General features: G+C 43.7%; 1 protein-coding gene across 1 annotated transcript; it reads left to right on the top strand.

Annotated features, from left to right (window-relative positions):
* The first annotated feature begins 34,357 nt into the window (after positions 1-34,357).
* On the top strand, positions 34,358-63,582 carry TOB2 (transducer of ERBB2, 2). The gene is made up of 2 exons (XM_069737026.1): positions 34,358-34,552; positions 56,001-63,582. The coding sequence occupies exon 2, from the start codon at positions 56,006-56,008 to the stop codon at positions 56,900-56,902; it is 897 nt and encodes a 298-aa protein (XP_069593127.1). The 5' UTR covers positions 34,358-34,552; positions 56,001-56,005; the 3' UTR covers positions 56,903-63,582.
* The last annotated feature ends 8,507 nt before the right edge of the window (positions 63,583-72,089 follow it).

The following is a 72,089-nucleotide window of genomic DNA, read 5'->3' as shown; positions in this document are numbered from 1 at the left end:
TGAACCCTCTGTATTTACTTTCATGCAGTCTTCTCTTTATGGTAGATTTGGATATTGATACGCCGACCTCCTGGAGAGTGTTGTTCTCTTGGTTGGCTGTTGTGAAGGGGTTTCTCTTCACCGTGGAGATTATTCTGCTATCATCCACCACTGTTGTCTTCCGTGGGCGCCCAGGTCTTTTTGCATTGATGAGTTCACCAGAGCTTTCTTTCTTTCTCAGGATGTACCAAACTGTAGATTTTGCCACTCCTAATATTGTAGCAATTTCTCGGATGGGTTTTTTCTGTTTTCGCAGCTTAAGGATGGCTTGTTTCACCTGCATGGAGAGCTCCTTTGACCACATGTTTACTTCCCAGCAAAACCTTCCAAATGCGTGCACCACACCTCAAATCAACTCCAGGCCTTTTATCTGCTTAATTGAGAATTACATAACGAAGGGATTGCCCACACCTGTCCATGAAATAGCCTTGGAGTCAATTGTCCAATTACTTTTGGTCCCTTTAAAAACAGGGTGGCACATGTTACGGAGCTGAAACTCCTAAACCCTTCATCCAATTTTAATGTGGAAACCCTCAAATGAAAGCTGAAAATCTGACCTTCAATTGTATCTGAATTGTTTTGTTTAAAATTCATTGTGGTAATGTCTATAACCAAAATTATAAAAATGTTGTCTCTGTCCAAATATATATGGACCTAACTGTACATAGATCTAGTCTACTATATAACTAAGGGTCACTTCCGTCTTTCTGTCTGTCCTTCTGTCACGGATATTCATTGATCACGGCCTCTGTCATGGAAATCCAAGTCGCTGATTGGTCGCGGCAAAACAGCCACGACCAATCAGTGACGGGTACAGTCCGGCGTAAAAATGGCCGCTCCATACTCCCCGCAGTCAGTGCCCGTCACCCGCTCCATACTCCCCGCAGTCAGTGCCCGGCGTCGGCTCCATACTCCCCGCAGTCAGCGCCGGCTCCATACTCCCCGCAGTCAGCGCCCGGCGCCCGTTCCATACTCCCCGCAGTCAGCGCCCGCTCCATACTCCCCGCAGTCTGTGCCCGGCGCCAGCTCCATACTCCCCGCAGTCAGCGCCCGCTCCATACTACTCTCCAGTCACCGCTCACACAGGGTTAATGCCAGCAATAACGGACCGCGTTATGCCGCGGGTAACTGACTCCGTTACCGCAGCTATTAACCCTGTGTGACCAAGTTTTTATTATTGATGCTGCCTATGCAGCATCAATAGTAAAAAGATCTAATGTTAAAAATAATATAAAAAAAAAACCTGCTATTCTCACCTTCCGTAGTACGACGATGCGCTCGCGCCTGCCGCCAGCTTCCGGTCCCAGAGATGCATTGCGAAATTACCCAGAAGACTTAGCGGTTTCGCAAGACCGCTAAGTGATTTGGGTAATTTTGCAATGCATCCTGGGAACGCAAGATAGCGGCAGCCACGCGCATCGCCAGAGGTTTGCTGGATCTACGCTGGATTCCGCCGGCGGGTGAATATATAACTTTTTTATTTTATTTTTTTAACAGGTATATGGTGCCCACACTGCTAAATACTACGTGGGCTGTGTTAGATACCGCGTGGCTGCTATATACTACCTGGTCAGTGTTAGATACTATGTGGGCTGTGTTCTATACTGCGTGGGCTGCCTTATATACTACATGGCTGCTATATACTACGTGGGCAGTGTTATATACTACGTGGCTGTGTTCTATACTGCGTGCTATATACTACGTGGCCACTGTTAGATACTATGTGGGCTGTGCTATATATTACATGGCCAGTGTTACATACTATGTGGGCTGTGTTATATACTGCGTGGCTGCTATATAGTGTGTGGCCTGTGTTATTTACTGCGTGGCCTATATTAACGCATCGGATAGTCTACAATATGTATGTATATAGCAGCCACATGGTATATACCACAGGCCACGTAGTACTCCTATATACTACATGGCCTGTGCTATATACTATGCGGCTGCTATATATATACATACATACATACATATTCTAGAATACCCGATGTGTTAGAATCGGGCCACCATCTAGTAATATTATAATCAACAATTGGAATAATAGTTTATTGGAAAAATAAAATAGTTTAACAGTTATTGCCAGCAAATTCATACGAGCATTAGGAATGTGTCGATAGCAGGTTACAGAGGTCATAGATCTCTATATGTTTTGTCTCTTGATTGTCCATGTTTATTGGGGGTAGGGTACCCCATGTCAATTGTTGTATATGATATTATTCTTGAGAGATTTATTATTCCAATTGTGCTCTAATAATACGCTCGAGTCCCCGTGGTTGCATGTTTCGCGACTGTTTGACAGCTGCTGGGATTTGCTGTGTGTTGCAGCAGAGAGGACTGCAGCCACAGGGACTCGGCCCTACAGTAGTACTCGAGCACGCCAAAGACGCTTTCGCCCGAGCATGCTCAGAGAACACCTTAAACGAGCACGTTCGCTCATCACTAGTTGTCACCTTTCAGAAAACCTTTGGGTATAAGCTGGAGTCCTAATTTGAGTATTTCTCACCCTCTGTGTCCAGTGCCTGCTCTCTGCCCGTCTCTTGTTGGCAGCGCTACACAAATCAGTGATCTCAGCGGCCTGAGCCTTCTACGCTGGCGGACGCACAGAACTCACCGATTGGTGCAGCGCTGTCAACACTACATCAGCGCTGCTGACAATCAACAGATACAGCAGCAGATAGTGGGCACTGGACATGAGCGGGGGCGTAATCCTCTGGAGGGATTTATAACTACAGAAGCTTACACCCAAATGTTCCTTCGGTGCAATCAATAAAGGGGCCACAGCGCTCATAGGACGCAATGATCTCTTTAAACAGCTAATGGACTGGGCTACTGAAATGTAACAATCCCCCCATCACCACCATCCCTGCTCCTAGTGACAGCCAGCCGTTTTACTTGCTAACCCCTTTAAGAGCCAGATACACAGTCACTTTAAGGAGCCCTGCTGCAGCTTGGAAGCATCGCCCTGCATGGTACCAGGTTACCTACAGTGTGGGGCACAGGCTGGTGAGGCACCTCTATTACAGCACCTGAAATCAAGTGGGGGAGGGTAAACCAATACCGCCCTCACTAGCCGTCTCGTCAGTGCCCGTACACACCAGACGGAAGCCGCGATACATCGGCACAATGCGTGTGCACGGCGCTCCGCTCAGAGGTCACATCTCACTGTCCGCTCTCTGCTTACGCAAACTAATACAAGCAATACTACAAGTCCCGTCAGCCTCTCCGTGATCATTTACGTAATGCTGACGCATTAGGTAACTCGCGCGGCGATTGGCAGAGTTCCCCGGCCAATCAAGTATCGACTTTGACAATCGCTCGTCCAATGAGAAAGCTGTTGCTAGCAGCAATTTTTATTTTTAGCACTCGTTCGTCTCACCAGAATGGTGTGTGAGCGCTCAATGCATCCAGCGGTATCAGTGCGCTCACTCCGAAAAAGGAGAAACTAGTCCGCGTGACGTCGGCAGTAACTCTTTCACTCCCGTGTCCGATAGTAAATAGGACCTTTACAACTAGCTACATGTTATGTGCTGTACCGGAGAGTCCATGCTGCAGTGTGAACAGTGGGTAATACCAGAGGTGCACAAGTGCAGTGATTTGTGCAGGAAAACATCACATGTCCAGCACCATGACCAGCGTCCACTGTCCTGTGCAGATGAGTGCCAGTGATTAAAATCATCGCACCATGCACTGATCACCCTTATGTAGGCGAACCTGACATTCAAGCCTATGGGCACACAATACAAATCCGCTCCCACAAGGCTCACCCGTATTACAGCCCTCCATTAGGCCGGTTTCACACGTCCTGATAATTCCGGTACCGGAGATGTCCGTGTGTGTAATACGGCACATGTGTGGCATGCGTATGCCGCATCAGTATCACAGGATGGCACAGGGAATCAGCGGGACAGTGAGCGCTGTTCTCCGGCGCCGGGAGCTGAACATCTACGCGAGCAGGGGAGAATGATGAGAGCTATATTCAAGTGATAACAATGACAGCAGGAGCTGCTGATAGGGGTATTCATCAGCCGCCACCTGCGTTATAAATAAATGAGGTTCCCCTGTGTTTTCTATAACAAGCCAGGCAAAACTCACAGCTGGGAGCTGCAACCCTCAGCTGTCAGCTTCAGAAGGCTGGTTATCAAGAATAGAGGGGTCCCACGCTGTTTTTTAAATTATTTAAATAAAATAATTTTAAAAACCGGCGTGGGGTCCCTCCCATTTTTGACAACCAGCCTTGCTAAAGCAGACAGCAGGGGGTTGGTACTCTCAGGCTGGTAAGGAGCCATGGATATTGACCCCCATCCTAAAAACAGCAGCCCCCAGCTGCCCAAAAAAGGCGCATCTACTAGATGCCTCAATTCTGGCGCTTTGCCCGGCTCTTCCCACTTAACCTGTGGAGGTGGCGAGTGGGGTTCGTATTTGTGGGGTTGATGTCACCTTTGTATTGTCAGGTGACATCAAGCCCACAGTTAATAATGGAGAGGCGTCTATAAGACACCTCTCCAATACTAACCCTATAGTTATATGGTAAATAAAGACACAGCCAGAACAAAGTCCTTTATTAAAAATAAAACAAAACCCAGTTTGACTTTTTTATTTAAAAATAACAAACACAGTTATACCGCCACTTTCACGGGTCGTGTGTCTGTGGGTAACAAAGACACATGGCCCATGGAAACACACTGACATGTACAGACCCATTCACTTGAATGGGTCTATGTGTGTAAGTATCTCCAGTAAGTGTGAAAACTGTCACCACACGCACACGAGACATGGACATTGCCATTATATCAACATAGCAAACTGTGAGTTCTTGTTCATTATATTTTATTCCTGATGTATAAAACAAAGGCCACATGGATGACAATACACACGGAAAATTGTCCTTTTGGGGTTTTTTTTCAGCATGAAAATCACACAATTTGTTTATACAGTAGTTAGAATTTATCCAAAGGGAAAAAACATTACTGACAGTACACACCTGGCCTTAGTACTAGCATGCACCTGGCCTTAGTACTAATAAGCCGGTGCGGACTGGGGCTGAAATTCAGCCCTGGTATTTGAAGTCAGACAGGCCCATGTTGTCTTCGTCCCCAAGCACCAGAACAATATTTCCAATGATAACTGTGGCCTGCTGGGGTAAGTGATGGAATCAGTGACTTTGTGCTCCGATACAACTCTTAACAGTATGGCCGGCGTCACACAAGGCGTAAGTAAATACGGTCCGTTTTTTACGGCAGTAATACGCAGTAATTGTCCCAAAACACTGTTCCGTATTCAATGCGAGGATGCGATTTTTACGCACAAATTTATCCATGTGTCATCCGTATGGCTTCCGTACGGCGATTTTTTTTTTCCGCAGGCTTGCAAAATGGACATATCATGGATTCATCGGCTCAAATATTCTTAAAAACATATATACAGTTATATATATATATATATATGTCAGTGAGACATATATATATATATATTAAATTCAGTGCTAAATAGCATAGGTATATATATATCAGTGAGACACATATATATATATATGTATATATTTATATTTAATTCAGTGCTAAATAGCAGAAAAGCCAGTAATTCAATTGCCGGCTTTTCCTATCTCCTTCACAAACCCGACAGGATATGAGACATGGTTTACATACAGTAAACCATCTCATATCCCTTCTTTTATTACATATTCCTCTTTAGTAATGTAAAAAGTGTCTTTGTGTCAAATTTGGGGTCTCTAGCTATTAAATTAAAGGGTTAAATTAAAGGGTTAAATCCCGGGAAAAAATTGGCGTGGGCTCCCGCGCAATTTTCTTCGCCAGAGTGGGAAATCCAGTGACTGAGGGCAGATATTAATAGCCTAGAGAGGGACCATGGATATAGGACCCCCCTGGCTAAAAATATCTGCCCTCAGCCACCCCAGAAAAGGCACATCTGTAAGGCTAGGTTCACATTGCGTTAGGGCAATCCGTTAAGCGCATAGTGCTAGCAGATTGCGCTAACGCAATGTTTATTTAGGGTCCGCGTTCGCATTAGATAGGGGTTTTTTGTAGGTTTCTTATGCTTACTTTTTCAATTTTTTGTTATCTAATAAAGTATATATCTTTTTATGGGGGTTTTTTCTAGCTGTTAAACATTGTTTTTTTCCCTTAGTTTATTTGTAAGTTCAGTAAGTCGTCCGCGTTCGCCGTCCCATGCTGTAAATCCATCTGAAGGGATTAAATCATTTTACACCCAGGAGCTCTGCTAATGCAGCTGTGCTCCTGACTGTAAAACTTGGTGAATGAATGGAATGCAGGGGAATGTACTGTAGTTATCTCGAGTCGCGGTGATGCGCCCTCTGCTGGATGAACTCATATGAACTCGAGCGTGGTAAAATATTCTGAAAAGTTCCCAGGCTCGAGTTCATATGAGTTCATCCAGCAGAGGGCGCATCACCGCAACTCGACGTAACTACAGTACATTCCCCTGCATTCCATTCATTCACCAAGTTTTACAGTCAGGAGCACAGCTGCATTAGCAGAGCTCCTGGGTGTAAAATGATTTAATCCCTTCAGATGGATTTACAGCATGGGACAAGACTGTAACGATGGAAGGTATGGAATATTGTTGTTTGTTTTTTTTAACTTTGTTTCAGGTGACAAGGGTCTTCAGGTGGATTAAGGGTATAATAAAATATTACAACACCCTGTGTCTTTATTTCATTAAAATACTTTTTAATAACGTGTGTGTGTTTTATTAACCATTTCGTACTATTGGATTAATAATGGATAGGTGTCATAATTGACACCTCTCCATTATTAACCTGGCTTAATGTCACCTTACAATAGCAAGGTGATATTAACCCTTCATTACCCCATATCCCACCGCTACACGGGAATGGGAAGAGAGTGGCCAAGTGCCAGAATAGGTGCATCTTCCAGATGTGCCTTTTCTGGGGTGGCTGGGGGCAGATGTTTTTAGCCGGGGGGGGGGGGCAATAACCATGGACCCTCTCCAGGCTATTGATATCTGCCCTCAGTCACTGGCTTTCCCACTCTGGCGGAGAAAATTGCTCGGGAGTCGGGAGTCCACACCAATTTTTTCCGGGATTTAACCCTTTAATTTAATAGCTAGAGACCCTACATTTGACACAAAGACACTTCTTACATTACTAAAGAGGAATATGTAATAAAAGAAGGGATATGAGATGGTTTACTGTATGTAAACCATGTCTCATATCATGTCAGGTTTGTGAGGGAGATAGGAAAAGCCGGTAATTGAATTACCGGCTTTTCTGCCATCTAGCACTGAATTAAATATAAATATATACATATATATATATATATATATATATATATATATATAATGTGTGTCTCACATATATATATACCTATACTATGTGTACACATTTATTCTACCTATTCTACTCTATTCCATTCTGTCAGTGTGATTTTACTGTACACCGTGCTGAATTGCCGGCTTTTCTCGCTAACACCGCTGCGTATTTCTCGCAAGTCACACGCATGGTCCGAGTGTAATCCGTAATTTTCTCGCCCCCATAGACTTTCATTGGCGTATTTTTTGCGCAATACGCTGACAAATGCAGCATGCTGCGATTTTCTACGCCCGTAACATACCGTATATTACGGATGCGTAATATACGGCAGATAGGTGCTGCCCCATAGAGAATCATTGGGCCATGTGCAATGCGTATTTTCTGGATGTATTTTCTGCACTCATACGTCCGTAAAACTCGCTAGTGTGACGCCGGCCTATGTGTATCTTGAGAACACTGATTCTGCTAACAACATAGCAGACAAGGCAGCCCACAGCTATACAGGCCCTTCTCACACTTAGGCCGGTTTCACACGTCAGTGGCTCCGGTACGTGAGGTGACAGTTTCCTCACGTACCGGAGCCACTGACACACGTAGATACATTAAAATCAATGCATCTGTGCAGATGTCATTGATTTTTTGCGGACCGTGTCTCCGTGTGCCAAACACGGAGACATGTCAGTGTTTGTGGGAGCGCACGGATTACACGGACCCATTAAAGTCAATGGGTCCGTGTAAAACATGTTCCGCACACTGAGGTTGTCCGTGTGCAGTCCGTGTGCCGTGCAGGAGACAGCGCTACAGTAAGCGCTGCCCCCCCCCCACTGGTGCTGGAGCCGCCATTCATATCTTCTCTGCAGCAGCTTTTGCTGTAGAGAAGATATGAATAATCGTGTTTAAAATAAAGATCTATGTGCCCACCTCCCTCCCACCCCCTGTGCGCCCGCCCGCTGTTCTAAAAATACTCACCTGGCTCCCTCGCTGGCTGGCGCTGCTTCCTATCCTGGCCGCACCTTCTCCTGTATGAGCGGTCATGTGGGGTGAAGCCGCATATTCATTACTGTAAATGAGCGGCCCCACGTGACCGCTCATACAGTAGAAGGTGCTAAGTAAACACCTGGCCTTAGTACTAGTAAGCACCTGGCCTTAGTACTAGCGCACACCTGGCCTTAGTACTAGCGCACACCTGGCCTTAGTACTAGTGCACACCTGACCTTAGTACTTGTGCACACTTGGCCTTGGTACTTGTGCACACCTGGCCTTAGTACTTATGCACACCTGGCCTTAGTACTAGTGCACACCTGGCCTTAGTACTAGTAACCACCGGGCCTTAGTACTAGTAAGCACCTTGCCTTAGTACTAGCGCACACCTGGCCTTAGTACTTGTGCACACCTGGCCTTGGTACTAGTAAGCACCTGGCCTTAGTACTAGCGCACACCTGGCCTTAGTACTTTGCACACTTGGCCTTAGTACTAGCGCACACCTGGCCTTGGTACTAGTAAGCACCTGGCCTTAGTACTAGCGCACACCTGGCCTTAGTACTTTGCACACCTGGCCTTAGTACTAGCGCACACCTGGCCTTAGTACTAATAAGTAGAGATGAGCAAATTTGATCAGGTCAGGGCTTATTCGGCAAGCTATAGCGCTTAAATGGGGCTAAGTTTAAGGCTGCCGTCACACTATCAGTATTTGTTCAGTATTTTACATCTGTATTTGTAAGCCAAAACCAGGAGTGGGTGATAAATGCAGAAGTGGTGCATATGTTTCTATTATACTTTTCCTCTATTTGTTCCACTCCTGGTTTTGGCTTACACATACTGATGTAAAATACTGACCAAATACTGCTAGTGTGACGGCAGCCTAAACGGGACATGGAGGATTGCACATTAAATAAAGTTTATAGCTGGAACAGTAAACCGCATTCAATCCTAAAAAAATGCTTTCATAAACGCAAATCCATTGCAGGAAGAGTCAGCTTTAAAGACTTGGATAATTTCTCCGACACTTCAGTCTTTTCGACTCATGATGATCATTCGGATTCCTCATTGGGCTCCACTAGCTTTGTGACATATTCACAATATAGGAAGAATAACAGTATTTCCAATCACTCTGGAGCCATTCCAAAAACGGAGGAGTCGTGCGGGTAGAAAACACAGGAGGAAACAGATATCCAACCCACCAGAAGAATCGTCGCTATTAGAAACCTCTGTATGGTCCAGCTACATTATTTCAGAGAAACAGATCTCAGTTTTGAGCAAAGGATTGGGCTTTTCTCCTACTAATGAATTCGATATTTTCAGAACTTTACTTGATATCAATAAACTAGCACGTAATTTGACCGTGAAATGCCACTTTTTAACACAGAACTCTGACAATGACATGCCATTTCCACAATCTAATGAAGACATTACAATTGATAACATTAGAACCTTTGAGGAACAGAAAACCTTATTGAATCTGAAATTTTTGGATAAGGAATCGTCTTTGTGCAGTTTCGCTAAATGATCAATTTACAACCAGTAACCCGTTTTTTTATCCTTTGCATTCCACGCCACCTGTATTGGACTAGTTTCAGGATTTAATAGAAAATGACTTGGTTGATCTACGAACTGTAGAAACTACAAATCATAACTCTAACTTGCCAAAGGCAGAGAGAGACGTACGGTATATGATCTTCCGGTCAATCATCATCTTGTAGTACGGCAGTCCTACAGGGACGGTACTATCTATTATATAATTGTCTAAGGGTCACTTCCTTCTGTCTGTCTGTCTGTCTGTCGCGGATATTCATTGGTCGCGGCCTCTGTCTGTCATGGAAATCCAAGTCACTGATTGGTCGTGGCCAAACGCCCACGACCATTGCCACGACCAATCAGCGACAGGCACAGTCCGGCAGCAAAATGGCCGCTCCTTCCTCCCCGCAGTCAGTGCCTGCTCCATACTCTCCTCCAATCAGCCCTCACATAAGGTTAATGGCAGCGTTAACGGACCGCGTTAACCTGGACCCCAGAGTGTGAGGAAGCCTTCCGCCAGCTAAAGGACGCCCTCACCAATACCCCTGTATTGGCCGCACCCGATCCAACTAAACGTTTCCTTGTTCACACAGACGGTTCTATGTTTGGATTGGGGGCAGTACTGAGCCAAGTCGGGCCGGACGGCCAAGAACACCCGGTAGCTTACCTGAGTCGGAAACTACTGCCCCGTGAAGTGAGCTATGCGGCCATCGAGAAGGAGTGCCTGGCAATAGTATGGGCACTCAAAAAGTTACAACCATATTTGTATGGACGACAGTTTTCCCTCCTAACGGACCATAATCCCCTAGTCTGGCTTAATCGGGTATCCGGAGACAACGCCAGATTACTGCGGTGGAGTTTAGCGCTACAACCTCTGGACTTCACCATCCACTACAGACCCGGCAAACAAAACGGTAATGCCGATGAGCTAAGTCGACAAACGGAACTTGTACCAACCCCATAAACTTCGGTCATCCCCAAACCGATCCGTTAAGGATCAGACTGTGTATGCTGATCGCGTCGCTGAAAAGGGGAGCCGTGTTACAGAACCACCAGCACCAAGAATATGTTATGCAGTATATATTATATATAATAGGTTCCATGTGAAATGCATCAGTCCACAGGCTGCGCCCCTGGGCAGAGAGGACACGATATCCCCCTTCTGTCCTCCCCCACCTGTGTAATTCCCACAGTAAATATCAGCAGGCTCCGACCCCCTGCGGCTATTGTAATGTATGTCTGGCCTGCTTTTTCTATTGGCCTGCCCTGTGTACCTGTGTTATATATTCTGTGTTCGGTGAATAAAGTGTGTTCTTTTAGACTGGAAATACGTGGAGTAGCAGTCAGCTTTTGTATGCTCTCACGTAATCAAGGAATTCCGGCCAGCGTCCTTCATTCAGAATCCAGCAAAAGCAGAGTGGACCTCCTGAAACACAGGGGGTGCTGAAAGAGGTACTACAGCACAGTAGACCCCGTTACAGCAGCTATAAACCCTGTGTGACCAACTTTTTACTATTGATGCTGGGTATGCAGCATCAATAGTAAAAAGATCTAATGTTACAAATAATAATAATTAAAAAAAAGGTTATTCTCACCTTCCGAGGTTGCGCGCTGTCCTCGGCAGTGCAAGCGGCAGGTTCCAGTGCCAAGGATGCTATGCGAGAAGGACCTGCCATGACGTCACGGTCATGTGACCGCAACGTCATCACAGGTCCTGTGCTCATACCAACCCTGGGACCGGAAGCTGCCACGTGCACCGCACACAGGCGCCAGGACTACAAGGGGCCTTCGGAAGGTGAGTATATGTTTATTTTTTATATTAAGTCTTTTTTAACCACGCATATAGTGCCCACATTGCTATATACTACGTGGGCTGTGTTACATACTGCGTGGGCTCTGTTATACACTATGTAGCTGTGCAATACACTACGTGACTGTTACATACTACGTGGGCTGTGCAATATACTACGTGCCTGTGCAATATACTACGTGGCTCTACAATATACTATGTGGCTCTGCTATATACTACGTGGCTGACCAATATACTACGTACCTGTGCAATACACTATGTAGCTGTTCAATACACTACGTGGCTGTGCTATATACTACGTGGCTGTGTTATATACTACGTAGCTCTGCTATATACTACGTATGCTGTGTTACATACTACATAGCTCTGTTATATACTACGTCGGTTGTATTATATACTACGTCACTGTGCAATATAGTACGTAGCCTGTGCTATATACTACCTACATATTCTAGAATACCCGATATGTTAGAATCGGGCCACCATCTAGTTGTATTAATAATTGGATGCAGGGTTGTAAAAAAAAAAACTCAATTTAATTGCTCTGCAAAACAAGCAGGTTTCTATTGGATTGTCTTCAGACCCCACACTTGAATATAATCCTATTCTCAGTGATTTACTACTGGAAGGTTTACAAATGGGAGCATTAAATAAGAAACTAGTTGAATATCTTTATAATGATCATCCTGTCACAACAATCTATTACCCTCTCCCTAAAATCCATAAAGGTCTTTTTCCTCCCCAATGAGACTGATAGTAGCAGGGATAGGATCATTAGGGGAAAGAATAAGGGCATGGGTTGATCACTATCTACAACCCTTAAAGGTACCGTCACACTTAGCGACGCTGCAGCGATACCGACAACGATCCGGATCGCTGCAGCGTCGCTGTTTGGTCGCTGGAGAGCTGTCACACAGACCGCTCTCCAGCGACCAACGATGCCGGTAACCAGGGTAAACATCGGGTAACTAAGCGCAGGGCCGCGCTTAGTAACCCGATGTTTACCCTGGTTACCATCCTAAAAGTAAAAAAAAAAAAACAGTACATACTTACCTACAGCCGTCTGTCCTCCAGCGCTGTGCTCTGCACTCCTCCTGTACTGACTGTGAGCACAGCGGCCGGAAAGCAGAGCGGTGACGTCACCGCTCTGCTTTCCGGCTGACCGACGCTCACAGCCAGTACAGGAGGAGTGCAGAGCACAGCGCTGGAGGACAGACGGCTGTAGGTAAATATGTAGTGTTTGTTTTTTTTTTACTTTTAGGATGGTAACCAGGGTAAACATCGGGTTACTAAGCGCGGCCCTGCGCTTAGTAACCCGATGTTTACCCTGGTTACCATTGAAGACATCGCTGAATCGGTGTCACACACGCCGATTCAGCGATGTCTGCGGGGAGTCCAGCGACCAAATAAAGTTCTGGACTTTCTTCCCCGACCAGTGACAGCACAGCAGGGGCCTGATCGCTGCTGCCTGTCACACTGGACGATATCGCTAGCGAGGACGCTGCAACGTCACGGATCGCTAGCGATATCGTCTAGTGTGACGGTACCTTTAGGTACCTTCACACATAACGATATCGTTAACGATATCGTTGCTTTTTGTGACATAGCAACGATATCGTTAAGGAAATCGTTATGTGTGACAGCGACCAACGATCAGGCCCCTGCTGGGAGATCGTTGGTCGCTGAGGAAAGTCCAGAACTTTATTTTGTCGCTGGACTTCCCACTGACATTGCTGAATCGGCGTGTGTGACGCAGGGCCGCGCTTAGTAACCCAATGTTTACCCTGGTTACCAGCGTAAACGTTAAAAAAACAAACACTACATACTTACCTTCAGCTGTCTGTCCCCGGCGCTGTGCTTCTCTGCACTCCTCCTGCATCCTGTGTCAGCGCCGGTCAGCCGGAAAGCAGAGCGGTGACGTCACCACTCTGCTTTCTGGCTGACCGGCGCTGACAGTGCAGAGGAAAGCAGAGCGCCGGAGGACAGACAGCTGAAGGTAAGTATGTAGTGTTTGTTTTTTTAACGTTTACGCTGGTAACCAGGGTAAACATCGGGTTACTAAGCGCGGCCCTGCGCTTAGTAACCCGATGTTTACCCTGGTTACCGGGGACCTCGGGATCGTTGGTCGCTGGAGAGCTGTCTGTGTGACAGCTCTCCAGTGACCAAATAGCGACGCTGCAGCGATCGACATCGTTGTCGGTATCGCTGCAGCGTCGCTTAGTGTGACGGTACCCTTAGTTCAGGATACCCTAAGATAAATAAGAGATTCCAAGTATTTTACTTCTATTTTTGACAACTTCAGTTGGAAAAATGAATATGCCTGGCTAACATGTGATGTAGTAGGTCTTTCCCCCCTCTATTCCTCGTCCCATAGCTTTGTCTAGTTTATCTTACTATTTGGACACCTATTGTTCATATGACACTGAGATGAAAGAATTCCTGATTTCAGTAGTTAACGTTTTTTCTCAATCACAACTATTTTAGCTTTGATAACAGATTTTTTTTACAGAAAACTGGAGTTAGTATGGGTGTTAAATTTTCCCCATTGTTAGCGAACATTGTTATGTCGAGATGGGAGGAGCTATAATGATAACAACATTCATAGTAATCATATCATTTGGTATGGTCGCTACATCGATGACGTTCTGGTGTGGGGTGGCACACGGGAGGAGGCCAATGCATTTACCGACCATATCAATGATAATAATTTTAATTTAAAATTTACTTTTTCTTTTACAAAAAAACTCTATCAATTGTTTGGATCTGTGGTTAGATGGTAATAATATTAATCATACAGTTGACATGTCACCTTACAGAAAACCTTCTGCCAGCAATTCCATCTTGACTGCCAAATCTTGCTATCCATCTATTATAATTAAAAACTTTCCTTATGGGGAATTAATAAGAATTAAACTGAATTGCACGGAAAACAGCACTTTTTTGGATGAATCATATAAAATCTGTGAGAGACTACTGCAACGGGGTTATCCCGAATGGAATCTTGAAACTGAACAAGACAAAGTGTCCAGAATGGACCGTAAAAAAATTTTGACAGATAAAATTAAATCAGATGTTAGGATTGATCGGAATAACTTGGGTGTCACTTTCACGACACATTATAGTCCACATTATAATGACATAGTTAATATTGTGAAAAAGTATATGCCCATGCTGAATCAAGATGTTAAATTAAAGGAGAAATTGTCAAAAAACAATATAAGGTTTGCAGCAAAGAAAGCCCCCACTGTGGGTTCAATTTTATCTCCCAGTCTGTCAGCAACCCACAAAAATTATGTAATAATGGTACATGGCTTAATGCCAAAGGTTTTTGAAACTGTAGAGCAACCCGCTGCAAAACTTGCGATTTTGCTAAAAAAAAAAACAATTCCATTCCTTACATAACTCCTCTGAATTTATTATACATGATTACATTAATTGTAATACCCCCAGTGTAGAGTACCTGACAGAGTGCACAGAATGTAAGATTCAATACATAGGATGTACCACCTGTTCACGTAAAGTCCGTATTAGACGGCGGTCAATTCTCCAGCTTTATCAGCATCTGCAGGTTCTAAACACTTTGCGAATACACACAAGGGCAATTTAACTCATTTTAAATTTTGTGGAATTGAGAAAGTGTATAACCGCACAGAGGAGGGGACCATAAATGGAAATGATTAAATCATGAGTCCTATTGGATTTTTATGCTACATACTCGTAATCCACATGGTCTTAATGCTAGACAGGATTTAATCCAACAATACTGAAAGTCTGTTTTTTTTCCCCTAAATTAATCTCATTATTACAATATAATCTGTGTATCATATATATGTATTAATTTTATTCTGTGTCACCTGCTTCCTTCCTTTTATTCTGTGGCACCTGGCCATAGCACTAGTAAGCACCTGGACATAGTGTTAGTAAGCACCTGGCCATAGTACTAGTGCACACCGGGCCTGCTGGGTTCAGGCAGTCATTGTTATAATCGGGCCATTCACATGCATATTGTGGATGGGTGCAGGAGCTGCCAGATTACAGGTGCTTCTCACAAAATTAGGATTTATTTCAGTTCTTCAATACAAAAAGTGAATATCATATATTATATAGAGTTATTACAAACAGAATGATCTATTTCAAGTGTTTATTTCTGTTATTGATTATGGCTTACAGCCAATGAAAACCCCAAAGTCATTATCTCAGTAAATTAGAGTACTTTATAACACCAGCTTTAAAAATAATTTTAAATTCCAAAATGTTGGCTGTTATGAAAGGCAATTCAGTATCACAATGGACATGGAGGTCAGAGCACATACAGTGATCTGACAATAACCCAAAATAATAGAACGAGCTCTGAGACGTGGAAACTCTGCAGACCGCAATCCCTGATCCTCTCCAAACACAACTAGAGGCAGCCGTGGATTGCGCCTAACGCTACCTATGCAACTCGGCACGGCCTGAGAAACTAACTAGCCTGAAGATAGAAAAAATAAGCCTACCTTGCCTCAGAGAAATACCCCAAAGGAAAAGGCAGCCCCCCACATATAATGACTGTGAGTAAGATGAAAAGACAAACGTAGGGATGAAATAGGTTCAGCAAAGTGAGGCCCGATATTCTAGACAGAACGAGGATAGGAAAGATAACTTTGCGGTCTACACAAAACCCTAAAGAAAACCACGCAAAGGGGCAAAAAGACCCTCCATACCGAACTAACGGCACGGAGGTACACCCTTTGCGTCCCAGAGCGTCCTGCAAAACAAATAGACAAGCTGGACAGAAAAAATAGCAACAAATAGCAAAGAAGCACTTAGCTATGCAGAGCAGCAGGCCACAGGAATGATCCAGAGAAACACAAGTCCAACACTGGAACATTGACAGGAAGCATGAATCAAAGCATTAGGTGGGGTTAAGTAGAGAAGCACCTAACGACCTCACCAGATCACCTGAGGGAGGAAACTCAGAAGCAGCAGTACCAGTTTCCTCCACAAACGGAAGCTCCCAGAGAGAATCAGCCGAAGTACCACTTGTGACCACAGGAGGGAGCTCTGCCACAGAATTCACAACAGTACCCCCCCTTGAGGAGGGGTCACCGAACCCTCACCAGAGCCCCCAGGCCGACCAGGATGAGCCACATGAAAGGCACGAACAAGATCGGGAGCATGGACATCAGAGGCAAAAACCCAGGAATTATCCTCCTGAGCATAACCCTTCCATTTAACCAGATACTGGAGTTTCCGTCTTGAAACACGAGAATCCAAAATCTTCTCCACAATAAACTCCAATTCCCCCTCCACCAAAACCGGGGCAGGAGGGTCAACAGATGGAACCATAGGTGCCACGTATCTCCGCAACAATGACCTATGGAAGACGTTATGTATGAAAAAAGAATCTAGGAGGGTCAGACGAAAAGACACAGGATTAATAACCTCAGAAATCCTATAAGGACCAATGAAACGAGGTTTAAACTTCGGAGAGGAAACCTTCATAGGAATATGACGAGAAGATAACCAAACCAGATCCCCAACACGAAGTCGGGGACCCACACGGCGTCTGCGATTAGCGAAACATTGAGCCTTCTCCTGGGACAAGGTCAAATTGTCCACTACATGAGTCCAAATCTGCTGCAACCTGTCCACCACAGTATCCACACCAGGACAGTCCGAAGACTCAACCTGTCCTGAAGAGAAACGAGGATGGAACCCAGAATTGCAGAAAAACGGCGAAACCAAGGTAGCCGAGCTGGCTCGATTATTAAGGGCGAACTCAGCCAAAGGCAAAAAGGACACCCAGTCATCCTGATCGGCAGAAACAAAGCATCTCAGATAGGTTTCCAAGGTCTGATTGGTTCGTTCGGTCTGGCCATTAGTCTGAGGATGAAAAGCCGAGGAAAAAGACAAGTCAATGCCCATCCTACCACAAAAGGCTCGCCAAAACCTCGAAACAAACTGGGAACCTCTGTCAGAAACGATATTCTCTGGAATGCCATGCAAACGAACCACATGCTGGAAGAACAATGGCACCAAATCAGAGGAGGAAGGCAACTTGGACAAGGGTACCAGATGGACCATCTTAGAAAAGCGATCACAGACCACCCAAATGACTGACATCTTTTGAGAGACGGGAAGATCTGAAATAAAATCCATAGAGATATGTGTCCAAGGTCTCTTCGGGACCGGCAAGGGCAAAAGCAACCCACTGGCACGAGAACAGCAGGGCTTAGCCCAAGCACAAATCCCACAGGACTGCACAAAAGAACGCACATCCCGCGACAGAGACGGCCACCAAAAGGATCTAGCCACTAACTCTCTGGTACCTAAGATTCCAGGATGACCAGCCAACACCGAACAATGAAGCTCAGAGATCACTTTATTTGTCCACCTATCCGGGACAAACAGTTTCTCCGCTGGACAACGATCAGGTTTATTAGCCTGAAATTTTTGCAGCACCCGCCGCAAATCAGGGGAGATGGCAGACACAATTACTCCTTCCTTGAGGATACCCGCCGGCTCAGATAAACCCGGAGAGTCGGGCACAAAACTCCTAGACAGAGCATCCGCCTTCACATTTTTAGAGCCCGGAAGGTACGAAATCACAAAGTCAAAACGTGCGAAAAACAGCGACCAACGAGCCTGACTAGGATTCAAACGCTTAGCAGACTCGAGATAAGTCAGGTTCTTATGATCAGTCAATACCACCACGCGATGCTTAGCTCCTTCAAGCCAATGACGCCACTCCTCGAATGCCCACTTCATGGCCAGCAACTCTCGGTTGCCCACATCATAATTTCGCTCAGCAGGCGAAAACTTCCTGGAAAAAAAAGCGCATGGTTTCATCACTGAACAATCAGAACCTCTCTGCAACAAAACAGCCCCTGCTCCAATCTCAGAAGCATCAACCTCGACCTGGAACGGAAGAGAAACATCAGGTTGACACAACACAGGGGCAGAAGAAAAACGACGCTTCAACTCTTGAAAAGCTTCCACAGCAGCAGAAGACCAATTGACCAAATCAGCACCCTTCTTGGTCAAATCGGTCAATGGTTTGGCAATACTAGAAAAATTGCAGATGAAGCGACGATAAAAATTAGCAAAGCCCAGGAACTTTTGCAGACTTTTCAGAGATGTCGGCTGAGTCCAATCATGGATGGCTTGGACCTTAACAGGATCCATCTCGATAGTAGAAGGGGAAAAGATGAACCCCAAAAATGAAACCTTCTGCACACCAAATAGACACTTTGATCCCTTCACAAACAAAGAGTTAGCACGCAGGACCTGAAAAACCGTTCTGACCTGTTTCACATGAGACTCCCAATCATCCGAGAAGATCAAAATGTCATCCAAGTACACAATCAGGAATTTATCCAGGTACTCTCGGAAGATGTCATGCATAAAGGACTGAAACACTGATGGAGCATTGGCAAGTCCGAATGGCATCACTAGATACTCAAAATGACCCTCGGGCGTATTAAATGCAGTTTTCCATTCATCGCCTCGCCTGATTCGCACCAGATTATACGCACCACGAAGATCAATCTTGGTGAACCAACTAGCCCCCTTAATCCGAGCAAACAAATCAGATAACAAAGGCAAGGGGTACTGAAATTTAACAGTGATCTTATTAAGAAGGCGATAATCTATACAAGGTCTCAGCGAACCATCCTTTTTGGCTACAAAAAAGAACCCTGCTCCTAATGGCGACGATGACGGGCGAATATGCCCCTTCTCCAGGGATTCCTTCACATAACTGCGCATAGCGGTGTGCTCAGGCACGGATAAATGAAACAGTCGACCTTTTGGGAATTTACCACCAGGAATCAAATTGATAGCACAATCACAATCCCTATGCGGAGGTAGGGCATCGGACTTGGGCTCATCAAATACATCCCGGTAATCAGACAAGAACTCTGGAACCTCAGAAGGGGTGGATGACGAAATTGACAAAAATGGAACATCACCATGTACCCCCTGACAACCCCAGCTGGACACCGACATGGATTTCCAATCCAATCCTGGATTATGGGCTTGTAGCCATGGCAACCCCAACACGACCACATCATGCAGATTATGCAACACCAGAAAGCGAATATCCTCCTGATGTGCAGGAGCCATGCACATGTTCAGCTGGGTCCAGTATTGAGGCTTATTCTTGGCCAAAGGCGTAGCATCAATACCTCTCAGTGGAATAGGACACTGCAAGGGCTCCAAGAAAAACCCACAACGCTTAGCATATTCCAAGTCCATCAAATTCAGAGCAGCGCCTGAATCCACAAACGCCATGACAGAATATGATGACAAAGAGCAGATCAAGGTAACGGACAGAAGAAATTTTGACTGTACCGTACCAATGGTGGCAGACCTAGCGAACCGCTTAGTGCGCTTAGGACAATCAGAGATGGCATGAGTGGAATCACCACAGTAGAAACACAGCCCCTTCAAACGTCTGTGTTCTTGCCGTTCAACTCTGGTCAAAGTCCTATCGCACTGCATAGGCTCAGGTTTAAGCTCAGGTAATACCGCCAAATGATGCACAGATTTACGCTCACGCAAGCGTCGACCGATCTGAATGGCCAAAGACATAGACTCATTCAGACCAGCAGGCATAGGAAATCCCACCATGACATCCTTAAGGGCTTCAGAGAGTCCCTTTCTGAACATAGCTGCCAGCGCAGATTCATTCCATTGAGTGAGCACTGACCATTTTCTAAATTTCTGGCAATATACCTCTATCTCATCCTGACCCTGACAAAGAGCCAGCAAATTCTTTTCTGCCTGATCCACTGAATTAGGCTCATCGTACAGCAATCCGAGTGCCAGGAAAAACGCATTGATATTACTCAATGCAGGATCTCCTGGCGCAAGAGAAAATGCCCAGTCCTGAGGGTCGCCGCGCAAAAAATAAATAATAATCAAAACCTGTTGAACTGGATCACCAGAGGAACGAGGTTTCAAGGCCAGAAATAACTTACAATTATTTTTGAAACTCAGTTCTATCTCCAAAAAACAAATCAGGAATAGGAATTCTTGGTTCTAACATAGATTTCTGATCAATAGTGTCTTGAATCTTTTGTACTCTTGCCGAGAGCTGATCCACAAATGAAGACAGACTTCTAATGTCCATCGCTACACCTGTGTACTGAACCACCCAAATGTCTAGGGGAAAAAAAAGACAAAACACAAAGCCAAGAAAAAAAAATGGTCTCAGAACTTCTTTTTTCCCTCTATTGAGAATCATTAGTGCTTGTGGCTTCCTGTACTGTTATGAAAGGCAATTCAGTATCACAATGGACATGGAGGTCAGAGCACATACAGTGATCTGACAATAACCCAAAATAATAGAACGAGCTCTGAGACGTGGAAATTCTGCAGACCGCAATCCCTGATCCTCTCCAAACACAACTAGAGGCAGCCGTGGATTGCGCCTAACGCTACCTATGCAACTCTGCACGGCCTGAGAAACTAACTAGCCTGAAGATAGAAAAAATAAGCCTACCTTGCCTCAGAGAAATACCCCAAAGGAAAAGGCAGCCCCCCACATATAATGACTGTGAGTAAGATGAAAAGACAAACGTAGGGATGAAATAGATTCAGCAAAGTGAGGCCCGATATTCTAGACAGAACGAGGATAGGAAAGATAACTTTGCGGTCTACACAAAACCCTAAAGAAAACCACGCAAAGGGGCAAAAAGACCCTCCGTACCGAACTAACGGCACGGAGGTACACCCTTTGCGTCCCAGAGCTTCCAGCAAAACAAATAGACAAGCTGGACAGAAAAAATAGCAACAAATAGCAAAGAAGCACTTAGCTATGCAGAGCAGCAGGCCACAGGAATGATCCAGAGAAACACAAGTCCAACACTGGAACATTGACAGGAAGCATGAATCAAAGCATTAGGTGGGGTTAAGTAGAGAAGCACCTAACGACCTCACCAGATCACCTGAGGGAGGAAACTCAGAAGCAGCAGTACCAGTTTCCTCCACAAACGGAAGCTCCCAGAGAGAATCAGCCGAAGTACCACTTGTGACCACAGGAGGGAGCTCTGCCACAGAATTCACAACAGTTGGCTTACTGAAATGCATGTTCAGTAAATGCACTCAGTACTTGGTCGGGGCTCCTTTTGCATCAACTGCTGCATCAATGCAGCGTGGCATGGAGGCGATCAGTCTATGGCACTGCTGAGATGTTATGGAAGCCCAGGTTGCTTTGATAGCAGCCTTCAGCTCGTCTGCATTGTTGGGTCTGGTGTCTCTCATCTTCCTCTTGACAATACTCCATAGATTCTCTATGGGGATAAGGTCAGGTGAGTTTGCTGGCCAATCAAGCACAGTGATACTGTTATTTGTAAACCAGGTATTGGTACTTTTGGCAGTGTGGACAGGTGCCAAGTCCTGCTGGAGAATGACAATTCCATCTCCAAAAAGCTTGTCGGCAGAGGGAAGCATGAAGTGCTCTAAAATTTCCTGGCAGACGGCTGCGCTGACTTTGATCTTGATAAAACACAGTGGAGCTACACCAGCAGATGACATGGCTCCCCAAACCATCACTGATTGCGGAAACTTCACACTAGATCTCAAACAGCTTGGACTGTGGCCTCTTCACTCTGCCTCCAGACTCTGGGAACTTGATTTCCAAATGAAATGCAAAATTTACTTTCATCTGGAAACAACACCTTGCACGACTGAGCAACAGTCCAGTTCTTTTTCTCCTTGGCCCAGATAAGATGCTTCTGGCTTTGTCTATTGGTCATGAATGGCTTGACACAAGGAATACGACACTTGTAGCCCATGTCCTGGTTACATCTGTGTGTGGTCGCTCTTGAAGCAATGACTCCAGCAGCAGTCCACTCCTTGTGAATCTCCCCCAAATTTTTGAATAGCCTTTTCTTAACAATCCTTTCAAGGCTGCGGTTATCTCGGTTGTTTATGCAGCTTTTTCTACCACACTTTTTCCATCCACTCAACTTTCCATTAATATGCTTGGATACAGCACTATGTGAGCAGCCAGCTTCTTTAGCAATGACCTTCTGTGACTGCCTTCTGGTCATTTGTCAAGTCAGCAGTCTTCCCCATGATTGTGGAGCCTACTGAAACAGACTAAGTGAACCTTTGTAAATGCTTAGGAAGCCTTTACAGGTGTTTTTTGTTAATTATTCTACTTTATTGAGATATTAACTTTTGGGTTTTCATTGGCTGTAAGCCATAATCATCAACATTAACAGAAATAAACACTTGAAATATATAATTGTGTTTGTAATGACTCTATATATGAGTTTCCCTTTTTGTATTGAAGAACTGAAATAAATTAACTTTTTGGTGATATTCTAATTTTGTGAGAAGCACCTGTAGCTCATGCGTAATACCACGTTCACACGTTCAGTATTTGGTCACTATTTTTTAGTATTTGTAAGCCAAAACCAGGAGCGGAACAATCAGAGGAAAAGTATAATAGAAACACGTCACCACTTTTGTATTTATCAACCACTCCTGATTTTGTCTTACAAATACTGAGGTAAAAAACACACCAAACACTCAATGTGTGCATGTAGCTTAAGGGCTCATTCACACGTCAGTTTTTCTCATACAAGTGTTATGTTTTTCACAAACGGCACTCGTACCTATGGCAGTCTATGGGGCTGTTCACATCTCTGTTCTTTTCCTCGGACTGAGTGGTCTGTGCAAAATCGCGGAGACATGTCTGATATTAATTTGATATGCTGCATGTATATCACTGATATATAGGAGAAGGTGGAGAAACTTTTATTTTCACATTAATGAAACAAAATGATGAAAATATGAGGAAACCTGGTCCGATTTTCTCATATTTAAAAAAAACAAAAAAAACTGTCATCACCCTTTATTTCCCCTATGTAAAATTTCCCTTTAATAAAAATTATTGAAGTAAAAAAAAGCTGTTATAAAACAGAGTGGAGTGGTGCATGTTGCAATTTTTTTTTTGTGTACTTGCACATAGGTTTACTAGATGGTGGCCCGATTCTAACGCATCAGGTATTCTAGAATATGTATGTCCACGTAGTATATTGCACAGCCCACGTAGTGTATTGCCCAACCACGTAGTATATTGGCCAGCCACGTAATATATTGCCCAGCCACGTAGTATATTGCCCAGTCACGTAGTATATTGCCCAGCCACGTAGTATATTGCCCAGCCACGTAATATATTGCCCAGCCACGTAGTATATTGCCCAGTCACGTAGTATATTGCCCAGCCACGTAGTATATTGCCCAGCCACGTAGTATATTGCCCAGCCACGTAGTATATTGCCCAGTCACGTAGTATATTGCCCAGCCACGTAGTATATTAGGGGAGGAGCGGGAAAGGCCGGTTCCTGATCCGGGGGGGCCCCCGGAGGGTGAGTATGTAACTATTTTTTTTTTTTTATTATTATTTTTAACATTAGATATTTTTACTATTCATGCTGCATAGGCAGCATGAATAGTAAAAAGTTGGTCACACAAGGTTAATAGCAGCGTTAACCGAGTGCGTTACACCGCGGTCAACGCTGCCATTAACCCTGTGTGAGCGCTGACCGGAGGGGAGTATGCGGACGCCGGGCGCTGACTGCGGGGAGGGAGGAGCGGCCATTTTCTTCCGGACTGTGGCCGTCACTGATTGGTCGCGGCAGCCATGACAGGCAGCTGCCGAGACCAATCAGCGAATGAATAACCGTGACAGACAGACAGACTGAAGGACAGACGGAAGTGACCCTTAGACAATTATATAGTAGATGTCGGCTGGTGATCTGTGTGTTGGGCACATGGGCAGAAATACAGGCTGTCAGAACAAGGCCATGTTGAGTCTCATGTTCAGTATTTGGTCATTTTTTTACCTCAGTATTTGTAGCCAAAACCAGGAGTGAGTGATAAATACAGAAGTGGTGACGTGTTTCTATTATACTTTTCCTCTGATTGTTCCTCTCCTGGTTTTGACTTACAAATACTGAGGTAAAAAACTGACCAAATACTGAGCGTGTGGATGTGGTCTTGGGAGAAAATAATACACAAACCATTGCTGGTTCTCGGTAAAATAGTATGCATGCTCCTCCAACTAATGTGACCCATGTGGGAACATGGCCTGGACTCCTGCCACCATCAGTGAAGAACTGGTTGGAACTCCTGTATTCATGTACATGGGATTCTGCCACAATCGCCTAGTGTCCTTAGACATGCTACAAAACTGATGTTTTGCAGTATATTGTATAAGCAATCACATGTTCAACTGTTCTAAGAAACTAAGAAAAAAAATAGCTAAAACATTATAAAAATATTTAAAATAAAAGCCTGATTCACTCTCCCCATTAAAAAAATGAGCTTTTTGGTTATCATCACTTGCTTAAAGATCAGCTCTATCAAAATTTAACATTTTTTAACCCGTATATTAAATGCTGTAGCAAAATAAAAATACTAATTGTGCTGTTTTTCAGTCTTCTTATCTACCCAAAACATGCAGGGTCTGATCATACCACATCTCCGAAGCAGGGGAGGAAGCGAAAGAGTATGCATACATTACAGCATGGGATCACAGCTAATTCTTTCTTTGAGGTAAAACATTGCTTAAAAATAGGCACTGAAATATTTTGCCTCACAGAAACAATCAGCTGTGATCCCATGCTGTAATGCCTGTATATTCTTCTGCTCCCTCCCCTGCCCAGGAGCTGTGGTTTGTTCAGACCATGTCCCTGTATGGTCAGACACAGACATTACACAGTACACAGCAGGGGCACATTTATAAGATTATCTCAGCACAGGGTCCACAGAGTCATGTGAGGTCTTTTTTTTTGCGGGACGAGTTGACGTTTTTATTGGTAACATTTTCGGGCACGTGACATTTTTTGATCGCTTTTTATTCCGATTTTTGTGAGGCAGAATGACCAAAAACCAGCTATTCATGAATTTCTTTTGGGGGAGGCGTTTATACCGTTCCGCATTTGGTAAAATGGATAAAGCAGTTTTATTCTTCGGGTCAGTACGATTACAGCGACACCTCATTTATATCATTTTTTTTATGTTTTGGCGCTTTTATACGATAAAAACTATTTTATAGAAAAAATAATTATATTTGCATCGCTTTATTCTCAGGACTATAACTTTTTTATTTTTTTGCTGATGATGCTGTTTGGCGGCTCGTTTTTTGCGGGACAAGATGACGTTTTCAGCGGTATCATGGTTATTTATATCTGTCTTTTTGATCGCGTGTTATTCCACTTTTTCTTCGGCGATATGATAATAAAGCGTTGTTTTTTGCCTCGTTTTTTTTTTTTTTTCTTACGGTGATTACTGAAGGGGTTAACTAGTGGACCAGTTTTATAGGTCGGGCCGTTACGGACGCGGCGATACTAAATATATGTACTTTTATTGTTTGTTTGTTTTTATTTAGATAAAGAAATGTATTTATGGGAATAATATTTTTTTTTTTTCATTATTTTGGAATATTTTTTTTTATTTTTTTTTACACATTTGAAAATTTTTTTTTTACTTTTTTACTTTGTCCCGGGGGGGACATCACAGATCGGTGATCTGACAGTTTGCACAGCACTCTGTCAGATCACCGATCTGAGAGCAGTGCAGGCTGCTTCACAGTGCCTGCTCTGAGCAGGCTCTGTGAAGCCACCTCCCTCCCTGCAGGACCCGGATCCGCGGCCATCTTGGATCCGGGTCTGGAACAGGCAGGGAGGGAGGTAAGACCCTCGCAGCAACGCGATCACATCACGTTGCTGCGGGGGGCTCAGGGAAGCCCGCAGGGAGCCCCCTCCCTGCGCGATGCTTCCCTGCACCGCCGGCACATCGCGATCATCTTTGATCGCGGTGTGCCAGGGGTTAATGTGCCGGGGGCGGTCCGTGACCGCTCCTGGCACATAGTGCCGGATGTCAGCTGCGATAGGCAGCTGACACCCGGCCGCGATCGGCGGCGCTCCCCCCGTGAGCGCCGCCGATCGCGCTGGACGTACTATCCCGTCCATGGTCATGGGGGCCCACCCCACCTCGACGGGATAGTACGTCCGATGTCAGAAAGGGGTTAATGAAGCTGCCAGTTGAGGACCTGTGAGGCATCGATTTCTCAAACTACAGACTAATGTACTTGTCTTGTTGCTCAGTTGTACAGCGGAGCCTCCCACTTCCCTTTCTACTCTGGTTAGAACCTGTTTGTGCTCTCCTCTGAAGGGCGTAGTACACATCGTTGTAGGAAATCTTCAGTTTTTTGGCAACTTCTCGCATGGAATAGCCTTTATTTCTAAGATCAAGAATAGAGTGTTGAGTTTCACATGAAATTTCTTTTTTTCTGGCCATTTTGAGAGTTTAATGGAACCAACAAATGTAATGCATTTTGCTGGTTCCTCCTCCTCTCACCTTCCCCTTACTGTTGGGGTTCCTCAAGGATCAGTCCTAGGCCCCCTCCTCTTCTCGTTGTATACTGCCCCTATTGGACAAACAATCAGTAGATTTGGTTTCCAGTACCATCTCTATGCTGACGACACCCAATTATACACTTCTTCTCCTGATATCACACCAACCTTTTTAGAAAACACCAGTGATTGTCTTACCGCTGTCTCTAACATCATGTCCTCCCTCTATCTGAAACTAAACCTGTCAAAAACTGAACTCCTCGTGTTCTCTCCCTCTACTAACCTACCTTTGCCTGACATTGCCATCTCCGTGTGCGGTTCCACCATTACTCCAAAGCAACATGCCCGCTGCCTTGGGGTCATCCTTGATTCTGACCTTTCATTCACCCCCTACATCCGATCACTGGCTCGCTCTTCTTACCTGCATCTCAAAAACATTTCTAGAATTCGCCCTTTTCTTACTTTCGACTCTGCAAAAACTCTTACTGTTTCACTTATTCATTCTCGTCTGGACTATTGTAACTCTCTACTAATCGGCCTCCCTCTTGCAAAACTCTTCCCGCTCCAATCTGTCCTGAATGCTGCAGCCAGGATCATATTCCTCACCAACCGTTACACCGATGCCTCTACCCTGTGCCAGTCATTACACTGGCTACCCATCCACTCCAGAATCCAATACAAAACTACTACCCTTATCCACAAAGCACTCCATGGCTCAGCACCACCCTACATCTCCTCCCTGGTATCAGTCTACCACCTTACCCGTGCCCTCCACTCCGCTAATGACCTCAGGTTAGCATCCTCAATAATCAGAACCTCCCACTCCCGTCTCCAAGACTTTACACGTGCTGCGCCGATTCTTTGGAATTCACTACCTAGGTTAATACGATTAATCCCCAATCCCCACAGTTTTAAGCGTACCCTAAAAACTCATTTGTTCTGACTGGCCTACCGCCTCAATGCATTAACCTAACGATCCCTGTGTGGCCTATTTATAAAAAAAAAAAAAAAAAAAAAAGGTTCCTCGCATCATGTTCTCATACACTTTATGCAGTATTAGCCCTCTGTGTCTGTACTGCTACATACTTAGGCAGATAACTGGTTCATGCAGCTTTACATGAACACCTGAGCCTTACACTATGGCCGGTCCGAGTAACTAAAGCAATTGTTATCATCCACCTCTCGTGTCTCCCCTTTTCCTCATAGTTTGTAAGCTTGCGAGCAGGGCCCTCACTCCTCCTGGTATCTGTATTGAACTATATTTCTGTTATGCTGTAATGTCTATTGTCTGTACAATTCCCGTCTATAATTTGTAAAGCGCTGCGGAATATGTTGGCGCTATATAAATAAAAATTATTATTATTATATAATGCACCAGATTCTCAACTAGCTCAAAGGAAGGTCAGGTTTATAGCTTCTCTAATCAGCCAAACTGTTTTCAGCTGTGCTAACATACTTGCACAAGGGTTCTCAAGGGTATCTATTACCCTTCTTACACAGTTAGCAAACATAAAGTACCATAAGAACACTGGAGTGATGGTTGTTGGAAATGGGCCTCTATACACCTATTAAGATATTGCATTACAAACCAGACGTTTGCAGCTAGAAAAGTCATTTACCACATTATCAATGCATAGAGTGTATTTCTGAATCATTTAATGTTAGTTTCATTGGAAAAAAACTGTGCTTTTCTTTCAAAAATACACGTTAGTGTACATATGACATGCAGATAGATGGAATAACGGACATACATATGACACGCAGACAGATGGAGTAACTGACATACATATGACACGCAGACGGATGGAATAACGGACATACATATGACACGCAGACGGATGGAATAACGGACATACATATGACATGCAGACGGATGGAAAAACGGACATACATATGACACGCAGACGGATGGAAAAACGGACATACATATGACACGCAGACGGATGGAAAAACGGACATACATATGACACACAGACGGATGGAAAAACGGACATACATATGACACGCAGACGGATGGAAAAACGGACATACATATGACACGCAAACGGATGGAAAAACGGACATACATATGACACGCAAACGGATGGAAAAACGGACATACATATGACATGCAGACGGATGGAAAAACGGACATACATATGACACGCAGACGGATGGAATAACGGACATGCATATGACACGCAGACGGGTGGAGTAACTGACATACATATGACACGCAGACGGATGGAGTAACTGACATACATATGACACGCAGACGGATGGAATAACGGACATGCATATGACACGCAGACGGATGGAGTAACTGACATACATATGACACGCAGACGGATGGAGTAACTGACATACATATGACACGCAGACGGACGGAATAACGGACATGCATATGACACGCAGACGGATGGAGTAACTGACATACATATGACACGCAGACGGATGGAATAACGGACATATGACACGCAGACGGATGGAATAACGGACATGCATATGACACGCAGACGGATGGAGTAACTGACACGCAGACGGATGGAGTAACTGACATACATATGACACGCAGACGGACGGAATAACGGACATGCATATGACACGCAGACGGGTGGAGTAACTGACATACATATGACACGCAGACGGATGGAGTAACTGACATATGACACGCAAACGGACGGAATAACGGACATGCATATGACACGCAGACGGATGGAGTAACTGACATACATATGACACGCAGACGGATGGAATAACGGACATATGACACGCAGACGGATGGAATAACGGACATGCATATGACACGCAGACGGATGGAGTAACTGACATACATATGACACGCAGACGGATGGAATAACGGACATATGACACGCAGACGGACGGAATAACGGACATGCATATGACACGCAGACGGGTGGAGTAACTGACATACATATGACACGCAGACGGATGGAGTAACTGACATACATATGACACGCAGACGGATGGAATAACGGACATGCATATGACACGCAGACGGATGGAGTAACTGACATACATATGACACGCAGACGGACGGAATAACGGACATGCATATGACACGCAGACGGACGGAGTAACGGACATACATATGACACGCAGACGGATGGAATAACGGACATGCATATGACACAGACGGATGGAATAACGGACATACATATGACACGCAGACGGATTGAAAAACGGACATGCATATGACACGCAGACGGATGGAATAACGGACATGCATATGACACGCAGACGGATGGAATAACGGACATGCATATGACACAGACGGATGGAAAAACGGACATACATATAACACGCAGACGGATGGAAAAACGGACATACATATGACACGCAGACGGATGGAAAAACGGACATACATATGACACGCAGACGGATGGAATAACGGACATGCATATGACACGCAGACGGATGGAGTAACTGACATGCATATGACACGCAGATGGACGGAATAACGGACATGCATATGACACGCAGACGGATGGAGTAACTGACATACATATGACACGCAGACGGATGGAATAACGGACATATGACACGCAGACGGATGGAATAACGGACATGCATATGACACGCAGACGGATGGAGTAACTGACATACATATGACACGCAGACGGATGGAATAACGGACATATGACACGCAGACGGATGGAATAACGGACATGCATATGACACGCAGACGGATGGAGTAACTGACATACATATGACACGCAGACGGATGGAATAACGGACATATATATGACACGCAGACGGATGGAGTAACTGACATACATATGACACGCAGACGGATGGAATAATGGACATACATATGACACGCAGACGGATGGAATAACGGACATACATATGACACGCAGATGGAATAACGGACATACATATGACACGCAGACGGATGGAGTAACTGACATACATATGACATGCAGACGGATGGAATAACGGACATATGACACGCAGACGGATGGAATAACGGACATGCATATGACACGCAGACGGATGGAGTAACTGACATACATATGACACGCAGACGGATGGAATAACGGACATATGACACGCAGACGGATGGAATAACGGACATGCATATGACACGCAGACGGATGGAGTAACTGACATACATATGACACGCAGACGGATGGAATAACGGACATATATATGACACGCAGACGGATGGAGTAACTGACATACATATGACACGCAGACGGATGGAATAACGGACATATGACACGCAGACGGATGGAATAACGGACATACATATGACACGCAGACGGATGGAATAACGGACATACATATGACACGCAGACGGATGGAATAACGGACATACATATGACACGCAGATGGAATAACGGACATACATATGACACGCAGATGGAATAACGGACATGCATATGACACGCAGACGGATGGAATAACGGACATACATATGACACGCAGATGGATGGAGTAACGGACATACATATGACACGCAGATGGATGGAGTAACGGACATACATATGACACGCAGATGGAATAACGGACATATATATGACTCGCAGACGGATGGAATAACTGACATACAGTACAGACCAAAAGTTTGGACACACCGTCTCATTCAAAGATTTTTCTGTATTTTCATGACTATGAAAATTGTACATTCACACTGAAGGCATCAAAACTATAAATTAACACATGTGGAATTATATACTTAACAACAAAGTGTGAAACAACTGAAAATATGTCTTATATTCTAGGTTCTTCAAAGTAGCCACCTTTTGCTTTAATGACTGCTTTGCACACTCTTGGCATTCTCTTGATGAGCTTCATGAGGTAGTCTCCAGGAATGGTCTTCCAACAATCCTGAAGGAGTTCCCAGAGATGCTTAGCACTTGTTGGCCCTTTTGCCTCTGCGGTCCAGCTCACCCCAAACCATCTCGATTGGGTTCAGGTCTGGTGACTGTGGAGGAAAGGTCATTTGGCGTAGCACCCCATCACTCTCATTCTTGGTCAAATAGCCCTTACACAGCCTGGAGGTGTGTTTGGGGTCATTGTCCTGTTGAAAAATAGATGCTGTGGTAGCCATGCTGGTTCAGTATGCCTTCAATTTTGAATAAATCCCCAACCGTGTCACCAGCAAAGCACCCCCACACCATCACACCTTCTCCTCCATGCTTCACGGTGGGAACCAGGCAGGTAGAGTCCATCTGTTCACCTTTTCTGCATCACACAAAGGCACGGTGGTTGGAACCAAAGATCTCAAATTTGGACTCATCAGACCAAAGCACAGATTTCCACTGGTCTAATATCCATTCCTTGTGTTCTTCAGACCAAAAGAGTCTCTTCTACTTGTTGCCTGTCTTTAGCAGTGGTTTGCTAGCAGCTATTTTACCATGAAGCCCTGCTGCACAAAGTCTCCTCCTAACAGTTGTTGTAGAGATGTGTCTGCTGCTAGAACTCTATGTGGCATTGACCTGGTCTCTAATCTGAGCTGCTGTTAACCTGCAATTTCTGAGGCTGGTGACTCCGATAAACTTATCCTCAGAAGCAGAGGTGACTCTTGGTCTTCCTTTCCTGGGGCGGTCCCCATGTGAGCCAGTTTCTTTGTAGCGTTTGATAGTTTTTGCCATTGCACTTGGGGACAACTTCAAAGTTTTCCCAACTTTTCGGACTGAATAACCTTCATTTCTTAAAGTAATAATAGCCACTCTTTTCTTTACTTAGCTGCTTTTTTTTCTTGCAATAATACAATTTCTAACAGTCTATTCAGTAGGACTATCCGCTGTGTATCCACCAGACTTCTGCACAACACAACTGATGGTCCCAACCCCATTTATAAGGCAAGAAATCCCACTTATTAAACCTGACAGGGCACACCTGTGAAGTGAAAACCATTCCCGGTGACTACCTCTTGAAGCTCATCAAGAGAATGCCAAGAGTGTGCAAAGAAGACATCAAAGCAAAAGGTGGCTACTTTGGAGAACCTAGAATATACGACATAATTTCAGTCGTTTTACACTTTTTTGTTAAGTATATAATTCCACATGTGTTAATTCATAGTTTTGATGCCTTCAGTGTGAATGTACAATTTTCATAGTCATGAAAACACAGAAAAATCTTTAAATGAGAAGGTGTGTCCAAACTTTTGGTCTGCACTGTACATATGACAGTGCAGATGGATGGAGTAACTGACATACATATGACACGCAGACAGATGGAATAACGGACATACATATGACACGCAGACAGAAGGAACCCAGATGACAAAATGGATGAAAATCATTTGTATTTTTTCTGGATGAAAATCGAATTAATGTTCATACTCTCATATGAGTGTGGCCTAATATGCCGCACGGCCTCAGATGAGTGAGTTTTGCTTTGAGGTGTCTGCCATTACGGCACAGTTCAGACATAGCGGGTTTGTGGTTTCTCCTCATGGGTTAAATCCGCAAGGTGTAAACACAACCAAATCAAACATTACAGAATAAAATCTGCACGAAAATGAAAGCCAGGAGCGGAGCCAGGAGAGGAGCCAGGAGAGGATTCCTAATCTGCAGCGTTCTTGTCCTTGTGCGGATTCCCAACGAGTCAGGCTATGTGCACACGTTGCGGATTTTCCTGCGGATTTGCAGCAGTTTTCCATTAGGTTTACAGTACCATGGAAACCTATGGAAAACAAAATCTGCTGTGCACATGCTGCGGAAAATTCTGTGCGGAAATGCTGCTGTTTATTTTCCGCAGCATGTCAATTCTTTGTGTGGATTCTGCAGTGTTTTAGACCTGCTTCTCACAGGAATCCGCAGGTGAAATCCGCATAAAAATGCTTGAAATCCGCGGGTAATCCACAGGTAAATCGCAGTGCGTTTTACTTACTGAGTGCAAAAATCCGCACACGTGGGCACATAGCCTCAATGTTTAGTAGTGAATAGGGAAATCCGCAACCAGATCCTCAAACAACACGTGGATTACTGTCCTGGATTTCCAAAGCAGATATTTTCAGCGCAGTGTGAACGCGGCAGATGTGGCGTGCGATTACACTGCTGATAGCGGGCTGTACGGTAATGGAGGCAGCTACACAACTAGGCAGAAGAGGCGACGACGCCTACAGACAAGACCCCACTGCTCTCCAGACCCCAGAGCCTTGTGCACGGTCTCCAGGGGAGGGCAGAGCGGCCACCTCAGCTGTCACCCACCACCAGCATGGCTTCGTTGGTGGCAATGCTTATGTAAACCGTCCGGCATGAAAGAGTTAAGCTTGCAGGGGAGCCTCAGAATGTAGGTCCGGCACCTCACTCTCCCAAGCCATAACACGCTGGGTGTGTGAATATGAGATTCATGCGCAGGGTTGCTAAGGGTGAAACTTTTCCCCTGACTTCCTTCACTTTGGGCCAGGAGGAGGGAGGCTGCAGGATCCCGGTGGACTCGGCGAACTCCGCTCCAGGAAAACACCCCCAATAAAATACACAAGGGGACCCCAGAAAGGCTAAGCATCCATCTTACTCCTCCTAGTTCTGCAAACCGGCGGATTCTGACTTTACAACTACTGACCAAGTAAGGAGTCCAGGCAGTGCTGTCACGATACAGGGGCGACAGCACGGTCGTGGGGATGTCGGGGAAAGCTGCAGCCTAGAGGCTGGTTGGTGCGGGGTTCCTGGATGGGGCTGGCTTTGAGGCCAGGAGAACACTGTCCCTTTAAATGTTCTTACAGTGCGGGGTGTGCTGTGCATAGGGAACTCGTACAGCAGCCAGTCCCAGCTGGTAGCCCAGTGCCCTCTCCGTGCAGCCAGTGCCCGTGTCCCCCGCTGGTTGCCCAGTGCCCTCTCCGTGCAGCCAATCCCCATTGGTTGCCCAGTGCCCTCTCCGTGCAGCCAGTCCCCGTGTCCCCGCTGGTTGCCCAGTCCCCGCTGGTAGCCCAGTACCCTCTCCGTGCAGCCAGTCCCCGTGTCCCCCGCTGGTTGCCCAGTGCCCATGTCCCCGCTGGTAGCCCAGTGCCCTCTCCGTGCAGCCAGTCACCATGTCCCCCGCTGGTAGCCCAGTGCCCTCTCCGTGCAGCCAGTCCCTGTGTCCCCGCTGGTAGCCCAGTGCCCTCTCCGTGCAGCCAGTCCCCGTGTCCCCCGCTGGTTGCCCAGTGCCCTCTCTGTGCAGCCAGTCCCCATTGGTTGCCCAGTGCAGCCAGTCCCCGTGTCCCCGCTGGTTGCCCAGTCCCCGTTGGTTGCCCAGTCCCCGCTGGTAGCCCAGTACCCTCTCCGTGCAGCCAGTCCCCGTGTCCCCCGCTGGTTGCCCAGTGCCCTCTCTGTGCAGCCAGTCCCCATTGGTTGCCCAGTGCAGCCAGTCCCCGTGTCCCCGCTGGTTGCCCAGTCCCCGCTGGTAGCCCAGTACCCTCTCCGTGCAGCCAGTCCCCGTGTCCCCCGCTGGTTGCCCAGTGCCCATGTCCCCGCTGGTAGCCCAGTGCCCTCTCTGTGCAGCCAGTCACCGTGTCCCCGCTGGTTGCCCAGTGCCCTCTCCGTGCAGCCAGTCACAGTGTCCCCCGCTGGTAGCCCAGTGCCCTCTCCGTGCAGCCAGTCCCCGTGTCCCCGCTGGTTGCCCAGTGCCCTGTCCGTGCAGCCAGTCCCCGTGTCCCCGCTGGTAGCCCAGTGCCCTCTCCGTGCAGCCAGTCCCCGTGTCCCCCGCTGGTTGCTCAGTGCCCTCTCCGTGCAGCCAGTCCCCGTGTCCCCGCTGGTAGCCCAGTGCCCTCTCCGTGCAGCCAGTCCCTGTGTCCCTGCTGGTTGCTCAGTGCCCTCTCCGTGCAGCCAGTCCCCGTGTCCCCCGCTGGTTGCCCAGTGCCCCCTCTATGCAGCCAGTCCCCGTGTCCCCTGCTGGTTGCCCATTGCCCTCTCCGTGCTCGGGATGAGCCATTGGCAATATTGAAGATGCTGGGGCAGATCTGTATTAATGAGCCTTTGGCCTGGTCCCTGCACAGACCACCAGGAGCCCACCCCCCTCTACCTCTGGTTTCTGGCTGATCGGGGCACTGGGTGGAAGTGTCTCCTTGTTGCTGTACAATAGGAAGCTAATAACTACATTATCTGATCTTTGCTTTTCTCGGTTAATTTAATATGGCTGCCAGAGAGGGGGCATCTGCCCAATATGAAAGGCCCGGGCTGCTGGGAGCATGCAGGTTATTTCCCTCTTTCTTTTTTGCCAACCATATGGATCTTGCCAGTGTCTGATCTATATTACTATAAGGCTTGGTGGGCTAATAATCCGTTATAGGGGGCTAGTATAGCTGTATAAGATGGCATACATCATTATACCACACAAATGTAGTGTTTTCTGGTCCAGGTTGGGGTTAAACGTGGTTGTGTTTTTTTTTTTTTTGTTTTTTTTTAGATTTTTCATGTCTATGAATCTTTTTTTTTTTTTTTTTTTTTCTTTTTCCTGGTGTCAGGAATTACTAGGAGATGACAGCGAGAGGTGAACATTTTACCAGATCTCCAGCCCCTGATCAGACATTGCACAGCGTCAGCCCGAAGCATTTCCATCAGACAGCCTACGCTTTGTAATCCAGCTATAAGAGGGCGTCTTCCCCAGATTTGGGCTTGTTCTGACTGTAGTAAGGGGTGTCCTTATCATCCGACAGAAGGCACAACTTGTAATGGCGGTCCGGTGTGCAGCATATGGCAGAAGATGTGGGGGTTCTGTGCCTATAGCACCTACAAACAGGTGTGGATCAGAGTACAAGGTTACTGGCCTCCTCCCTGTCACCTTGTTTAATGTGTAAACAGCCATTACTGTCAGCTGCGCCAGCCCTTTAAACATGCAGCACGGGGCCCTGTGATTGGCTGGGCGCCTACACACCCACCTGACATGTCCATCTAGAAAGCTTTTCTTGTTTTAACTCTGGATGACTAAAGGCCCTAATCAGCTTTCAAAAAAAAAAAAAGTGAAGACAGCCATTAAACAGGTCAGTATCTAAACACTGAGCTGCTGTCTGAGCTTTTACATGCAAGGCTGGAATTACAGAGGGAATCATTCATGTCATGGAAGCTAATTCTCCCCTTCATTCTAATGATTTTCACTATTGTGACCATTTTGTCAGGGAAGTGCTATCTGAGGGTATGTGCACACGTTGCGGATTCTCTGCGGATCTGCAGCGTTTTTTGAGGTGCAGAAACGCTGCAGATCCGCAATTGATTTACAGTACAATGTAAATCAGAGGGAAAAAAAATGCTGTGCACACTTTGCGGAAACGCTGCGGTTTAGAAGAAGCAGCATGTCCCTTCTTTTTTGTGAATCTGCAGCGTTTTTGTACCCATTCCATTATAGAAAACAGCAGGGGTAAAAAACACAGCAAACCCGCAAGAAAACCGCTGCGGAACAGCCCAAAAAACGTGACAAATCCACAGGTGCGTTTCCTGTCGGGAGAGGCTGAATCCGCACCAGAAATTCCTAAGCCTAATCCGCAACGTGTGCACATAGCCTAACATGATTGAAGGCTTCTTTTCTTTTGAAAACAAATAATAAAAAAGTAGCATTTTTACAGTAGCAACAAAGTGAGATTTCTGAAATCCATTCAAGTCAAAAACACTTGAATATTTGCAATGTGAACCCTCGGGCTCTGTTCACACACTGAGTTTTTTTTTTTTCGTTTTTTTTTGCTGCATTTTTTTAATGCAAAACTTAATCTGCAATTTACAGTACAAGCAAAGCCTGTGAGATTTCAGAAATCTCATTCACACATTGGCTTATTTTCCTGACGGATTTGGAAAACAGCTGTTTTTGATAACTGCAGCATGTCACTTTTCAGCGTTTTTGCAGCATTTTTTCAACCATGCAGTAAGTGCCAAAAACTCAGCAAAACACGCAGGTATCAGATTTTGGTGCAAAAAACTTAAAGATTTTTATTTTATTGGCGTGCACAAGAGACAACAAATGCAGCCAAAGCTGCATTTTTTGTTTTGTTTCACCAGCTCCGAGCAGGTTTTGCCTGCCGAAACAAAATGCAGCAAAAATACAATGTGTGAACAGAGCCTTGGGGAGCCTTTCATGTTGCATTTTTTTTCCTTCATTCTGCCACCACTCTTGGGGTATGTGCACACGTTGCGGATTCTCTGTGGATCCGCAGTGTTTTTTGCAGTGCAGAAACGCTGCAGATCTGCAATTGATTTACAGTACAATGTAAATCAATGAGAGAAAAAAATGCTGTGCACACTTTGCGGAAAATCCGCTGCGGAAACGCTGCTGTTTAAAAAGTAGCATGTCACTTCTTTTTTGTGAATCTGCAGCGTTTTTGTACCCTTTCCATTATAGAAAACCGCAGGGGTAAAAAACGCAGCAAATCCGCAAGAAAAACGCACAAACGCTGCAGAACCGCACAAAAAAACGCGTCAAATCCACAGGTGCGTTTTCTGCCAGGAGAGGCAGAATCCGCACCAGAAATTCCTAAGCCTAATCCGCAACGTATGCACACAGCCTTAGGCTATGTGCACACGATGCGGATTTTGCTGCGGGTCCGCAGCAGTTTCCCATGAGTTTACAGTACAATGTAAACCTATGGGAAACAGAAAACCCTGTGCCCATGATGCGGAAAAAAACCGTGCAGAAACGCAGCGGTTTACATTCCGCAGCATGTCACTTCTTTCTGCGGATTCCGCAGCAGTTTTACACCTGCTCCAATAGAAAACCGAAGGTGTAAAACCGCAGTGAAATCCGCACAAAAACAGCGATAAATCTGCAACAAAAACACAGCGTTTTTGCCCTGCAGAGTTATCAAATCTGCTGTGGAAAAATCCGCAGAGAACCAGTCTACGAGTGCACATAGCCTTATAGTCAATGGTCCCATCGCTGTATGCACCTCAATCCCGTTTTGCGGGGGGGGGGGGGGGGGGGAGTTTGGACATAAGCCCTGATGGGACCACTGAACGTAGACGTAGGCCGGGGGATACAATGTGAAAGGGCCCCTACAGTAAATCTCAAACAGTTTTTGTTTTTTTTGGGGTTTTTTTTATGGGGGGAGAAAGGTAAAAATCAAGACCACCTTTCTATTGATTCATATTTCTTATCAGACTATACACCAGTTCCCTAAAATTCCCAAAATGAAACTTTGTAAAACTGAATCGTAGTGTGTTGGAGTCGGATGTGCCCAGCTCGTTAGGGCAGTCCCACACTGCAAACGCTGCTGCAGAGAAGATATGAATGGCGGCTTCAGCACCAGTGGGGGGGGGACAGCGCTTACTGTAGCGCTGTCTCCTGCACGGCCACGGACTGCACACAGACAACATCCGTGTGCGTTACGTTTTACACGGACCCATTGACTTTAATGGGTCTGTGTAATTCGTGCGCTCCCACACGGAGACACGGCACACGGAGACACGGTCCGCAAAAAATCAATGACATCTGCACAGATGCATTGATTTCACTGTGTCTACGTGTGTCAGTGGCTCCGGTACGTGAGGAAACTGTCACCTCACGTACCGGAGCCACTGACGTGTGAAACCGGCCTAAAGGGAATTGCTTCTCTTAATGAATTTGGCAGTGGCCCATGCACCAGTGACATAAAAATCCTCTAGTCATGGACCGGAGTAGAATTCTGCTATAATCTAGACCACTTCTGTGACTTTATATGACCTAGTACAGACATGACTTTGTTTTCTCCACCTACTAATCAAAAAGTTTGCAAGTCGCACAAATATTCACCTTTTTAAGTCCAGAAGCTGCTGTAAATGGCTGGATCATTCGCTGCTGACTGTTTGTTGTGAATTCCCGATAGTGATCTAACCCTTACGTTCTGTAACATACGGTGCATTATGTTTTGCTGATTATATGCTACTATTGCATGTTACATCACATCATAATGTTAATTAGTCCTTAGCCTGTTCATATATTTTTGCCTTCTACCCTCAAAAAAAGTAGCATGGCCGAGACTTTTTTTTTTTTAATTTGTCCGCTCACAACATATTGATAAACCTATGCATACAATGGGTCATCCATATGAGATTGGTCTGGGTCCAAATCCCAGTACTTTAGTTCAATATGTAGCAATATGTTCAATGTGTAGCAGCTGCTGCCGGGTCCTGAAACTCCTGTTCTCCAGTACCCGCCAGTCTGCTGCACATTGACTGGAGCCGCAAGGCCCAACACTATAGAGAATGAAATCCCATCCAGCGGCCTGAGAGGCAAATTACAACAGATTGCTCTGAATGTCGGTTCCGTAGGCCACACATTCCTTCCTTCACACATCAGTTTTTTGCCGTCCGTCTCAATCCGTCAAATCTTGAAAAAACGGATGTGGCGACTGCCGCCGGATCCATATATTTTTGTTTTTTTTCTCATAGACTTGTATTAGCAACAGATGGCCTCACGTTTCATTTGCCGGATCCGTCGAAATTTGCAGATTCGGCAGCCGGAGATGATGGACAACAACTTTTTTTTTTTTTTTTTTGTCTCTGTCGAGAAAGCGGATTGCGACGGATCCTTCGCCGTGCGTCGTTTGCTAGAATAGAAGCCTATGGAGCCGGACTCCATGTTTTTTTTTTTTTTTTTTTTTTTTAGGATCCAGTTAGCCGGATCAGCTAGTCTGATCAGGTGAAAAAATGGATCCGTCGCATCAGTTTTTCACAATCTGCGACGGATCCGTCGAGCCAACGGATTGTGACTGATGGCAAAAAACTGATGTGTGAAAGGGGGCTTACCCATTTCGTATGGATTACCCATTAATAAATATACTGAGACGTGACAACCCCTTCCAACATCATGTACCATTTACTAACATTAAAAAAATGATTGTCAATGCATATATAGACATTATTAATATTTTCCCACCACCTGTCAACTTGCAGATCTGTACGGGACAGTATGGCCATTAGGCTGGATTCGTGCACATCATTTTTCACTTTTTTTTTTTCCAAAACTTCTGTTGCCATATGTTACACTCAAGTCAATAGAAAATGATTGCAGAATGTACATGTGCCTTTTTGGGATATATAATTTTTTTTTTTTCGCTTTAAATGAGTACGTGTTACAAATACAACAAACAGAAAAACATTTTTTTGCTCTTGTGACCACTCACGAAAGCTACATTTACCAGGTGTGAAGATTATCTGTACTGTATGAGAATTGAGTACACGTTCTACATGTCGGGTCATGTTTACACTGACACCCGTGACTCCCATGTTGGTGTGTATGTGAATACACACTACTGATCCATTTCTCCTGCAGGTTTTATTTCCAGATAATGCTCATTATTATGTGGTGTTAGTTTTTTGTTTTTTTTTGGAAAGGATTAGCTTTTTTTTTAAACTTTTGTAATACTGCTAAAATATTGGTGATTAAAGAAAACAGACTGAACCAATTTGCAAAGGTTAATAGTGCAAACATAGATGATGCAGGGTGTTTTTTTTTTTTTTTTCTTTTTTTTTTTTTCTCCCTCTAAGTAGCAGTTGGTGCATACTGTAACCACTCTAGTCTTGACGCTTTGGTTAATAACATGCCGCACACGTGCACTGTCAATCAGTTGTGGGAAGGGATAACGATGTTGTGGCGCTGTGACTGAAAGAGAGAAGCAACAGGAAGAACTTAGTCTAAATTATGTTCCCACGATGAGCTTTTGTCCAATGTAAAAGTAGTGATGACCTATCCTTAGAATAAGTCATCAATGTCTGATCGGCCGTGGTCTGACACCCGGCATCCTCGCCGACCAGCTGATATCGGTGACCGCCGGCTGGAAGTACGCACTAGCCGAGCTGCTCCGTCAACTTGTAGTGGCCAAGGCGGGGTACTGCACATCTGCCTCCTATTCAAATCAGTAGGTGGATGTGCAGAATCATGGAGCAGCTCTGCTAGTGATCAGCCAACACCAATAACTGCTGTTTGGCTGGGCTCTGTCACCAGACACCACTGCCGATCACATTAATGACTTATCTTAAGGATATCAGTAGAGAAAAACTTGGCACTCAAAAAATTATGCAAAAAGTTTATTTATTAGCATCCAAAAAAACAAGTTGGTTAAACGTTTTCGGTCCCTGAAGGACCCTCATCAGAACTATCACATGTCTTGCATGGTCATACAGGTGGTACCTCTATGAACTTTTTGCATAATTTTGAGTGCCAAGTTTTTCCCTACTGATAAATGATGGGCTGGATACCCTACTTGAGCACCTATATCCCAAACTTTGTATGAGTGCCATGTTTGTTTGTACTGTTCTGATTTATCCTAAGGCCGGCGTCACACTTGGCGTATAAAAATACGGTCCGTAATTTACGGCCGTAATACACAGAAAAGTCCCCAAAATAGTGGTCCGTAACTCCTCCGTAGGCAGGGTGTGTCAGCGTATTTTGCGCATGGCATCCTCCGTATGTAATCCATATGGCATCCGTACTGCAAGATTTTCTCGCAGGCTTGCAAAACCGACATACGGACATACAATGGATCCATGTGCTCCTAAAAACATATTATATATATATATATATATATATATATAATTTATATATAAATAAAAAAAAAATATATATATAATTTTTTTTTTTTTTTATTTCATCCAGCGCTAGATGGCTTTAAAGCCATAATATATATTTCTCTATTCTATGTGTACACATTTATTCTACCTATTCTAATGTAAGCTGTCAGTGTGACTTTACTGTACACCGCACTGAATTACCGGCTTTTCTCTCTAACACCGCTGCGTATTTCTCGCAAGTCACACGGCTGGTCCGTGTGTAATTTGTATTTTTCTCGCCCCCATAGACTTTCACTGGTGGATTTTTTGCGCAATACGGTGACAAACGCAGCATGCTGCGATTTTCTACGGCCGTAAGACTGTATAATACGGATCAGTAAAATACAGCAGATAGCAGCAGGGGCATAGAGAAGCATTGTACCGCATGCAGTCCGTATTTTCAGCACCTCTCTTACGTCCGTAAAACACGCTAGTGTGAGGCCGGCCTAAGGCTAGGTTCAGATTGCGTTAGTGCAATCCGTTTAGCGCCTAGCAAGCAGCGTCCGCAGCACGCCACAAAACACCGGCACATCGCTAGCGCGTGCTGAAAATGGCACGCGCTAGAGATGCGCGTCCCCATTGCTATTAATGGGCGCGCTAACGGACGCGTTGCATGGCGTTAATTTCGCCGTGCAACACTGTCCGTTAGCGTGGTCCCATTAACACAATGGGAACCTAGCCTAAGGATAGACCATCAGTGTAAATGTAGTGGACAGCCTCTTTAAACCCTTTCTGCCCTCGGACGGAATAGTACATCCGAGGTCAGATCCCTCGCTTTGATGTGGGCTCCGGCGGTGAGCCCGCATCAAAGCCGGGACATTCAGCTGTTTTAAACAGCTGACATATGCCCGCAATAGGCGCGGGTGGAATCGCGATCCACCCGCACCTATTAACTAGTTAAATACCGCTTTCAAACTCTTGACAGCGTCATTTAACAAGCGCATCCAGCCGGAAATGCGCACATCGGTGACCCCGTCACATGGTCTGGGGTCATCGGTGCATCGGCATAACAACCAGAGGTCTCCTTGAGGATTGCTATGAGCGCCACCCTGTGGTCGGCGCTCAGTAATGCAGCAATTGTGTTACATAGGGATGATCTGAGCATCTCCTCTATGTAGTAGAACCGATCAAGTTGTGGTAGCTTCTAACCTTCCATGGAAGCTATCGAAGCATGGAAAAAGTAAAAAATAAAAAAACAAAAAAATGTAAAATATGAAAAATAAAATTACTTTAAATCACCCCCTTTTTGCCCCATTCAAAACAGTAAACAAAATCAAACCTACACATATTTGGTATCGCCGTGTTCAGAATCGCCCGATCTATCAACAAAAAAAGATTAAAGGGAACCTGTCACCCCAAAAATCGCAGGTGAGGTAAGCCCACCGGCATCAGGGGCTTATCTACAGCATTCTGTAATGCTGTAGGTAAGCCCCCGATGTATCCTAAAAGATGAGAAAAAGAGGTTAGATTATACTCACCCAGGGGTGGTCCCGGTGCTGGTCCGGTCGGATGGGCGTCTCTGGTCCGCTGCGGCGCCTCCCTTCTTCATTCCAAGATGTCCTCAACAGGGCAGACAAAGTACGCCTGCACCGGAGCCGTGGCTGAAGATCAGAAGAGGACGTCTTGGAATGAAGAATGGGAGGCGCCGCAGCGGACCAGAGACGCCCATCTAACCGGACCAGCACCGGGACCGCCCCTGGGTGAGTATAATATAACGTCTTTTTCTCCTCTTTCAGGTAACATCGGGGGCTTATCTACAGCATTACAGAATGCTGTAGATAAGCCCCTGATGCCGGTGGGCTTACCTCACCTGCAATTTTCGGGGTGACAGGTTCCCGTTAACCTGATCGCTAAATGGCGTAGCGATAAAAAGTCAAAACACCAGAATTAGTTTTTGTTTGTTTTTTGTTGCCGCGATATTGCATTAAAAAGCAATAAAGAGTGATTTAAAAGATTTGTATCTGCACCAAAATGGTATAATTAACCCCTTACTGACCTCCGCTGTACTATTACTGTGGAGGTCGGATCCCCTGCTTTGATGTGGGCTCCGGCGCTGAGCCCACCTCAAAGCCGGGACATGTTAGCTGTTTTGAACAGCTGACATGTGTCCGCAATAGCGGCGGGTGAAATCGCGATTCACCCACTGCTATTAACTAGTAATAACTGACAGCGGCATTTAACCGGCGCATCTTGCCGCGCGGCCGGAAATGAGCACATCGTCGACCCCCGTCACATGATTGGGGGTCAGCGATACGTAAGGATAGTAACTATAGAGGTCCTTGAGACCTCTATGGCTACTGATGCCGGCCTGCTGTGAGCGCCAGCCTGTAATTCAGCTACATAGCAGCGATCTGATGATCGCTGCTATGTAGCTGAGCCGATCGAGTTGTGCCAGTTTCTAGCCTCCCATGGAGGCTATTGAAGCATGGCAAAAATTTAAAAAAATTTCGCCCCATTTAAAATAAAATTAAAAAAAAATCAAACCTACACATATTTGGTATCGCGGTGTTCAGAATGGCCCGATCTAGCAATAAAAAAAAAAAACCTGATCGCTAAACAGCCAGAATTGTTTTTTTTCGTTGCCGTGACATTGCATTAAAATGTAATAACGGGCGATCAAAAGAACCTATCTGCACCAAAATGGTATCCTTAAAAACGCCAGCTTGGCACGCAAAAAATAAGCCCTCACCTGACTCCAGATCACGAAAAATGGAGATACCACGGGTGTTGGAAAATTGCCCCTTTTTTTTTTTTTTTTTTTTTTTTTAAGCAAAGTTTGGAATTTTTTTTTTTTACCACTTAGATAAAACGTAACCTAGACATGTTTGGTGTCTTTGAACTCGTAATGACCTTGAGAATCAAAATGGCAGCTCAGTTTTAGCATTTAGTGAACCTAGCAAAAAATAAACAAACCAAAAACAAGTTTGTTTTTTTTTTTTTTTTTTCTTTTAGTGCACAACATGCTAAAACCAATGATATCATTGAAAAGTGCAACTTGTCCCGCAAAAAACAAGCCCTCACATGGCCATATTGACAGAAAAATAAAAAAGTTATGGCTCTGGGAAGAAGGGGAGCGAAAAAGGAGAACGCAGAAAACGGAAAAGGGCAAGGTCGTGAAGGGGTTAAACGTCAGCTTGGCACATAAAATAAGCCCTCACCCAGCCCCAGATCACGAAAAATGGAGACACTACGGGTATCGGAAAATGGCGCTTTTTTTGTGTGTTTTAGCAAACTTTGGAAAATGTTTTCACAACTCAGATAAAGAAAGAACCTAGACATCTTTGGTGTCTGTGAACTCGTAATGACCTGGAGAATCATAATGGCAGGTCAATTTTATCATTTAGTGAACCTAGCAAAAAAAGTCATACAAAAGACAAGTGTGGGATTGCACTTTGACCGCACTTAAAAATTTTTTTCCCCGTTTTCAAGTAGACTATATGGTAAAACCAATGGTGTCGTTCAAAAGTACAACTCATCCCGCAAAAATAATCCCCCATATGGCCATTTTGATGAAAAAATAAAAAAAGTTATGGCTCTGGGAAGAAGGGGAGCGAAAAACAAAAACGCAAAACCAAAAAAAGCTGGCGTCATGAAGGGGTTAAAGTTCCAATAAACCTGCTGAACAGCATTTAAAGACCATTTACCTGTACATTACCCTTATCAGTGAAGGAATGGCATGTCTCAAGGTGACAGATTCCCTTTAAAGGCGCAAATGTTTTTTTTCAGGCTTCTCACAGCAGTCTTCAATGGGGGAAAAAAAAGCAGTGTTTATTCTGTGTGAAAATGGCCATAGAATTCTGTGAGCTAAAACGCTTATTGATTTTGATCCTTTGAAGCATTCTGCATGTTAACAAGAAAAAAACCATAATCTGAATTGTGAATAAAACAATTGAAATGTACTGATAAAATATATATATATATATATATATATATATATATATATATATATATATATATATATATATATAAATTTTTTTTTTTTATTGAATAAAAATATGGAATCGTAAGGGGAAATGTGAATAAACTCTATAGTAAAAAAAAATGAGTTTCCCAGCTGCCATTTATGCCTAGTCTGATCTACTGTCGAACATTAGGTCACACCTTTTTAGATATGAGGAAAAGACCGTTACTTACTGGTAACAGGATGTTTCAGAACCCATTACAGCACCAAGAGAGGGGATCTGCCCACTAAAGACAGGAAACCTACAGCCTAAAGGGCAGCACCTCTCTCGCATCGGTTGGATTACAGAGCATGACCGGACCTCCAATGGATTGCAACAATTCACATTTACCAACACCACATCACAACCAAAAACGTGAACATAACACTGGGAAAAGTGCTCACCCACGCGTGACGGGAGAGAATATAAGGGTGCTGCTATGGGTTTTGAAAAACCTCATGACCGCACCACGAGGGAATTGCAGAGAAATAAGAATTCAGGGAGGGACCACACCCTGAAGTGCCCTTCTCCCAAAGCTGAGATCGGAAAATGAAACCATATCCAGTCTATAATGCTTAGAAGTGGAAGGAGAAGACCAGGTTGCTGCCTTACGAATCTGCTTGATTGACACATCCAATCTCTCTGCCCAGGAAGTTGTTGGGGCCCTTGTGGAGTGAGCCTTCAGACCTTCTGGAACTGCTTTGCCACTTGCTGGATAAGATAGTGATTGGCCTGAGCCCACCTAACTATTGTGCACTTTGAGGCCTTGAGTTCCTCCCTACATCCCTGGAAGGATGCGAATTATAAGGCTATGTGCACACGTCAGGATTTTTTGCAGGTTTTTTTGCAGATTTTCCCGATAAAAACGCTATAAAATCGCTAAAAAAAACAATATGCATCCTATCATTTAGAATGCATTCTGCATGTTTTGTGGACATGTTTGTGTTTTTTTTCCGCAAAAAAAAACGCATTCCGCAAAAAGAAATAGCATGTTCATTATTTTTGCGGATTTCCCATTAAATTGGAGTGTCCGGCAAAAAACGCATGCGGATTTCTGGCAGAAATGTCCTGATTTTGTCAGGAAATTTCTGCAAGAAAATCCTGACGTGTTCACATAGCCTAAATCACCTTTCCTCCATGTCTCAGTAGCTGACCGGTATCTAACCAGACATCTTTTAACTTCTAGTGAATGAAGCTTCTCTTCCCTCTTTTTTTTATTTTTTATTTTTTTTTGGACTAGAAGAAAAAATGAAGGCAGAATGATGTCATTGATTTTTTGCGGACCATGTCTCCGTGTGCCAAACACGGAGACATGTCAGTGTTCGTGGGAGCGCACGGATTACACGGACCCATTAAAGTCAATGGGTCCATGTAAAACACGTACCGCACACGGACGTAGTCCGTGTGCCGTGCAGGAGACAGCGCTACTGTAAGCGCTATTCCCCCCCCCCCCCCACTGGTGCTGAAGCCGCGATTCATATCTTCCCTGCAGCAGCGTTGGCTGTAGAGAAGATATGAATAATCGTGTTTAAAATAAAGCTCCATATGCCCACCCCCTGTTTGCCCCCCCACCCCTTCTGTTATTAAAATACTCACCCGGCTCCCTCGCTGGCTGGCGCTGCTTCAGGGAAGATATGAATCGCGGCTTCAGCACCAGATGCAGGGGACAGCGCTAAACTTTAGAGCGGTCTCCTGCACGGTGCGTGTGGTACCCAGTAGGCACACGGGCGGCACACGTGTGCCACACTGATGTGCCACAGAAACGCACCGGCACACGGACACGGATAATTCCGGTACCGATTTTTCCGGTACTGGAATTATCTGGACGTGTGAGACTGCCCTTAGGTAGGATGGTTCATGCTTCAAAAGTACCCTCTTGTAGTATCTGAGTATGGAAAGGGCCTAAATGTCACGAACTCTTATGTTAAAGCTACCAGGAGGGCTGTTTTAAGAGCGAGAACCTTAAGGGATAACAATTCTATGGGCTCAAATGGGAACTCTGTTATGGCTGTTGGGGATGGGATTTAAATCTAGTCCCATTTTTCATTGCTCTAATAAATAAGATAAAAAGAAACCAGATTATACACGGTAAAAATGATTAAAAGCTGAACCACGAGGTAATAAAAGGACCAACATATGAAGACCTGAATATATCACACGCAAAGTAAATGATAAATCAAGTGTATCCCTAGCCTGAACAAGGAGTACACGAAAAACCTTTTCTGGAACTCTAGCTATAACCCAGATTTTATAATAAATATATCTATCTATATCCTGTGCTATTTCACTGGCACTCTGATACCCCTAGAAGCTCCAGGTCATGTGCCTCTGTGTATTTCCGGCATGCGTCATCCTGCCTACATCTCTTCGGCACGGCCCCGGAGTGCGACATTCAGGAATGCCCTCCGACATGTCACCCAGGCACGGCTTCAGACACTTGATGTCCCGGACACGCCCCCGAATATGCCTCCTGGCGTGCATCTACCGTGCCATGTGCCACATACTGAGCCATGCCAGAGCAGGCCATCACTGTGCTGGGATGCCGCTCACCTGCGCCCACACACGTGTGGCAGTCCCCATGGACCCACCGTGCCGCTTCCAAAGACCCTGCACCGAGACAGGGAAGGGATTGCTGCCTGAGCCGACCAGCCAGGCCTGGGAAGATTTTCAGTCTCCTTTCTGCTTTCTTCCCCATCAAGGACAGGAAACCAACTGATGTGAGGGAGAGGTACCGTCCTATTTATCCTGTAGGTTACCTGTCTTTTGAAGGGGTGGAACCTTTCTCTCTTGGTGCCATCATGGGTGATCGAGAAGAATTTAATACTTGCACAAAAGCCTATGGCAAATGTTCCCCTTTCCATGTAACTTTAAAGGGAACCTGTCACCCCGTTTTTGAAAGATGAGATATAAATAGTGTGAAATAGGGGCAGAGCTGGGCTTTACATTAGTGTCCTTTTGGTGCCTTTATTCCCCCGGGATGCTGCTGAAATACCTTTGTGAAGTGTCCGTTTTGTCCTGTCAGTCAAGTTGGTCAGGTCGAATGGGCGTTGTAAAATAGCGGTTCCTCCCCCTGATTCTCGGCTTGTCTTTCGTAAACGCGATCTGTGAATAGCACAGATCGCGCTTTTTCTTAGCGCCTGCGCAGTGAATTTGCCTCCGGCGCCTGCGCATTATGTTTTGCCCATCTGTGGGCAAAGCATAATTGACATCATTGCGCATGCGCGGGCCTTCACTTTAGCCGGGGTGCCCCGGAAGTTGTCATATCGGCAAAGTGTTATTCTGGATGCCGTATCTCATCCCACACTGCGAGCGTAAGTTTTGTGCCAAGATCGCTCGCCTGCCTTACGCTCGCAGTGTGGGATGAGATACGGCATCCAGAATAACACTTTGCCGATATGACAACTTCCGGGGCACCCCGGCTAAAGTGAAGGCCCGCGCATGCGCAATGATGTCAATTATGCTTTGCCCACAGATGGGCAAAACATAATGCGCAGGCGCCGGAGGCAAATTCACTGCGCAAGCGCTAAACATAACGCCAACGGCGGAACTAAACTTCGCAGGGAATCGCATGAGGTGGGGGAGGAACCGCTATTTTACAACGCCCATTCGACCTGACCAACTTGACTGACAGGACAAAACGGACACTTCACAAAGGTATTTCAGCAGCATCCCGGGGGAATAAAGGCACCAAAAGGACACTAATGTAAAGCCCAGCTCTGCCCCTATTTCACACTATTTATATCTCATCTTTCAAAAACGGGGTGACAGGTTCCCTTTAACATTCAAAATAATCTTAAAAGGGTTGCCTGGTCAAAACCAATAAGTCTGCAGTCACTCTGTGTGACTTACTACAATATAGAATATTCCGTGGCACTACAGTGAAGGTGCTCTAGTAGGTTGCCCAAACCACAAATAGTAATAATAAAACTTGGCACTCAACTTAATAGATCTTTATTCAGAAAATTTTATTTTGCAGTCTGTATAAACTTTTTGGTCTGTCATGGATCTTCGTCAGTCTATGTGAGATCAATAAAGAAAAAATAAAATACATGTCCATGTATAATACAATATGTAAATTGCCTCTTCAGAGAAAAAGAGGACTTAGACTCTATAGCGCCACCTGTTGGAAGCAGTCTAGAGCCTCTCACCTAGCCAAATTAGTTCTCATGCTTCGCACTGACGAGGGCCAACAGCCCGAAACACCGTGTCTGTGAATTGAGATATTGATTTGGCTTTTATCCTAAGTCATATTGCACGACTCGTTAAAGGCTTGATTGTGACTTGTAGGATCACTACTTCCAACAGGTGGCACTATAGAGTTTAAGTCCTCTTTTTCTCAGAAGAGGCAATTTGCATATTATATTTCCCAGAGGAGCATTGCACGGCAAATAAGCCTCCTTACCTTGCGAAGCCAGAGCTGGTATGTCACTCTCCATAAGGAGAAACGATACCCCTTAGACCCCATGTATAATACAGCATACAGTGGGACTAAATGAAGAACGAATAACCTAGTCACCAATATGTAATAATAAATATATACAACACCATAGAAGTACCATAGACAATTCAATAATACCAAATCGTGAGTGAGACAGGGAGGTTCAGGGATGAGGCTACCTACCCGACTGCTGCAGAAGAGGAAATGTTTTAATGTAACCAAATTTGGAGTTCTTGTGGTAATATGAGATTAAATAAACAGACCCAAAAGATGAGGTGTTTTGTAAGAATTGATTGAAGAATAATAAAATTATTATATAAATATAAGAAACCGCTTGCAGCAGAGTAAGTCGAAAGAATGAACTAAAGCATAGTCCACCTTCGTAGAGCTATAGAGTACTATATGGAGTATGGTGCCCATGATTTATATTGCTACAAATAAGGCAGTGTGATTGGCTTGTAAAATATGAATTAATTTGTGGAGAAATAAATAAGTCAGGGAGGAGTACCTGTGCCTGGAGAAGTGGCATGACGTAATCCAGTGGAATATTTGTTGGATCGGGTTATATAGCTACATAGATAGAGGAGGAAGGAGTTAATTGCCTCAAATACATCTATTGATATAGTGTAAAGTGAGACTCTCCAAAGAGACTTGAATAGAGTACAAAACATGTCTTTATTGTATAAACTCACTTACAAAAATACATACGTGTGTGTGTGTGTATATACCAAAGACAAGATAAAATGGGGGGGGGGGGGAAGAACAAACCAATAAGCGTCTCAAACTGCCGAGGGCCCTCCACTTAAATACTAACAGCAAAAGGGCACAAAAATAACGACCCAGAGCAGAAAAAGTGCATGTGCAATTCTCCATAGAAAGAGACAATCTTTCCAGCAAGTGCTAGGAAAAGCCCCGGAAAAAGAAAACAAAACTGCTCATCCGGTCTAAACACTGACAAAGCCCACCGAGGAAGCCATTTACATGAAACGCGCGTCGGGGCTTGTGCGATCGCTCTCTGCCGGGTCTCTTCCTTCCCACGTGGAATACAATTATCGTTTCTAAAAAAAGGCGCTATGATAAGAGAAATCTGTAGGAGGTACTATCAGGGAAGAGGCAACTCGTAACTTCTAATGTCGTGTACTTAAATATTTGTACTAAATGTCCAACTGGGGGTCTATATGTAGGGGAGGCAGAGCAGAAACTAAGAACAAGGATGAACTCTCATCGCCATACAATAAGGAGAAAAAAAGAATGGATCTACCTGTGGCAATACACTTGTCTCCCCGATCATAGCATTATGGACATGAAATTACTAGTGATGAGCGAGTATACTCGTTGCTCGGGTGGTCTCCGAGCATTTATGACTGCTCGGAAATTTAGTTTTCCTTGCCACAGCTGGATGATTTGTGGCTGCTTAGACAGCTTGATTACATGTGGGGGTTGCTAGTCTCGAAAGCTTGCAATTTGTTACCATCTTTTCAGTAAGGGCTCCTTCTCACTTGCGTGAAATATGGCCGAGTCTCGCAGGTTAAAACCCGGCTCTGCCACCGGCACTTGGGAGCGGAGCATGCAGCTCCATGTATTGCTGTGCGGCTGCATGCTCCGCTCTGAAGTGCCGGCGGCAGAGCTGGGTTTTAACCTGCGAGATTCGGCCATGTTTCACGCAAGTGAGAAGAAGCCCTTAGGCCTCTTTCACACTTCGTCTGCTGGCGGGCGTCGTAATGCGTTGTTGTGACGTATCGACGGACGTCGTGAAAAACGTGTGTATGCATCCAGTGTTTTGATGGGTGTGTTACACACGTTGTTGGCTGAATTTCAATGGAGAAATTTCTGAAAGAGAGAACAGCATCCGTCACTGGATTCCTGCGTTTCACAGTGTGCCCAGGATCCAGTGTTCATAGGCTCCCATTCTGTGGAACGACGTATGCCACAGGAGGCGTCGGGAACATTTTTCCACTGCAGACAAACGTTTCATTGAACGTTTTTTTGGAAAAGATTGGCCATCAAATTCCGCAGGATCCAGTGCACGACGGACGAAACGTGTGGCCATCTGTCGCGATACGTTGCTAATACAAGTCTATGAGAAAATTCAGGATCCTGCAAATTTTTTTGCAGGATCCTGTTTTCTCAAAAAAATGTATCTCGACAAAACTACAAAGATGGAAGTGTGAAAGAGGCCCGTCGAGATACGTCGTTTTTTTAAGAAAACAAAAAGACTTGTATTAGCGACTTATCGCAAATTCTGGAGATGCCTCCGTCGAAATACTGGAAACATTGCATACGTTTTACCAATATTTTCTAACATCCGTCGATACGTCACGCTGACGCATTAGGATGTGACACTCCCGACGGAAGTATGAAAGAGGCCTTAGCCATTAAAAGGTATCAACCACTGAGGACTCTCAGTTCTAAATAATTTTTCTTTTCCACTATTTCCTCACATTGGGACTTCACGGTTGGATCCGCTCTGTCTTCTACGATCCCACCATGAGTATTTGGGGAGCTTTTGTCTTTGCAACTATTACCTAAATTAGGTTACCTGCGTCTTTATCACATTTTCCACCTGATGAAGACAGTTTAACCGTTGAAACGCGTTGTGGTTTAACCGTTGAAACGCGTTGTGGTTTAACCGTTGAAACGCGTTGTGGTTCAACCGTTGAAACGCGTTGTGGTTCAACCGTTGAAACGCGTTGTGGTTCAACCGTTGAAACGCGTTGTGGTTCAACCGTTGAAACGCGTTGTGGTTCAACCGTTGAAACGCGTTGTGGTTCAACACTAAAATCCTTGTTTTGGTCTCATTTCCAGCGCTCCTAGGACCATTATTACTATTCTTTACTTTATCACATTTTTGACATTTTCTTCTCTTTTTGGTATGTCACGCTGTAAATAAAAGCCGCTTTGTAATAATCATATATGGATTACATGCATTTTTAGCACTTTCCTGCAGCAGAAATGCAGTTCTATATAGAAAGTTCACACTCAAAACTCAATGTTCCTACAAGAGAAAATGACATTCTGGCAAAATAAAGAAAAAAAAATACTCCGCAGGACAATTTACACAGGGAAAAAAAGCAAAACTGTTGGTATGAGATCTCTAGAAATCCCATGTGCTTTGCTGGAACTGTAAGAAGCTGCAGTTTAGCCTTAGTCTGCATAAAGTCTGTGACTCCCTTCACGTCTGTTAGTATTGATGTCATGAGATTGGGAAATTGCACAAACTGCTGACACAGGGTAATCCGTCCCGGATGTTCTTGGAACTCCCTTTTTTATTTTAGTACTTTAATGAGATGGCATATGCGATCTCACAGCACCTAACGTTTATATACCTCTGACAGTTGTATGGCACTTATTAAGGTAGTCTAAGTACATGAGCACTTTTAATTGGCACTTACTGTCAATTTAGCTGCACCCATTGGTAACAAGTGTGGGAAATCAATTGTACAGACATTCAAGACAGTGGGACATGTTACTGGTTAGTAACTTTCAATGTGGTAGTAGTATACGACTTCTATGACAAATGGCTCGGCTTAAAGCCAGTAGGCTTCAATGTTCTATTTGATTTTAATCTGAGTCCTAATCTGTTAGTCCCACCTTCACTGCTTCAGCTACTCTATGCTGCAGATCGGCTGCTTCGCCTCCTGTCCTTGGGGTATTGGCCCTGCCATCTCCATGAAGGGAACTATTCGGCATGGTGGGCTGCTTTAGAATCCAAGGCTTGGAGAACTGTTGTCTTCATGGTGGACCTGGGTTCTGATCATGTAGTACAGGGAGTTCGTAGGACACAGGCTGAGCGTTTGGCCTTTACATCCTTTTGTACTCGGCTGGGGTTGGTTTGGTAATAATAATGTCCACTACATAGTCCTATAGCTGTGAATGATGCCGTTTTAGAAATTTTCTCCGCTCCCTCTAGTTAGTCCTGCGATAAGATGCTGAGGATTGTGACTGAGGATTGTGACTGTGCAGCTTCTGCTTAGTGGTCCTCTGGCTTGTGGTAGACATGGATTTTTCTTCATGGTATTTTTACAGTAAGAAATCTGCCTGATTATTATATCGGCTTTGACCTCTCATCGGGCTTTGGCTCCGCTCAGAAAAGAGCCTCTTGTGTGCCTGCATGTGACTATTGATGTGCATGAAACGTGGCTTGCTCAATAGTTAACCCAGCCCCTTTCTATATGAATGCACCACATAAGGAGACTGCATTAACTATGGAAATTTAGCCAGGCAGCTACCCCTTAATTCACACCACTGGGTCAAGGCAAAGATGAAAATGTTGGAAGCATGGACTGCTGGTACGAAGATCAGGGCAGCTCGCTTAATTCGGGTATATTGGGGAAGTGTGTGAGATCTGTCTCTAACCGAAGTTAAACTGTTTATTTTTCTTTACTAGTTTAGCAATGCCTTTTTGAAGGTCAGGTGTATGTATGCCAAACATAGATGTGTATCTAATTATCGTATATTTATATTGTGGTTATAGAAGAAAAAGAATGGGCTCCTATAGGCCTTTTCTGAAGTCTTTAACACTTCTTCTTTTTTTTTTTTTTTTTTTTTTTTTTTTAGTGGACATTTTTAATTTATCATTTGGGGCTAAGTACAAAGCTCTGGTAGCATGAAATTTAAACTTTGGTTCTCTTTTTCTACAAATGCAGTGACAAATGGCAATTTTTTTATTTTTATTTTTTGCCATTCTTAGCTTCCATAGGGGACTCGGCTTGTGATTAGTATTACAGTATATTGTTTAGTACTTTAGTATTATTGGTTTCTTATAATGCCCAGTTTCAGATAAAGGTTCATTGGAATATTACCATGATGGAAATGGGAGACCTTCGTCATCAGTACCTTGTAACTGACTGCGGCTATGTTGATGTCTTCTAAATGTGTCATGCTTGACAGCAGCATTTAAGAGGTTAAGCTGATGCGACCAGAGCTAGCTATCAGGTGCAGACTATGTATTGAAGCTGATGCCCATGCTGAGTAGAGCAGGCTCAGCTCCTGAGTCCGCTGAATATAGTTATTGCATGTGGCCATCACTAAGGACATTATTTCTTACTGGGTGTTTATGTTCCAGTTTTTATAATTGTGTTTAATGCATACATAGTTTAAATATATGCAAGTATATATGTTTTATTTTCCTTTTTATTTCCCTACAGAGAATATGCATCTGGAGATTAAGGTCGCCCTAAATTTTATTATATCATACTTGTACAATAAGCTTCCAAGACGAAGAGCTGATCTGTTTGGTGAAGAGCTGGAGAGGCTTTTAAAAGGCAAATATGAAGGGCACTGGTACCCCGAAAAACCACTGAAAGGCTCAGGGTATCGCTGCGTTCACATTGGCGAAACAGTGGATCCGGTTGTCGAGCAAGCTGCACGCAGAAGTGGTCTCGATATAGAGGATGTGAGGGCAAATGTACCAGAAGAACTGAGTGTTTGGATCGATCCATTTGAAGTGTCTTATCAAATTGGGGAGAAGGGAACCGTAAAAGTATTGTACTTGGAAGATGTAGAGAGCAGCACAGAGCTGGACAAAGAGATCAAGAGTAGCTTCAACCCTGAGGCACAAGCATTCATCCCAATTACAAACCAAGAGACTTCGCTGTCAAACTCTCCATCTCCATCTTTTGGTCAGTCTCCAAGTCCAACTTTCATCCCCCGTGCCACTCAGCCAATTACCTTTACTACTGCCACATTTGCTGCCACCAAATTTGGCTCAACTAAGATGAAGAAAGGAGGTCAACGCATGGCACGCTCGCCCACCAATAATCTTGCAAAGCACAAGGGTCTATCTCTTTCAATGCACTCGCTGAACTTCAGTCCAGCCCAGGGACCCCCATCCCAGCTCTCTCCAAATGCCAAGGAGTTTGTCTTCGGCGGCCCACCAGGGCTATTTTATGAGGGGGATAACCAGAATCTTCCAAGCCCTGGTCAGTTTGCCACACCCTTCAGCACTGGGAGCAGCCTGTTTAATGAGAAATCGCCTTTTGTGGATGGATTGAACTTCAGCCTCCCCTACCCGAGTCAGCCATTCCAGCCCGTTGTCCTGGCTAATTGAGGTTGTTGAAGAAAATTAGAAGATTCTTTGAAGAACAGAAGATCAAGATCTAAAAGTTAAAACCTTATTTTTTATTTTTTTTTCTGAAATAAAAATGGTAATACAAGTAGATATTACTGAGATACAAAGTACTTGGGTTGCATTGCTACTGGACACTTGTGAAGTTCTCACCTTTTTTACATAAAAATGAATTTGTGTGAAACTATAATTATAGAGATTATATGAATAACTAGTTTTTTAATTTCCTTCCTTACAATTGGCTGCAGCGGAATAAATCTCTGTTTTGACTTCTCCTCAATATGCCCAAAAACGTATGAGAACATGACTGTTGGTCTGCATGGTCATATCAAAAGAACTGTGCCTGTGGCAGTACTGCCATGCTTGGAATATTGGGCCTTGTCTTTTATAGTTTCACCCTCTGTCAGGCTGGAGGAACATCTCTTCTTGCATTTTTTGTTGTTTGGGTTCTTATTTATGTTTTGTTTTTTTTTTTTTGTTTTTTTACAGTAACTGCCTTTGCTTGTATAATACGTCTTTATATTTTCCTTATTTATTTTTCCACTCACAATAGCCATACATTGGTACTTCAATCTGGAGAAGGCATAACCGCTATCGTGCAGCGTTCAGTGCATTGCCTCTGCATACATGCAGTTGAAGCCTTTTTGTAAAAGGAAGAAAAATTGTATTTTTTTTCTCTCCATGCTTTGACTAACAAAAATTAGTTAACTAAAATTCCCAGCTTAATTTAAATAGCAAGGAATTCATGGATTATACAGAAATAAGGCGACTGTACTTGTCTACCTCCCCTTTGTTTTTTTTTTTCCTTCTCCCATAATTGAGGTTAAGGTTCTTTGAATGTATGTGGTGGTATTATAGCAGTATTGAAGCCTTGATTAATTTCTTGGTAGTGTAAGTGCTGTTGAATAATGTGCTCTTCAAAATTACGGTTGATTTAAGGACAAGGTTAAAAAAAGCACTTGCACTACAAAACAAAAAAAAGAAAATGCCTGTCGAGCCTTGACTCTGCCTTATAAAAGTCAGTGAAACCTATCTGAAAGATTATTGAAAAAGCCCATTTTTTTTTTTTAAAGTACTCTATATTCTATGTATATTGGCCCTCTTTATTGAGGACCACCCTTCCAAAAATACAATTTTTCTTTTTTTCACTGCAGTTTGGGTGGATGTCAGAGGTTTCACTGTATTCCTAGTACAAATTGATAGACTGGTTCCTGTAACTGTAGATTTGGTGTACCTTACCTTCACAATCAGCCTCAGTGTCTTCGTAAACAGCTAGGGTCCTGGCTACATCAAGATAAAATGTAACTTTTAATAATAACCTTTAAAAACAAATCCGGACTACCCATATTTGTGACACACAAAAAAACAAACCTTAAAATGCTTGTGCTTAACAGTGCTCAATAAAAAATGGTTTGGTCTCACCACATCTCATTGTCCCATTTCGAATCCTCCAGGGATTGCATACATTATTCTAGGTGGTGGTGGGTACCCCATAAGGGTATGTGTCCACGTTCAGGATTTGGTCAGGATTTTACGCAGGTAAAATCCTGACCAAATCTGTACCTGAGGTCACTGGCAGGTCAGCTGCGTTGTCCTTGTGTTGTTTCTGTAATGTAAGGACATGCTGCATTCTGAAGACGCGCTGCATGTGCGTTTTTGCGGGTCTGCCGCATGCGTCTTTTAATGTATAGTGGAGACGGGATTTCATGAACATCTGGACGCTGCGTGTTTGACACTGCGGCTCTACTCAGCGTAAAAAACGCAGCGTTTCCTGAACGTGGAAACATACCCTAACAGAAATATTTGGGGACTGTCCTTGTTAGGACAGGAGCAATGCATGGGCACGACTGGGAAGATTAGTTTTTTTCCTGCCCTAGACAAAAATAGCCATAGATTCTCCTGTCCATGGTGGATTCGAAATGGGACAACGAGATGTGGTGAGACCAAACCATTTTTTATTGAGCACTGTTGAGCACAAGCACTTTAATGTTTGTTTGTTTTTTATGTCACAAATATGAGTAGTCCGGATTTGTTTTTAAAGGTGGTTATTAAAAGTTACATCTTATCTTGATGTAGCCAGGACCCTTATAGCTATATTGGTTGTGTACCTTACCTTCCCCAGATGCGAAGAAGTCGCCACTAAACAATTACACGCTATATCGCACTTATCGAAAGCTGAATGTGTGTTATGAAAAACAGTATTTAAAAACCAAGCTATTTACTCGTTACACCATTCTGTAGGAAATATTCTGGTTTAAAAGACTTTTTTTTTTTTTTTCTCATTGCATAGAAGGCATATTTGAAACATGAATGATATTCCTTGTACAAAATAGGCCAGCTGAGCAAAATTATGGCATTGGGGGTGGGGGGGGGGAAGTAATATAAAACAAATTTTATAATATATCTATATTTTTTAAAGTGTTTATAATTGATTTTATTTATTTTATTTTCTAAGAGTTTTTTGGAATAAAACTAGCAAGGAACAGTTATCAAAATAATATATATTATGAAAAAAAAGAGAAAAATATAAATATTTACAGCATAGTTTGTGGTAACCTAACTTTTTTAATTTCTGAACATGTCATGAACAGTGTAGATTCACTGTTTCTATTTTTTGTTCTTTCCCAGGCTGAACATCTTTGTTAGAATTTTGAAATCAAGAACTCTTACATTAGTAACTGGAAGGTCCTTTTGTCAGATTTAAGCGTTCCTTTTGTATTTGAAGCAAACTATAAACCACTTCTGCCTGGCAGTCATTTTCTAACTTCCAGAGATACTACTTCGATTTACTTTGACTTGGAATTGTTTCCTATAAACCAAGAACTGCTCAACTGCTTTAAAGTATTTATCATGGAAAATAAAAGCTACACATCTCCAAGCAAATTTTACAAAATCCTACTTTGAAAGAAGCACTCCTAAGAATTATTATTTAGTTATTTTTTGTATAATTCCCTTAACCTGTCTAAATGTGTAAGTGTAAGCTTATACTTCCTGGTTGCCATCTTCCCTGGCTTCCAGTGCTGCTCCTGTCCTCTTCCTTCACGTAACTGAAATTCCAACTTGTGTGAATCAGAGCTGAAGTAATATTTCTGGCGTGGCGCAAGTCTCACAACGTCCAAGACTGGTGGGAAAATCGCCGGTCTTGATGACTCTGGGCCATAAAGCAGTTTAATCTAGCAAGTAGGAATTTCAGTTGTGTGAATGAAAAGAGAAACTGGGAACTGGGGTAGATGGCGATCGGTAATAATTTTATTCCTCTTGGGCCGGTTTCACACTAGCGTTTCTGTGCGCAGCGTAGGCCTGTGTACAGATCCGCATGTGTCTTGCGTACCTATATTTAGTGTTAATGTTATACTTGCTTGAATAAAGGATTTATACCGCTCAAGGACTGGTGAGTGCTGCCGCAACTTTTTTCTACTCATTTTGGTCAAAGTACTTTTCTTCATGCGAGTACCCCGATCCGCTGTCGGGCTCTCCTGTGCACCGTATAGTGACTACGGTCAGCTCTAGGTCTTTAAGCTGTGCTGCTCAATATGTTTTCTTTGGATTGGCTTTATGTACCTATATTTAATATTGTGTATGCAGGGACATGCGTTGTATGCGGATGCGTCCCCGTGCGTCGTTTTGACGTGACGAACATGTTGCGTTCGGCGGGCACTTCAAAATGATGCATGGGGACGCATCCGCATACAACACATCCCTGCGTACACAATGTTAAATATAGGTACGCAAGACGCATGCGGATCTTAAAGAAAGTACGCAGCCCTACCCTGCCCACAAACTCTAGTGTGAAACTGGCCTTACACCACGTTGCATACATAGATTTACGGAATACATCTCTTGGGAGTGCTTGTTGATTATCTCCACGTTTATGGCCGCCCCCCCAACCCTTCCCCCCCCCCCCCCCCCCCCATTTAGCTGTACAGATCTTTTTACTGTAATTTTCTATTTGCAAAACAGTCCCATGTGACAAAGGCATTTTAATCATGCCCTTGTATTCTTTTTTTTTTTTTTGGTAATCTGCCTACTGATCCCCATTTAGGCCCTGAATTGTACATATTTTATATCTAAAAACAAATAACATACTAAACAAGTTTGCACATAACTCATGCAGCAAAATTAATGTGCATAAATCTGTGTACACTTGCAAAGCTATCACTTCAATCTGTGCATGAGACGTATGTGGCAGCATCTAGGGGCCCTGCCACTCTGCCCCATCATACAATATCCCTTGGAATATACAAAGTTTCTAGGAGATAATAGCCTTGTAATACCCCGGAAGGTGAAGAGTGGGAGAGCATTCCTGAAATCATGTGAATAAAATACGTCTCACTAAAAAAACTGCATGTGACATTGGTGTTATACAAATAATACAGTATGCTCCATGCCAGACCTTGTAGGGTGGCGTGTTGTAGATCTGCACAACTAAAAAGCTCCAAAATACAGCTCTGATGTAAAAAGCTTTCACTGAGTATTAGGAGCCTGATTTTATATTTTGTATTCAAAATGGTTTTACTTTTTCCAGTAGTGTGACTGGTATCAATAATCTTCCAACTATTACCGTATTTTCCGGCGTATAAGACTACTTTAACCCCTGAAAATCATCTCAAATGTCGGGGGTCGTCTTTGACGCCGGGTACGGCGTGTGCAGGGAGCTGTCCTGTATGGTTCCCAGGATTTAGAGGAGAGGAGACTCTCCAGGCCCTGGGATCCATATTCATGTAAAAAAAATATATATATATATATGGGATATACTTACCCTCCGACGGCCCGCGGCTCTCAGCGGTGCAAGCGGCGGCCTCGGTTCCTAAGGATGCATTGAGCGAAGGACCTTCGATGACGTACCGCGACGTCATCGAAGGTCCTTCTCTCAATGCGTCACGCCACTGCGACATCATCGAAAGTCCTTCGCTCAATGCATCGTTAGGAACGGAGGCCACCGCTTGCACCTCTGAGAGCCGGGGGCCGTCGGAGGGTAAGTATAGCCCATATTTTTTTTTTTTTTTTTTTTTATACATGAACATGGATTCCAGGGCCTGAAGGAGAGTCTCCTCTCCTCTAGACCCTGGGAACCATACACACCGCACACGCTGTATAAGATGACTGGGCGTATAAGATGACCCCTGTCTTATACGGCAAGTATATCCCAAACTCCATATGTTATATGGAAAAGTTGGGTGTCGTCTTATACGCCCAGTCGTCTTGTACACCAGAAAATACGGTACTTATGTGAAAGAACAATGCTACGTAACACATATAATTTTTTTTTTATATATATATATATTTTTCATCCATAGATGCCAGATACTCTACCACCTAATAAGTTTATCTGGCATGTATGGATAAAAAAATGTTGTTTTTCTAATGTGTGTGGCTTTTTTTATTTATCTCTAAAGGCAAAAGTATAGTTGATACATTAGTTACAAGTGAGCAATTTTAATGAAAGCAACGATAAAAAAATATCATCATATTTTCTACACACTAAAACATATATTTTTAATTGCAATTGGGTGCCCTAGAATAATCTTCCTATGATTATTTTTTTTTTTTTTTTTTTAGCTGAAAAATTTTCCAAATGAAAATTGTAGCGAAATAAAGATGTCTTGTCATTTGACAGCTTAATCTCCAAAACTGTTCAAAGAGCAAATGTTGGACTATGCCTAATGATTGCAGAATTAAATCACTCGAGTGCACATGACCAGTATGTGCAAACTTGTCAAGTTAAGGAAACCCCCGTAAAATGCTGAAACACCTTTTTGTCGCCGCCAGCTTTATTTTCAAATTTTAGCATTATTTAAAGTTAACCTTTTTGATCTGAAACTAACCACTTTCTGTTTTTTTTTTTTTGTTGTTGTTGTTTTTTTTTTATAAAAAAAGTGAAAATTGGCACTTATATGCGTACGAACAGTCCTTTAAATTTACCACGCACACACTTTTCATTAGCAGAGCGGATCTTCAGCTGCTAAATTTTTCAATCCTAAATTGTAATATTCAGGTTGCTACATTGCATTGTCCTCCCCTTGCAACAGGTTTTTTTTTCTTTTGTAATACAACACTAGTACTTGTGTTTCTTTAGATTTTATTTGCATTTATATATACGGTATATATAAAAAAAATTAAAAAAAATAGGAAACAAAAAAGTTTGCTACGTTTGTAAAATGTGAGCGGAATATGTTCTAACTATATTTCTAATGTACATTTAAGCTACACTTCTGTTCAGGTTTTTTTTTCTTAAGGAAAGCAAAAAAAAAAAATCCCAAGGATTAAAATATTTTTTCAAAAAAGCAAAATGCTAAACAAAAAAAAATTTAGAAAAAAACTGCCTCTTCTTAAAGCGGATACAGTGTCTAATCTTGTACAGAAATGCAAATTTAAAGATATAATCTTTATAATAAAAAAATCAATATATTGACTTATTAATGTTTAAACTGTAACAGGTTTTGTTTTACCTTTGTTTTGTTTAACGCAGGTCGATGGGTGAGATGGGGAAAATTTTTAGTTTATTTACTGAAAAATTAAAAACTTTTTTTTTTTTTCCTTTTTGTGTAATTTTTGTTTTGGAACATTGTGCAATATTTGATGGCCTAAGTGTTTAATTTTCAGGTGTACAGTTTATATTGTTCCAAAGTTTTTTAGGTTTGTATTAAAAGCATGATATTAAACTTTGTGGTGGGTTTTTTTTTTTAATTGCTTGTTGTGTTTTTAGGTTAAAAAAAAAAAAAAAAAAACCTCATGCTAACCCCTTAGTGACCAGGCCAAACTTTTCAAGTCTCTTGACACATTCTGGCAATAACTCTGGAATGTTTTGACATATCCCATTGATTTTGAGATTTTATTTTTCTTGACACGCACATTTTATGGTTATGTTAACTTTAGGTAATTATGTTTTGCTTTCATAAAAATATCAGAAATTTGACATATCTAAAAGTAGCAATTTTGTTTTCAAACTTGGAATCCCTTTTTAAACCAGAAAATTATACCACACACACAATCTATATACATATTTGTCTAAGGAGTACTTCCGTCTGTCTGTCCTTCTGTCACGGTTATTCATTCGCTGATTGGTCGCGGCAGCTGCCTGTCACGGCTGCCGCGACCAATCAGCGACGGCCACAGTCCGATTAGTCCCTCCCCTACTCTCCTGCACTCACTGGCCGGCGCCCGCTCCATAATCCCCTCCACTCACTACTCACACAAGGTTAATGGCAGCGGTAACGCCCTCCGTTACCGCTGCTATTAACCCTGTGTGTCCCCAACTATTTACTATTGATGCTGCTTATGCAGCATCAATAGTAAAAATATGTCATGTTAAAAATAATAATAAAAAACAGAAACCTGCTATACTCACCCTCTGCCGCCTTTCTCGCTCCTCGCCCCGCTCCATTGCAAGCAACAGCTTCCGGTCCCGTCCCAGCGCTGGTGTGCAACAAGGACCTGCCGTGACGTCACGGTCATGTGACCGCGACGTCATCATAGGTCCTGCTCACACCAGCCCTGGGACCGTAAGCTGCCGCTTGCAATGGAGCGGTCCCGGGAGCGGGAAAGGCGGCGGATGGTAAGTATAGCGGGACTTCGGGCTATAGGTGATTATATGGGGTTTTTTTTGTTGTTTTTTTTTAAGTCTATGCTACGTGGCTCTGTGCTGGCCAATATACTACGAGACTGGGCAATATACAGTACTACGTGGGCTGGGCAATATACTATATGTGGACATGCATATTCTAGAATACCCGATGCGTTAGAATCGGGCCACCATCTAGTAATTAATAAGTTACATTTTCCTTATGGCTACCTTATATCATATCTGTTTTTTGTTTTGTTTTGTTTTTTTAAATTAAGGTGTTAGAAGCTTTAACATTTGTCTCAGTAACTTTAATTTGTTTTTCTTTTTTTCAAGGAAATTTAAACTTACTGTTTTAAGGACCAATTCAGTTTAAGTGACTTTGGGGGACCTATAGATTGGAAAAACTCAGTGATACCATTTTTTAATTAATTTTTTTTTTTCAGTAGATTTATATTTTTTCATAGTGTTTTTTTTTTTTTTTTACAATAACAAGCTGTGCATGTGGTATATCACTTCCAAGTATATCTTCCTTCAATATTTTACTAATAGATGGTGGCCCGATTCTAACGCATCGGGTATTCTGGAGTATGTATGTATATAGCAGCCACATAGTATATAGCACAGGCCATGACATATTCTTGAATACCCGATGCGTTAATACAGGCCACGCAGTATAAAACAGTGGCCATGCAGTATATAACACAGCCCACGTAGTATATAGCAGCCATACAGTAAATAACGCTGCCCACATAGTGTATAACATTAGCCATATAGTATATAATGCAGTATATAACATTGCCCACATATCATATAACACTGCCCACGTAGTACAAAGCAGCCATGTAGTATATAACGCAGCCCACGCAGTATATAGCAATGTGGGCACTAAATGCGTGGTTAAAAAAGACTTAAAATAAAAAAAAAAAAAACATATTCACCTTCCGAAGGCACCTGTTGGTGCACGTGGCAGCCTCCGGTCCCAGGGTTGGTATGAGCGCATGACCTGTGATGTCGCGGTAGGTAATTCTCGCATAGCATCCTTGGCACCGGAACCTGCCGCTTGCACTGCCGAGGACAGCACGCCACGTCGGAGGGTGAGAATAACCTTTTTTTTTTTTTTTTTAGTATTATTTTTAACATTAGATCGTTTTACTATTGATGCTGCGTACGCAGCATCAATAGTAAAAAGTTGGTCACACAGGGTTAATAGCTGCGTTAATGGAGTGTGTTACACCGTGACATAACGCGGTCCATTAATGCTGCCATTAACCCTGTGTGAGCGCTGACTGGAGGGGAGGAAGGAGCGGCCATTTTTCCGCCAGACTGTGCCCGTCGCTGATTGGTGGTGGGCGTTTTTCTACGACCAATCAGCGACTTGGATTTCTGTGACAGACAGAGGCCGCGACCAATGAATATCCATGACAGACGGAAGTGACCCTTAAACAATTATATAGTAGATACTTAAGACATATTTTATATTGGGAGAAATGGGAAGGGCAAAGAGGGGATTAGAAGGGTAAAGGAATAGGAATACCCCCCCCCCCCCCCCAACAAGCCTAAAAATAGCAACCCACAGCCACCCAGAAATGGCACATCTACTACAGGTGCCAATTTCGGCTCTTTGCCTTGCTCTTTCCTCTTGCCCTTTGGCTGTTGCAAGTGTGATTGTCACCTTTTGAGGTTTTTGGTGACACTAAACCCACAGGTTGGGAATGGAGAGGCGTCTATACAACACCTGTCCATTACTAATCCTATAATTGTAAATAAACACACCTAGAAGAAAGTGGGGTGATAGTTGAGGGGTTGATGTCACCTCTATATTGTTAATTGACATCAAACCCAGAGGTTAGTAATGGAGAGGTGTCTATAAGATGCCCCTATTACTAACCCAATAGTTATTGTATAAAACACTGTATAAAGTCATTTTAATTGAAAGAATGACATTAATGAATTTAAACCATACTCCATCACCCAGTCCACAGCAGCCATGGTCTCCTGTAACAGAATTAAAATAATAAATAACAATATCCTCAATTCCTCAAGCTCAATGTAGACAAATCTGAACTAATTATCTTTCTTCCATCTGGCCGTATCTTCCCTACCTGATCTATCAAAATAAATGAAATCACACTTTCCCCTGTCCAGGAAATCTGCTGCCTTGTAGTAACCCTTGACTCTGCCCTGTCCTTCAAACCGCACACCCAAGCTCTCCAAACCTCCTGTCGCAAAATATTTCCAGAATCCGTCCTTTCCTCATCCCTCACTACCAAAATGCTTGTGCATGCCCTAATCATCTCCTGCCTCCAATACTGCAACATCCTCCTCTGTGGCCTACCTTCTAACACTCTTGCACCTCTCCAGTCCATCCTTCACTCTGCTGCCCGACTAATTCATCTCTCTCCTTGCTACAGTCCTGCATCCCCTCTTTGCAAATCCCTTCACTGGCTCCCAATTTCCTAGCGTATCCAGTTTAAACTACTAACACTGACCTACAAAGCCATCCATAACCTTTCTCCTCCGTATATTTCTGAACTAATCTCTCAATATCTTGCCTCGCATAATCTCCGACCCTCCCAAGACCACCTCCTCTCCTCCAGGCTTATTCGCTCCTCACCCAATCGCCTCCTAGATTTCTCCCGAATATCCCCCATCTTCTGGAATTCTGTGCCCCATCACATCTGGTTATCCACCACATTTGGATCCTTCAAATGGAACCTGAAAACCCATCTCTTCAAAGAAGCTTCCAACCTGTAATGACCACACGACCACGTCAACACCATCGGAGTTACTGCAACCCCCGACCTACTGTCTCCTCCCCCATAATCCTGTAGAATGTAAGCCCGCAAGGGCAGGGTCCTCTTCCCTCTGTGCCAGGTTGCATGGTGCATTAGTAGAGGCAATGAAGGAACAATTTTATCCAATAAAACAACTTTTTATTATCAAAAAATGATAACATTACAATAACACTATATCAACATATATAGAAAGCAAGAGTACAAATCGGATGGTACTATCCACCCATAGAAAATCCAGGTTGTTTGACGTGTGACTCTCTCTCTTCTTTTTTGCAATGTGTATCATGGCTACTCCACTTGTGTTCCATAAGAGGCCTAGGATTATTAGTTACCATCATCAGTAATGATTAACCGCTTCATGTGATATCACAAGTGTGATATCACTCCCAGCTATAGCTGCATTCATCATACTGAGCTAAAATAAAGTGCATGTGCTCCATAGCTGAACTGCATATCAAATATAGCAATCCCTGTATAAATCACTATTGCACTTATCCCATTATTATATATCCCAATAGCAGAGAAACATCTATGGATCATCTTAAATTACCTGTGGTCACGATGTTTTGAGATATGTGACTCTATACTGCACCTCGATGCGCTTTTCACCGCCTCTGAAGTTTCATCAGGAGGTAAGTAAGCAGTATAACTAACCGTCTTATATAGTGGGAGTACATTGCCGAATCATACCTGTGTGGCGCGTCCCCGCCATGTTGCATCGCGTGGAGGAGAGCCGCGCTCAAGGCACATGTCACCAGTTCACATGATCTGGTCACATGACTGGGCCTGTAACCATGCCGAAGCGATGCCTGTGCTGAACGTCATTCCCCACAACGAGAGGCAGCACATGCGCGGTATGTGCTCTGGCCGTCCGACCTGGGCAAAAGACTAATACAATTGCTCCTAAATAGAGGAAATAGATATATCTACTTTAGAATTTACCTTCAGCCCATCACTTATGTCAGTCATAACAAAAGTAGACCGCTCTATCATTAGGGGCTATTACGAGGTTTTAGGGCAATAATAACTTATATAAATGCACAGTGCAACATTTTTCTACATCCCATTAACATCATACAAATCATAGCACTATATGTTTGTTACTACTCTTTCATAACACCCCACTCGTGGCACCCACCCCCTAATGTCTACACATGCTGACATTATGAGAATAGTACTTTACGGCATAGAGACTCATATCATGTACATTATTCAATACTATACTAACAATATAAACAACACAGAATAAACCCATCTCGATATACCTAAACAATTCAGCTTATTAATGTACAATGATATGTTATAGAAAAAAAGTCTGATACAATTAGTCTCAATGATGTTCATCCAACAGGCTGCCTCGTGCAAAATTTACCATATTTAACTCCATCCCGGACCATAGGCTCTATGTCCATAGAGCTGCAATGGATGAATGAATTCTCCCATTTCTTAATATTTTGTAGTTGAGCAATCCATTAAATGTATTGGTATGATAGAAGAGCACTAGACTACAAAATATGAAAAACACATGATAATTTAAAATATACAACCACTAACTAAAAGCAAAAAAATTAAAAATGTACATATAAAATTTGCGCTTACTACTTAAATAAAGGGCTTGAAGCTTAATGACTCATTAAGGCCTTTTGGGGCAACGGTATCGAGGCAGACCACCCACTTTGTTTCTCTTTTTAGTAATTCGCTTTTGTAGTCCCCACCTCAAATGCCCAGTTGAAACCTGTCTATGCCTTTAACTTTGAGCCATTTTGGATTACTATTGTGGTGGATTCGAAAATGTCTTGGTATTGTTTTTAGAATTGTCTGATCTTAAACCATCGCTGCATTTTTTATATCCCTCACATTGTCCAGAATCCTCACCTTCAATTGTGTCGTCCCTATATATATATATTTGCAAGGACAAGAAGCATAATACACAACCATATCCGTATTACAAGAGATATTGTGTGTAATCGTGTATGTCCTAGTGACATCACTATTATCAAATGTAAATGTTCTCTCAATATATCGGCATGCAGAGCAGTCTCCACATTGGAAACTGCCCCATGCTGGACCAGCTCGATCTGAAAAGAAGGATTTCTGTGGGGCCACATATTGACTATGCGTAAGTAGATCTTTGAGAGTTTTTGATCGTCTCCAGGTAACAGATGGATTTGCAGGTAAATATCTGCGTAGATCCTCATCTGCCTGCAGGATGGCCCAATGTTTCCTTAGTATATCCATTATATCTGTCCATCTAGAATTGAATGTGGTAATGAGCCTCACTGATTGTTCCTGTTGTCATAATTTCCTTTTTTATACCAGGAGTTGGCTCCTAGGAGTGCGCACAGCTCTCCTGTAGCCAGCTCTTATACATTTATGATTATACCCTCACTGTTCAAAGTTCTTAGTGAGGATTTTTTCTTGATCATGAAATCTACTTTCATCGCAACAAATTCATGAGCAAAAATTGTCCCACCGATATTGACCTAGTCATCTGAGGAAGATGTGCTGAGGTAGCATGTAAGAGGGTATTCGTCACTGTGCTTTTACGGAAAACATCTGTTGTGATACACTTAATTGCATCCACCTCTATCAATACATCAAGAAATACCACTTTTTCTTTACTCTTTACTATATTTGCAAGTCAATTTGATGTTATATTGATTATCATTTAATTTATCAATAAATGAATTCAATGATGTTTCAGAACCCTGCCAAATAAGGAGTATATCGTCGATATACCTGGACCATGAGACCACGGCAGCAAAGTCCTCATGTCATAGACCACCTCTCCCTCCCATAGCCCCAGGAACAAATTAGCATTTGAGGGTGCACAAGTTGCCCCCTGTTCCCTTGAGCTGTAGGAAGAATCTATCCTTAAATGTGAAAAATTATGCATCAGAGCAAACTCTAAAAGATCTATAATAAAGTTAACAAGGTCACCTTCCAAATTTGTCATCTCCAAGAAGGACCTCGATGCCGTGATCCCATGGTCATGACTTATCGACGTATACAATGATTCTACATCACAAACCACTAGGAACATATCTTATTCCAGTTGAATATTGTTTAGGCGTGTCAAAATATCTGTGGTATCTTATAAAAGATGGCAGGGTTTCAACATAGCATTGTAGATTAAAAAAAATCAATAAATCAACATATACCCTCATTCATGCCCCCAATTCCAGAGACTAAAGGGCATCCCGGTGGGTTTGTAATATTCTTGTGTATTTTGGGTAACAAGTAGAATATTGGAACCACAGGTGTATTTGTCGTCAACCCTTCCAACATCCTACTTGTAATATTACCCTCCTGTTGTGATTATTGTAGAACAATATCCAGTTCCATATTATATTCATTGAGTGGATTGCTATCCAGTTTCTTATAACATTGTCTTTTGTTTAGCTGTCGGAAAGCCTCCCGTTCATACATGGAAACAGAGAGGGGAGCGCACTTGAATGGTATCAACGGGGGAAAAGGGTAAAAAAAGGTCATAGACCTACTCAACGCAGGCGGTTATGCTGAACAAGCATAACAATGTGGAGTGGCTCAGGAGGATTCCTAGTCATGTGGGGCAGATGGACGGCAGCTCCCAGACCTCGGCACAGTGGTATCCGGGCGTCACAGAAATGGCTGGAATCCGGAGATGTGACAGCATGCAGGAGACTCTGGGTACTGCGTCCCACGTGATCAAGTACCTTCTGGTCACGTCGTGGAAGGTCCTGGAGCAGCAAAGGAGAATGTGGCTTGTCAGCTACAACTCCCACCGTGATCCCTCAAAGAGTATTTTTGGGTGACAAGTAGAATATTGGAACCACAGGTGTATCTGTCGCCATCCCTTCCTACATCCTACTTGTAATAATAAACTCCTGTTGTGATTGTTGTAGAACAATATCCAGTTCCATTTTATATGCATTGAGTAACACATCAGACAGATTTATTACCTTCATATTTAACGTATCCTCCTGTTCTGTTTTTTTGTGGTATGTATGGGAGGGAATGGATTTACAGATGTGTGGGGGGATTGATCTACACTGTTTCCCTCTCCTGCCCCACTCTGTTTTCCTAAAAAAAGGTTCTCCACATGGTTCCTATGATAGTATTGACGTGATTGATGAGGAGCGTGATTTTTTTATATTGCAACCTATACACTCTATTTCAGGGGTGTCAAACTGCATTCCTGGAGGGCTGCAAACAGGTCATGTTTTCAGGATTTGCTTGCATTGCACAGGTGATAATTTAATCACCTGCAGAGAATGATTCCAGCACCTTGTGCAATGCTAAGGAAATCTTGAAAACACGCATGGTTTGAGGCCCTCAAGGAATGCGGTTTGACACCCCTGCTCTATTTGATGAGTAGTCCTGCAGGTCTCGTTGGAATTTCCGAACCTTAATTGTTTGTATTTCTTTTTCCCATTTATTAAGGCCAATCTCCAAATCTTTATCAAATCTTGCACACTCCTCCACTGTCAATGTTGACTGAATTTTATTCTTCAAAGTATCTATTTCACTCTCCACACTTTCTAGTGCTTTGCGGTCATAACCAATTAATAGTTCTACTAAAGTCTGTGAGCACTTTGTTAGGGCCTCTTCCCACTTATTAGTAAAATGTTGGATAAATTTGAACCCTTAGACCCCTTGGGACAATATCCTTTTGGAGCTAATTCTCCAGGGGTGCCTTATTCCACCACAATTTAATTTGGTTTTTTTAAGTACCGGTAGATCTTTAATACTAAGCTTCAAGTCCTTAATATCACAACTCTCCGTCTCTGCGACAACCTTATTATCAAATAAAGATCCTAATTGTGGGATC

This window comes from Ranitomeya imitator, chromosome 8 (assembly GCF_032444005.1).
Source record: "Ranitomeya imitator isolate aRanImi1 chromosome 8, aRanImi1.pri, whole genome shotgun sequence".
Classification (NCBI taxonomy): Eukaryota; Metazoa; Chordata; class Amphibia; order Anura; family Dendrobatidae; genus Ranitomeya; species Ranitomeya imitator.
Note: the sequence above shows the minus strand (reverse complement) of the source record. Positions and strands in the feature narration are given on the sequence as shown.

Bases quoted from the DNA above. Each gene is read 5' to 3' on its own strand.
- TOB2 (XM_069737026.1), top strand. From the start codon at position 56,006: ATGCATCTGGAGATTAAGGTCGCCCTAAATTTTATTATATCATACTTG.